We start from the raw sequence: 59280 nt of genomic DNA on the forward strand, positions 1-59280 counted from the left end.
TACTTTGAACCATGCTTATTGGACATCCAAAGAATCAAGCATGTCAATGCTTTGTGATATTGATACTTTGAACTTGAAAACACCATAGTAGTCCAACGGACGATATCTATCTAATTTATCACTTTAGCGATGGAAAAAGATGATAGTCAACCTTACTAACATGAGAAGATTGTGAAGACATCAAACAAGCATGCTACTACCTCCAATGTCATTAGAATATTAAATTCCAAGTTCAATTAGAAATCTCATGCAAATTAGCAAACACAGTAAGGTTGGGGGATAATCCAGCCTGAAGGAACCCCAGCCAAGGTCAATGTACAACAAGGGCATTAATGCAAGAGATACAAATCACATAAACAAATTTGGTTTATGATGGAAAGGTGTTAGACAAAGATTAATACAACATTACAGTGAAAAGAAAGGCTACAAACTCTTACATCACAAAGTTGGTGGTGACTTTGCGGACTAAATGCTCTCCATAAACAGTTCTTCCAAATTTCTCAACCCCACCAGTCTTTTGCTTGCATATCTCCAAGGGCTCTATAGCAGCATCAAAATTTGGCTGTTCATGAAGCACAAGCATCCATGAGGACATAGTTGGAGAGAGAGAGAGAGAGAGAGAGAGAAGGAGACACATACCTCGTAGAAGAAGGCTACAGAGACCCGGTATTTTGGGGAATTATTGATAACTCGATGCAAAGTTGGTTCATACAACCCATTTGACCAAATCTGCAATTCGTCTTAAGTGAAATTTTGTGACAATATAAGATGGAGGATTCATTTTGGATACAACCATACCTTCAACATGTCACCTATGTTGCAGACAAATGTGCCAGGGATGGGAACTGCCCATATCCACTCACCAGATAAATTTCTAACCTACAGAGAAGAAAAATATTCTCAAAGTACCACAATAATGGTAATTGTTCAGACAATCTACTAGAAAAAGGAGGTTAAAAATCAATATCACAGGAAACACTGGCCCCTACAAAGCTCCATCCTAAATTGCCAGGTAACGTCATTTCGAGATTCAGTAATTGTAGCAGCCAATTCAAGAGCAGGATTTACCTCAACCTTGCCTTAAAGACATGTGTAAAATAAGTGCAAATTGCTGCAATAAAGTTTTGAAAGAATATATGGAGCCATGTTTACTATCGAGGCTTTTTTTAGAAGTATGGATTTTATTAGTAAATGGAAAAAAATCAACACTTTTTACCCTAAGGCTATGTACAATGGAGATGTTCAATCTGTTTACTTCTGTTAATAATTACAATTTATGAATAAATTGTCTTAAGCAGAACATGTTCTGCAAAGTAATCCTTTAAAGCACTTATGATCCAACAGCCATGAGAACAGAGTTACCACTGCCCTGTTAACTATAGCCTCCTTTGTGCAAGTTTTGTTTTCAATCTTAGGAAACAACTTATGTTAAACAATGAAAGAATTATACATACAGAATTACTATTATTATTTTTGAAAGGTAAGGTAAAGATTTTATTGATAAGAGAAAAACAAAGTACAACAAGCTCCTGGTAGAGGAAAAACTCTATCCAGGAGAGAGAAGCCAGTTTAAAAGTTCCACAAAGACTAAGAGTTAAGCAACTGGGAGATATTCTGCTGCTTAAACTCTTCAATTACAGAAACCCAAGAGGCCAACCTACTCACAGCACAACGGACTAATTCATCCACACTTTTTTCTTTGTTACAAAAGACTCAGTTGTTCCTTTCTGCCCAGATCAAAACAAGGACAGGCACAGGGATAATCTTCCAGATCAGTTTCCCTTTCTTTTTCAAGCCAGTCCAACACCAAAGGTCTTTAACTGAGCAAGGCATAGTCCAGCTAACAGCAGCAGTTTTGAGGAAATGTTCCCAGACTTTGGAAGAGACTGAGCAGTGAATACTTATATGATCAACAGATTCTGGATGAATCCCACAGAGACCACAGTTCAGGTCTGAGCTGCAGGCCTCTTCTACCCAAATTATCTCTAGTTAGGCATCTATCCAGCACCAAAACCCAAATCAAGAAGTTTAATTTCGAGGGTCTGATAGGATTCCATAATTATCATCATTTATACTCTAGAAGAAACCAACAGTCTTGAGAAAGCTAACATCAAAGGATGAAAAGTAGAGTCAGCTCTCAAGCTACAAGTCTCAAATATTTCCAATTTTGATAACATGTGAAGCTGAAAGTCCTGTATGTATTGGAGATTACTAAGTCATATTTCCCAAGGATATGCTGGCCTTGGCCCTAAAAAGTCGATGCAAGAATGCATACACAAATTTAAAATATTTCACAAGGATGCACAAGCCTCGACTGAAACAGGGCAACGCAAGGATGTATGCTCAATTAAACAACTGAAGTGCTCCTCAAGATATTGGTTGATGACAAGGGGATTCAGTTTCCAGTCATTTGCTTTATGTGTAAGCAACAGGAGAAAGATCTCACTTATTTATATAGTGCAGAGTTGCAGAGTTTGTTTGGCTTTTCTTTTCTGTGTTATTTCAGAAAACCTTGTTGGTACTCCCTCGACCAAAGGAGATCTTCACTAAATGACCAAGACTGATGAGTAGCAAAAAAGCCAAACCTATTGGATCATTATCCCTTCTGTAGCTTGTTGGGGCATTTAGAGAGAACAGAATAGGCATATTTTTTAAGACAAGGCTAGAGATAGAATCAAAACTAAGGCTGCATTTAGGTCTTTGGTTTTGGACCGGCTCAACAAGCATTCCAGACAAAAAGTTTGCCTTTTAACCAGGAAATCCCACTACTGTGTGTTAACCTAGTCAATGAAGTCCATCAGGGTTCTTGTATTGCAGTTTTGGTTAGGTAATAGGAGATCAAAGATTTTCTTGGGATCTGGAATTAGTTTTGGAAACCAATAAAATACAGTTTTATTGGTTATTTTTATTTAAGTATATATCATTTAACAGTCCAGTGGAAGGTTTGCATGTGCCGTATCTAGAATGCTATCTAATTGACAGATTCCAGTCAAATGGATTATTCCTGAAGACATTGAAAAGGGCAGCCCAGTGCACAAGGCTCCCACCAATGTGGGGTCTGGGGAGGAACAGATGTACACAGCCTTACCCCTTCACATACAGAAAGGCTTTTCCAAGATTTGAACCCTGGTCACCCAGGTTGCAATGGAGCAACCCAACCGTTGCACCAAGGCCCACCCTCTTCTGAAGACATTGTAAGCATTCTTTAAATGGTTTTAATGGAAATTATAAAGAAAACTTATTATTTTGTTCCTTTGGAATTTAATGGAAGATTGCAATGGGCAAAGATAATTAAATATACCTGAAGTGCAGGAATATCATCATCCTGATTTACCAAGGTCAGGAGCCCTGTGTAAAACATCATTTGTAACTATTTAGCTTATTTGGTTTGTGGGCAGCTAGAAGGATATTTCTTTCATGCACATCAGCAAAACTTGGAATTGGAAGATTAGTGCCTGGAAGTCTAAGTCATTCTCACTAATAATGACATGCTAATAGAAATATGGGAAATATATGAACAACATAGAGGGGAGATACATTGAGAAAAACACAGAGAGATGCATCATAAAAGCAAACAAGTAAAAAACTTTACCATAGTCAGTGTGAGATCCACTGGAATTGTTTGTACAGTATATATGAAAATAGAAAACCATCAGTAAGACCCTTCAAAACTCAAAAAAAGAAAACTTCAATAAAATTTTGACTGATAATTGGTGTTTCATTACCATCCAATGTCATTTTCTGGCATTTCTGGGCATTTGGCATCAGAAGCACCAGGATAACCAATCAAACGCATCACCCAAAATGGATCTCCAGCTTCATCACCCTCAAATTCATTTGCTGATCCACCTAGTGCTAGAGCTATTCCTCGCATTATGTTTCTTGCAAGATCTGACAATGATCAAGAGCTAATACTTGGTTCCACCGCTCAAATAGCATGTGCACACGCGCACACACACACACAGGGTAACACGTATCCAAACTTGTATACATAAACCTAGATGTAGCAAAACAAGGAACAGATGAATGAATAAGGAAACAAATAAACTCAGCTTGGGATGCATGCCTGTAAGAAGGCTGATATACTCCTCCATCAGTGAGCTGAAGTTTGGGGGATTATCTGGCCTGCAGGGAAAAGACAAGAAAGAAATCAACTTTTTATATTCAAAAACTGTACCAGAAACTTCTTTTTTTTTCTCTTTTGGGTTAAGAACAGCTAGCCAGTTCAACAAATTCCCACACATCTACTAACACCATCTTAACTACAGAACAAGCAGTCACAGAATAAATCAGGATAGAAAACTCTCTTTATTCATTATTTGTGGCAACCTTTACAAAGATGAGTGACAAGCTTATTGAATTTCAGAAGTCTTTACAGCGAAAATAATGCAACCTAAGTTTGGAACAGTTATCTCTACCCAGTACCTACCCGAGCCATGAAAAAAAAAATCTTCATAAAAGACAAGCAACCCCATACCATAAATTAGATCCCTCTAACGGTTTGCCAAGAGCTCCATACCTTCCTGGTTTCACTTCTCTATAGCACTGTAACCACAAAGAAGTCCAAAATAGCAATGGTCATAAAATACTAGTAACAAACAAAAACAAAATAGTACTAACAATGATACTCATAAAAAATTAATAAATAAATAATAGTAACAACGGCAGTAAAGGAATATTGCTCAAGGTCAAGGTTTTGACTTGAGAGAGAGAGAGAGAGAAGAGAGAACTTCTATAAATTTATTGCATGTATTACACAGATTTCTGTTTTTACATGTAACAAGAATGTAGATGGCAAAAAAGTTAATCAAGTTGCCACTGGGAGAACTGAGTTTCTGGCTTGTTCAACTTAGGCTTGAGTTACAACCATATTAAGGCCTAGTTTATCATTTAAGGCATTTCTTTCATTTCTCATTTGCTTTTTCAGTCATCTACGTTTTCCTTATCTCCCACTGTGACTAGTGGATTACTTGGACATCTAAAAGCTAATTAATTAGCTCAAACAAACTTATCACTTGGATACATCTAATATTTTTTTTGGAAAAGGTAAAGTAATATTTATTGAGAACGAAATACACACTGGAGGCTGAGATCAGTCCCTAAACAGGCTGACTGATCTAAACAGCGATTACACAAGCCATCAAGACAATGAAAAAAATACATCTGATACATTACAGTTTCTAAAATCTGTCGCCACAGACAACCAAGAAATCAGTTTGCCCACTAACTTCTGGGTTAGGTCCTCCAGACTTAGAAACTTGTTGCTGAACACCCTTCTATTCCTCTCGATCCAGATACACCACATTACAGCACTTGGAATCATTTTCCATAAAGTCTTCTTTTTCTTGCTACAGCCCACAATATGCCAGCAGCATAACAGCTCTTTTACCGACCTCGGCATCACCCAACAAACCTTCAAGGACTTAAGGAGGTGGTTCCACAACTGAGCCGAGAACGGGCAGTGTAAACACAGATGATCAGTAGATTCAGCACTGCACCCACATAAGCTGCAAAACTGGTCCAAAATCTGAATTCCCCTGCTTACAAGGTTCTCCTTGGAAAGGCATTTGTTAAGAGCCATAGTCCAAACAAGGAAACTGGCTTTAGTCAGACTAGTAGGATTCCACACTTGCTGAACTGGGAAATCAGGAACACCCCTCCTACCAATCCTAGCCGCCAAAGATTTAACAGAGAATATCCCATCAGGATTCCACTTCCAATGCCACTTATCCTCCATACTAAAGTCCATCTCTTGATGCTGTAGACAGGTCAAAAGATTCACTACCTCATCCACCTCCCAATCAAAGAGATTTCTACAGAAAGAGGGAGTCCAAAGAACAGAATCACCAGAAATACTATAGCACTCAGCAACTGAGGCCTCTTGGTCTGAAGCACACTGGAAGATGAGAGGGAAGGATTCAGCAAGAGGGACATCTGAGCACCAAGGGTCTTTCCAAAATTTGATCCTATTACCATTACCAGCCCTGACTGAGATCCCCCTGGCCAACTCTGGAAAGTGCTTCATTATCCCCTTCCACAGAGAGTTACCCCAGTTAGGAGGGGGGTCCCGAGATCTCCAATTTCCCCAACTCACACCATATTTGCTAGCTATGGGAGATCTCCACCAAGGATCAGATTCTACAGAAAATCTCCAAATCCATTTACAGAGGAGTGCAGAGTTAAAATATTTCAGATTCCTTATACCTAACCCCCTTCAGATTTGGGAAGACAGACTTGTTCCCAACTCACCAAGTGCACTTTTTTATCCTCCTCCCAGCCTCTCCAAAGGAAATTCCATTGAATCTTTTCAATCTGATTTGCCACCTTCTTAGGAATAGAGAAAAGAGGTAGGAAGTAGGTAGGCAAATTGGAGAGAGTACTCTCAATCAGAGTCACCCTCCTCCCAAAAGAAAGGTATTTTGCCTTCCAAGAAATCAGCTTCTTTTCCAATCTCTCAAATAACTGTGTCCCAAATAACAGATGAACCACCACTCACCCCAAGCGGGAGTCCCAAATATTTGACCGGGAGATATTCAATCTGACAAGCCAGAATACCAGCACACTGAGCTAAATTGGAAACATGTCCAACTGGGATAATTTGGCTCTTATTCCAATTAACTTTCAAGCCTGTAATCACTTCAAACAAGAGAGGATCCCAAGAATTAGCTCTACCTGAGAGGGGGAAGCATCCAGAAAACATACTGTATCATCTACAAATTGAAAAATGTTTACCTTCTCTCCCCCCGGCACCATTGCAAAACCTTCCCAATCCCCCTGACTCAGCAGCCTTCTTACAGAAAAGAGTGAGGATCTCCATTACACATAGAAATAACAGAGGAGATAGAGGGTTTCCCTGCCTAAGAGCCCTGGAACTATCAAAGAAACCTGCAAACTGTTTGTTTACCAAGACTGAGAACTTTGGGGAAGTGATACATACTTTCATCCAATTCCTCCATTTCTGCCCAAAATTCATCTGAAGAAGCACAAGGTGCCAAACCTCTAATATGAAATACATATTTTCATCCAATTCATCTAATATGCTAATGGTGTTCCCCTAGAGATGACATAAATGCTAGCATCTAATATGAAATAAGGTGCCAAACCTCTTTTTTGCCTAAGATTTTAGTTATCATTATTCATTTGTAGTCTTCTCCTTATGTCATGATATCTAGGCATTGGCATTGCAGATACTTTGATACATAGCACTTGTCCCACATGATAAGGTAGAGCCAAACCCCATTTGTTGCAACCATGCCCCCCCCCCCCAAGGATGGATCAGGTTATGTTAATCGTGTCAGTTTTTTTAGCTGGCACCAAAGCATAATAACTGACTTTTGCAGCCCAAATGAAAACAAGCATAGACAAAACAGAACACCCCAGAAAATAAAGTCCCAACACAAAACAATCTATAAGGATCTCAGAAAAGCAACAAGGTTTCACCAAATAAGAAAGAAAAGTTCAAGATATAAAGGAAAATGGCAGACCAAAAAATACAAGGAAATACAGCATAAACACAAGACAAAAACAAAAAGTAATTGCAGAGTTTCTAGGGAGTCGATCAAATCATTATCTAATTTAGAAACTCAGGAAAATGACATGCTTTATTAGAAGCCTCACCTGAAAAGGAAATCAGACAATTGTCAAGGCAAGCCATCTCTGTTCAACATCCAGTCTATATCTCACTCCTTACTTCACATTGAGAAGGGAAAAAATCCCTAGTCAACAATTGCCCATGAAGAGCAAAAGATGCCATTAACTGCCACCCTCTGATACATCGTCATTAAATTTTCTTCTTCCTAGTTCCCATATGGGTCTTAGATTCTGGTACCCTTTTATGCCAATTAGACACCCCAATTTCCCATATTCACCAATATAAGCTTAACAGACTACACTCATTCAAACGGAGTTGGTTTCATCTAATTTGACAATTATAATCTGAAAATTACAGCTACCATCATAACTGCCTACAATAGATGAAATCCTGAGATCGAAGTATAATTGGTTGTAGCTTTTGACTTACAAGTAGTCAACTTTTTGAGCCTAAAGCTTTCTCTAAATAAGTTACTAAATCACCAATCAACTTGAAACACCCAAATTATAAATAATATCCCAAGGCCAAAAAGCTCTGCCCAAAAATGTCTAAGTGGCAATATAGAGGCAGAAGAAAACCTACAGCTTCATCGATATAGCTACGAAATCAACCAAGATTGATTATTTGGAACCCAAACTCAATGTTATTAAATCATTAGAAGAAAACCATCCAAAGATTACAAATAAGAAGCAACACTAGTGTTCAATTACATTCATTTTAATATCTACAAAATACATAGAGATACAAGAAAATACCTAACTATAAAACACTGGAAAAGATGACATAAACCCAAAATAAAAACAATTACAAAGAAATATTGCTACAGTGGACCTATAAGGATTTATATATTTCAACCACAAAATGAGATCTCTTTGCAAGGCTCTCTTGAAAATGATACGGGTCAAGGGCCAAAGGGAAGGGCTACAGTGGACCTATAAGGATTTATATATTTGAACTCCTTAAAAGTGTGGAAGGAAAGCATTAACAACCATTTCATATGCCTTCACAAGCTATAACAAATTGAAGTTGTTTGCAAGGATACACACACTCCCTTTCTTTCACAAACTCTAAGAGAAAGGGAACAGCAAAAATATAGAAATAATTAATTGATGAAATATAAAACCCTTTGACACATCATCATCCATGCCTTATCCCAGCTATATGGGGTTTGGCTACATGAATCCTGTTTCGCTAATCCATTCTATTTAATTATTAGTGCTTAAATTATTTCTTGCTACTTCTACCCATGTCCTTTTTGGTCTACTCCTAGCTCTTCTAGCCCCTTCCACATGTAACAATTCACTTCTCCTAACTGGAGCTGTTGGTGGTCTTCTATGAACAATGCCAAACCATCTTAGTCTACTCTCTCTCATTTTATCACTTATTGGAGATACTCCTAAGTTTCTACGGATGGCTTCATGCCTGATCCTATCCTTTCTAGTTTTCCACTCATCCATCTTAGCATTCACATTTCTGCCACACTCATTTTCTAAACATGTTGTTTCTTGAATGCCCAACACTTTGCTCCATACAACATAGCTGGCCCTTACAACTGTTTTATAGAATTTTCCTTTCAATCTAAGTGTAATTCTCCTATAACACAAAAGTCCAGATGCACCCCTCCATTTTTCCCAACCTGCTCTAATTCTTTTGGTATCCTCAATCTCTTGCTTGTAATGAATTATTGAACCAAGGTATCGAAAATGGTCACATTGAGTTATTTCTTGGTCTCCAATCCTAAGTATATCATGATTTAAACTCCTATTATTACTAAATTTGCATGCTATATAGTATACATATACTATGTTTTAGTCCTACTTATTTTAAGACCTCTTGTTTGATTGTTTATAGCGCAATTGTCCATATGCTTAATTTCCATTCCCTTTGACTGGAGGTACAATAAATGGTCAGTTATAATGAAGGACATGATTGGATTCTGCGAGCTCTTAAACTACTGCAGAATGTGACTTCAATGAAATAATCTACTATCAAATCTTATTAAATTGGAAAACTGCCCAGTTTAACCTTCGCAACTCTGTAAGTCCTCTTCAATGAATCTTATGCATTAAAGGAGTGTACAACTTCAACAATGCTACTCAAGGGAAAGCCTAACAATGAAGATCGGATCAATGGCTACGTCTGACAGGGCAAAAATCAATATTGTGGGCAGGACTTGTCCATCAAATGAGTAGTGCATTGGTTTCTCATTAATTCTAGACCATTTCTGATGTTCACTGTCAATTTTATTTTTGAAAATTTTAAAACAGAAACTTTCTTGAACAGACATCATGTATCAAAATAAGAATGCACTGAGCTACAATTAGTGATACTGTAAACATTCTTCAGAGGAAATATGAAGCAACCAAGCAATACTTACATCAATGGCTTCATGCATATCAGGTTTTCCTTGGGTTATATTTTCTCCAATTCTTTGATATCCTCTGCACTTAAAGAAATAGCTTATAGTTAAAAATTACAAGTCCAGATTCCAAAGAGTGTGCATGTGCAGCAGCTTACTTATAAACAAAAAATGGCATGTAATTACGGGGAGGGGGGAACCTGAATCCAGTTGCTGCGGACATCTTGATCTTAAGTTTTTCCTCATAAGGAAGATCAAAGAATTGGTGTATCACATCTTTAACCTTTTTGACAAGGGAATCAGGAATGCCATGGCCCTTCTGGCCAACAACAACAATATTACAGGTTTCAACCATTAGAAAAACAAAATCAAAAGCAATCTAATACATTAAAAAGTCTCTTTGAACTGAATCCAAAATATACGGATATCATAATTGTGACCAAAGATTGATTACTCAAATTAACTTGATGCATACAAATCAACAAACATATCAGTAAGGATACACTTTTTCACTAAAAATTTACATCTTAAGATGTGGGCACCTGCATAGCTAAACCATATTATTATCAGTAACAGAGTATTTCCTTTCAAACAATACTGGAAACATGGTGTCTGAGTTGTAAGATACCACATAGAAGAATCCAGCCGCCTTACAAGCACGATCTAATTGTTTAACAACTTCAGATACGCCTAGGTCTTCCGCCATATTAGGGTCATTGCACTTGGCTAATAAAGGACTAACATCTAAATCAAATAAAAAGAGAACGATAAAAATCAAATGTTAATGCTTAGTCATTAGATGGCAAAAGTAAGTGGGTAAGTGATTAAATATATAAACAATAACTTCAATCAAGTTTATAATATAATTCCTCAACCAACTGAATGACTAGTACAACTTCTACTCAACCAAAAGAAGTTAAACCGATATCCCATTCCTCAATCAACTGTAAAATACCATTTCAAGCCTAGGTTGCATCATATACCAAAGATTCCACTATGTAAATATTAATTTGTTGCCTCTAAGTTCAGAATTCAATAGCCTGAAACAATTTTGATAACAAAATTGACCATAACTGAAATGATGAGACCGTGAGAGTGAAGGAAATCATAGATGTTTGAAGGCATTAGTTATTAGAGCAAATGGATCATGGGTAGAACTTGTCTCTCCCGTGATGACCAGATGACCATAATCGTGAATGTGTGATGTCGACCTCGGCCCTACTAACTAAATCAACCAATCTCAGCTGGAGTTACCAAGTAAATTTTTTATTCAAAACTAGAACTCCTACTTCTTGCTAAAACAGTCCATAAAAGTTCAACATATCAAATATCCTAACTCTACATCCAATCGATCACTGACTTCGCGATTATCTAAAAGACCTTGAAAGCCAAGCATGCCAATCCCCTCTAACTCGATAAAGACATAACGTACAATTCTAAATGGTTTTCCATCTCCAATGATGAAAATCCAAAACCGGAGAACCCCAGGAGAATCAGAGTGAATCTCCTTGTAGATTAAAATGTCCTGAAAAAAAAAAAAGCAATTATGGAGTAACAGCTATGACGCAAAATGCTTTTAGTGAGAGGACAAAACTAAAATTCAATCTCATCATTAAAGTTGAACAAAATACACCAACTAATTCTATCTTTGTCAAACTCAAGATAAATGCATTTGACAACCATTTCATTTATTTGAGGAAAGAGCTCACTAATTACTATTGCTTGTTTTACCTATGATGGGAATAGCTTTGAAGTCGGAAGCCATGGCCGAGCGGATGTGGATGAAATAGGAACTGGGGAGATCACAATGGCGATTGGCGAATGGCGACAACTACTCGGCCCTGTAAAAGTACTGTACTGTACCAACCAAGATTAAAGAATCGACAAGATCCGTGACGGAGTCTCCATCTTAGGAGGACCAAAGAAGATGTCCACCTAACCTTAAAACTGTCGGATTGGAATTTTTCAGGAGAGCACATCTGAAACCGGAAGAACTTTGTCCAATCAAAACCCCATGAATTTTGACCGTGAATACAAGTTGATTTGTTACAGTTGTTAGCGCCTTAGTGGTTAACACTTCTCTGATACCGGTTGATTCTGCTTTTTTTGGTTGATTCCGCTTGATTGTTAGTTTTTCAGTTATTATACCGGTTGATTCCGCTGGAGTTACCCGGCCCGGCCTTATGTTTCATAAGCTTTCAAGCCTACGTCCCCAGGCCGGGCCGAACCTGGCCCAGGCTACAACCCTTATCAGGTTAAAAGCCCGCCCCTGCCCATGATCACCTTCTAATATATGTCTGGTTTTTTTATTGGTTTCAACTTTCAACTTCTGAGACTCTACATATTATTATTATTATTATTATTATTATTATTATTATTATTATTATTATTATTATTATTAATTATTATTATTAAAGCTTCTACGAATAGAGATAGGATTGGCAGTCTTGACCCCAACCCATTTGATCCACCCAATCTATTGGTGGGTCAATATCAATATGCGTCGAGTAACCCATTAGGGTCAGTGGAAAAAGGGTCAAGATGGGTTAGGTCGAGGGTACCCATTAGAGTCAAGATGAGTTGGGTCGTGTGGGTCAAGATGGATTGGGTCAAAGTCAACACTATTATACTCACCAAATCTCAAAAAATGGAAGTTGTAATAATTTGAACTCATGCTTCCTAGTGTACCCATATCTCATTACACTTCCAAACCATGAAACCACCATGCCACATTTAATTTTGATATTAAAAAATGAAATAAAATAGATTTTATTAACTTTTATGTTCACATGCAATTTTATATAAAAGCGATTTTATAAATTAATATTATGAAATGAACTTTTACCAAAGCATTTTTACAAAATTACTTTTACACGAAAGCATTTTTATAAAAGTACTTTTATGAAAGTATTTTTATAAAAGCACTTTTACACGAAAAAACTTTATGAAAGTACTTTTGCAAAAACACTTTTATGAAAGCACAAAAGCACTTTTACACAAAAGCACTTTTATAAAAGTTATGCATTTTTTCTCATTTTCTGCAAATTTTCTATTATTTTCTGCATTTTCTGTAATTTTTTTGTGCTTTCTGCATAATTTTTGCATTTTTTGTGTTTTCATGCATTTCCTACAAATTTCTGGTATTTTTTGCATACTTTCTATAACTTTTTTAATACTTTTTGTATTTTTCATAATTTTTTGGTTTATTTTGTATTTTTCTACAACTTTTTGTTTTTTTTTTTGTTTTTGCATTCTCTATAATTTTTCTATTGTTTTTTTTTTCATTTATCTACAAGTTTTGCATTTTTAGGTACATTGGGTTAACTCATTTTTGTCACATGGTAATCTTGAGAGAGATTATTTTCTCAAAATTTATTATTTTTGGTATATGGGCTGTCCCGGCCCATTTTTGTATTTATAAGTGAGGGTAGGTTAAAGGTCAATATGGATGGATCAAGTGGGTCAATATGGATGGGTGAGGATTGGTTAGGGTTAGAGTGGGTTAGGAACCATTAACAAGGACTGATGATGGATCATGGTGGGTTGGTGGGTCAATATGGATGGGTTGGTATCCAACCCTTACCCAACCCAACCCACCTATTGCCACCCCTAAACAGATTCAAATGATGCCCTAAGATCCCTATTTTTGCAGTTTACAAATGATTGCATGATCTTTGGAAGGGCGTTTATTGATGGGTGCCTAGAAATCAAATCAATCCTCTATTAATATGAGAATGCATACGGTCAAAAGATTAATTTTAATAAACCCAATTTTTTTCCTTAGAAAACAGCCAAACAAGCTTCAAAAAAAATAAATAATTGCAAGAAATCTTGGAATCCTTAAAGCTTCAAAATCTGAAAAATATTTAGAGGCCCCCATTATCAATTTGGAGGACAAAAAGAAGTCTCATTGTAATTTAAAATCTAAAAGGCAAACTAAGTGGTTAGAAGGCCAATACTCTCTCCAAGGTGGGCAAAGTAGTTTAAGTATCTAACAAGTGTCATCCCATTCTATCAAATGGCTTGCTTTTCCCTTTCTAAGTCAACTCTTAGGCTATGTTTGGTTGCAAATGCAAATAAATTTGCACTGATATAAAACCATGGCAGTGCAAATGTTTCGAGTGTAAAGTCTGACCTATTTTTGTTTCAAATTTTATCTCATTTTGTTTGATTGCAGTACAAATTAAGAAAATTAAGATATGAAGCAGAATAAAGTAAAATCAAAATAAAATTAAACAAGAATTTGTATTTTTTACATTTTCACTCCCATGCATTTGTATTAGGGCAAATAAATTTGCACTGCAACCAAACACAACCTTAAAGAAACTGGTAAAACCCAAAGAAATATCTTTTGGAGAGAAAGTTTGAATAGGAAAAAATTAGCATAGATGAAATGGAAGAACTTATGCAAACTAGTAAACCTTGGAGGGCTTGGTTTTGATGAAGCTAAAAATATCAGTATCAGTTGAATGGCTAAGTTGGGATTGAGGGTGTTGGTTGATCATGATAGTTTATGGGTAAAAGTAATATGATACGAATATTTAAAAAAAATCAAAGTTTCTTTTGAAGCTACCCTCATAGCAGATATGTCTCTTAATTGGAAAGGGATTCTATGTAGCTGGAGTCTTATTCTCAAGAGTATAAGATGGATAATGGGAAATGGAGATAGCATCTTGTTTTGGAAGGATAATTGGACGGGCAAAGGTCCTTTATTTGCACTAGTACAAATGCACAGGAATGTAAATTTAAAAAAAAATGCAAATTCTTGTTTAATTTTGTTTTGGTTTTTTCTTTATTATAATTCATGTCTTAATTTACTTTATTTGTACTGCAATCAAAGAAAAGAAGCTAAAATTTAAAAAAAAAAAGGTAAGAATTTACACTCAAATCATTTGTACTGCCATATTTTTGTATCAGTGCAAATTTATTTTCATTGCAACCAAACACAGCCTAAGTGAACTAAACAGCATTAATACTAACAACAAGATTACTGAAAGTTTTTTGATCCATCTATCATATGAGGTGGGATGTTTCTAATTAATATGAATGATGAATTGAAATGGATAGTAGTGGGGAATTTACTATGAAATCGACAACTTGACTTGGATAGAATGATTAAGTTTCAGCAATGAAGCCTTTTGTTAGGAAATTAAAAATTTATCGCTATTTCTTTGGTTTTTGAGTATGGAGAAGAAACCTACAAGATCAAGATCGAGGCTTGTCAATTTGGGCTTAAACATTGACCCCACATGACCAATATGTACTTCAGATTTGGAAACAATTAGCCATTTATTGGCGAATTGCACATATTATACTCAAAATTGGCTTCATCTTAATGCTTATCAAATGGGCCCACCAAAATAGATCAAATGCCGTCGATTACAATTTACAACAACACTATAGTGGCAGCTTGAAGGATACTTTTGCCATTATCATTGCATGCATCAAAGCAATCATGGTCAATAATAATAATAATAATAATAATAATAATAATTTGCTTTTGTATAATAATAATAATAATAATAATAATAATAATAATAATAATAAATGATTATAAAATAAAATAAAATATTATAGATCTATTTTTTTGTTAATAGGAAAAAAATACTTTGCTTTTGAATGATCATTGGGGGTTCGATTGAGGAAATTGGATTTAATCCTTATGAGACCTTGCTCACACGTTGTTCACACTGTCCCTTCTAATATTGCATTGGGAATATATTTCCATAAAAAAATATATAAATATGAAAATATTCTCAATACAAAACTGTAAAGCGCTATGAACCTTGTTCGCATGAAATTGTGAGCATTGAAGCGATCTCACTATCGAAGAGCAAGTATTTTATGGGGAGAATGAATATTCATTTATTTTAAGGATAAAAATGAAGATAACTGAAAATATGTGGGGATGATTGGAACATGAAAGCTGTAATCAATTCCGTTGCATGTCTCTACGTACTGCACCACCTGCAAAGAATAAATTCCCATTCCCTCGTCTACATCAAACGAATGAAACCTCCTTGCAGTTGTAGTGATCACGGCAGGGCAGGAAGGACATTTCCGGGATTTTGCAGAGCTTCGTTGAAAGACAAAACGAAATCGGGAAATTCGGGATTTTGTTTATGCTGTAAAGTGGAGAATGACGGGGCCATGCACACCTGTCCGTGTGTACGAATAACCAGGAGACCAATTCTCATTCTCTTCTTTGCCACACTAAACCTAAATTAATAATCCATGGAGATGGACGGTTCTCTCCGTGTGCGCCGCGCTTCCGTGGATCTACTATATTTCTGTCCTTCTTCTAAGGGGTAAAAAGACCAAAAAAGGGTCGCCTCCCCCCTCTTTTGACTCTAGCCTCGTTTCACCTCTTAGGGCAAAATAGAAAAACCACTCCTTAAGTTTCTAACAATTATAAAAACTTTTTTATGTAATTTCATTTTAACAAAAATCTCAAATGAACTTTTAAAGAATTCAATAAAAACCTCCCTTTTGTCATTAACCCATATACAAAACATAATTTTTTAATACCAATTTTACTAAAATAACGACAGAAGGCCATATATAAATAGGCACAAGTTTCACCATGTAGATTTTGGTAGTCCCATCCAATTAGGGCGGGCCAACACAAATTTCTCTTTTCTTCTTACTATGGCCATTGGTCTCTATAATACTCCTCCTTGTACTAGTGTAAAGGATTTCTCTCATGTTAAAGAAATTTCTTGAGTGTGTTACTAGGGAAGACTTTCCGGTTGAAAGCCGCTCTTGCTTCTCTAGTGGGCATTTCTCCACAGCTCTAGCTAAGACTTAGAGAGCTACCACTCAACTACATTTGTCCTCCAATACTTCTACCATTTTATTATTCAGGTCTCTATTTTTTTTCTCTCTTCTTTTCTTTCTTTCTTTCTGATGTGGCACGATTCGAACATTCCTATCTGATTGCTGACTAGTTTCTTGTTGGCAATGAACGACACCTGAGAAGATGAAAAAGAAGAATTCCTGGGGATTTGCCCGGTGGGAATACACCGATGCTTAAGTTGGAACGTTAGGGAGGAAGAAGAGAGAGTATAAAAGGCTATGAGTGTAGATCGCACCAGATCACTATGTCTTGAGGTTAGCTCGTGAGCAAATAAGAATGCAAGTTTAGATCTAATTCGAGAGAGAGAGAGCCTGTCTCTTCGCTTTAAGGGCTTTTATAGGGATGTTTCCCACAGACGACGCCAAATGATGCGGCACGATCCGGGCACTCCTAGATGGCTACTGACTGGCTCCTTGTTGGCAACGAACGATACCTGAGAAGATGAAGAAGATGAATTCCCGGGGATTTTCCCGGCGGGAATACTCTGACACTTAAGTTAGAAAGCTAGGGAGGAAGAAGAGAGAGTATAAAAGGCTAAGAGTGTAGATCGCGCTAGATCACTATGTCTCGAGGTTAGCTCGTGAGAAATTAAGAATGCAAGTTCAGATCTAATTCGAGAGAGAGAGCTTGTCACTCCGCTTTAAGGGCTTTTATAGGGGCGTTCCTGTCAAATCAGGCGTAACCGCCACTGGCCTCCTGTCGTAGTCGTTACCTGCCAGAGCTGCGTAGGTGATCGTTACGTCGTACTGCCTGCTTGGCTAAGTGACACGTCTCCGAAAGGGACAGGTACGCCACCATCTGTCGAGAGACGTGGGGCAGACTGTCAATCGGGCAGGGACTGCACCGTCAGTCGAGAGACGTGGCACAATCTGACGAGTACAGTCTTATTAGATGGAAGCTTCCTGAGAGTGTCGCATCACAGTTGCAAGTTACTCCGTAGCGTGCTATCCTTGCTGCAAGCTACTTTGTAGAAGCTCTTAGGGGTACTTCAAGGTGACCCTCATCAAAGTTGGTCTTTGGAGCAGTTCTTCTGCCCTGGTGCTGGAGAGAGCTGGTTTTCCTAGTTCGCGAGCTGAAATAATCTTAGAGTATTCCATTCTCAGTAGCTCGGGGAATTTGGAGCTCGCGTTGTAGCGAGTTCCCCCTACAGAGAGCTATGTTGTAGCAAGCTGTTCCACAAACTCGTTACTCGATCGCGGTCAAGCCAGACTGCTGAGTTATTACTCGGGCCGAATCAAGTCCACGTGTCATCATCTCAGTAGGTCGGGTCCAATCATCCTCCATCACTTTTTTTTCTATTGTTTATAGTGTGATAGGCCTTCCCAATGGTTTTAAATGAAGCAAGAGGAAATAAAGAAAAAATGAAGAACGTTACCTTAATAATTGAATGAAATAAATGATTCTTAAGGGAAAAGAAGATAGATCGTGAGAGAATTTGGATTAATGGAAGAGAATGAAGGAAATCTTTATTTTAATACAAAAATACTAACCGGAGTGAAAATGAAAATAAAATAGAGATCCAACGGTGTAATCAATCAATGAGAGCAGAAGTTATTTGACAGAGAAAGTTTTCTGTCTAGGTCTATAACGGAGAAGGTTTTTGTCAAATTTTAAAAAAATTCGAGAGAGATTTCAGGGGAGGTTATTGTATTTTACCCTTAAAAATAAGTGCACGTTGATTCGTTTTGTTCCCGTTTCCAGTCTTCTGAAAACAAATATCTGTTAGTTCTTTCTAATTTTTTATCCCAATCGACAATATATCCTTCTGTTTCACTGCAAACAAAGGAGTCAATGCCCCTAAATTTTATAAAAATTGTTGAACCCCCACATTTTATGATCAACAAGCTAGACTGACTCTCTCAAGTATATGAACCAACCCTCTTCACGTTTAGCCGTGCATCTAAAAATGTTTATTCATGGTAAGATATTCTCGATACACGGCTGAAACGTGCTCTGAGGTCAGTGTGAGGCGCGTACTGTGAGGAGCAGATTTGAACTCACCACTAAACACTTTATCACGTGACCATTTAAGTGTTCGTCAAGCCCACCATCCCTCCACTCACATGACTCACAGAACAAAAAGTTTACGTTGAAAAAAAGGATAGAAGAGAGAAGAAATGGACAATAAAATCTCTCTCCACCGACACTCGCTTCCGGCCGGCTCTTCAGTAGCCAATATTAAAAGTTAAAACTTAAAACCTCTCACATATTTCATCTTCTTTCTCTTTTTTCAACCTTAATTCTACCATGATTCATGAAATACACGGTATTAATTAGGCAAAAAAAAAAAAAAAAAACACAAAAAATACATGTAAAAATATTACAAACATGAAAACAGAGACCATTAGGTCCATAATCATCGATTCGTGATACTCTTATATGACGACGACGACGATGATGATACAGACGGTAACGATGTTGTAGTGTTGCCACAGAACCGGAAAGTCTTCGGGTCCATTCTTTCCAGTACGAAATGCCCCAATAGGTCCTTGGACTCCACCAGGTTCTCTTTGCACAGGAATTCATTGCTGCAAACTCTTTCTACTTCCCTATTGAAGTCGTGGACGTACACGTGCGTCTTTGGATCCCCGCTCCTCTTGCTCCTTGCCAGAACCCCTGCCGTGAAGATCGCCGACATACGTCCCGGCGCCGACGGATGATAACCCCGCGGTCCATCCACCAGTATCACGTCCCAATTCACCTCGTACAAGTGATTTGGGAGGTCATTGATCCCAAGCTTGCAGTCGGAGAACAACAGGTTCTGTACGGGTCGGCATTCATTGTGGAGTTGCTCCCTGGCCGACGCGATGAGCTCCTTCATTTGGCTCACCTTGGTCGTGTACTGGATGTCGTATGCTTCCATGTCAGGGTGTTTTTCTTCGAATTTCACGATGTAGTACTCGCTTTCGTCGAGGAAGACCGTTCGTCCGTTGTGATTCAGGGCTTTCCATAGGAGGGTCTCGTGGGTCAGACCGAATACGAGGAAATTGCAGGGGGTGGGGCAGCGTTGGAGTACGTCCGCAATTGACTTGAGCTCCGCGTCCGACATACGGCCGGTGGCGTTGGAGTTGGAGGTGTAGTGGAGGAGGGCATCGGCAACGCTCTTTGGCAGCTGTGGTTGACCCGAGAAGGAAGAAGAGGTGGTTATGGCGGCGGCGGCGGTTGCTCTCGCTGAATCTCTAATATTGAAGAGAGTGAAAAGGAAGGCAAACGTGAAGAAGGAGACGAAAGCTAGAAGCCAAAGACGGTGAGATCCTCCTTGCTTGTGAATGGAGGAGGGATGGATGAGGATGACCTTGGTATTGTTGTTGATGCCAGTCTTCATGTTTATTCAGGTTATAACTAATTAAAATGAGCAGAGAGAGAGAGAGAGAGAGAGGGCAAAACAGAGGGAGATCTGGGTTATGAAATTAGCACTGAAGTCTGGAAGAGTGTAGAAATGATAATGGTTAGAATAAGACAAAAACAGCGAAGGGGTGGTAATCAGTAATCACCAAACAGATACCTCTACTCTCGTTCCCTCTGGTCCTGAACTCCTGACCTGTATCATGGAAGTTAAGATGTGATTTGCAGAAGATCTGGAATCCCCAAAACATAAAGGGTGTGATTGGAATCGAATTGAGATGGGGATGGGGATACGGCATATAAAGGGAAGATCAGATTGGTGGGTCCGGATACCGGAGTTATATGGTGCGTGGTACAATAACAATGATATGATAGTAAGTTAAATTTTAATAATGTAAGTAGAGAGACAGTGGGACCTGGCTTGCCTCGATAGATGGATGATAGATGATCATAAATGGTGCAAATGGAAGCGACCTACCAACTAGAGAACCGCGAGATGTCATTGTTCCTTACACGTGTTAATTTTTTCTTGCTGAACACACAAGTGTTTCCTTGTTAATCCTTCTCCATTCTAATTTCTTCTAACATAATTAATCACTTGTTTAAATAATAAATAAGGAGGGTGAAAGCAGTTACCTAGTAAATAAATGAGTTATTAATAAAAGGGGGTAATTGGAGATATTCCACAGAGGGAGGGATTGGGACTCTGGGTCTGGGACTGGGAGGGTGGGAACTGGGAAGCAACAATTGAAAGTAATTGAAGAGAATGTTTTGAATTTGATTGCCCCCTTAATTTGACCTCTCCATATATAATCATCCTCAAATCAAATGTATCGTCCCACCCTACCACCAAATTGAGAACCGTCTCAAGTCTCAACTCTGATCTGAAGAGGGAAAGGTATTTCCATCGGTTTGAATTTTGAAGCATATAATAAAACAGATGGTGTGGTCCCACACTCCCCAGCATTACCGTACTAGTCTATACATGACCCACAGTCTGATTTTCTTCCTTCTTTTATGGAATGACGATAATATTGATACGCTTCTATTATGCTGTTCAATTAATCAATAAGATTTTGTTTGTTTTTTTTTTTTTTTCAGAGGGTGAATAGCGTTGCAGATTGCAATTCATGGTGATGACTGATGGGATGTTATGGGTCTCACTCCCATCCTTGGCATCTCAACTGTTCAAAATGGTTGGTCTTAGTAGCTTGCCTAGTGCCACATAAGCTTGCATCACATGGTGCCATGTTTAAGACAAACCAGTACTCAAATGGAGAAGCAATCCAAAATTCCACACAGTATAAGACAAACCAATCCACTTATTCCCCCCATATCTCCCAATTCTTTCCTGAGTAAATAAATAAATAAATATATATATATATATAGGAAAATAAATGTCAAATATTATTGAAACCATTTTGAAGTTTGAACTTGCATTTGTTTGAGGTGGAAAATCGAATCAGGGTAAACTTTATACCCGGTTTGATTTTACACATGTTTGGTAAACATGTAATTTTACATGGAAAATCGGTATAAAACTCCACTTTCATTTTTCTTTACACTGATAATCTCATGCTATGTACACGTACAAACATATTAATTCCAAATAAGCAGGTTAAGCAGGTTGACATAGGCATCTTTCAATTCTGGGTGCAGTTTTACAGCCACCTTAATTCCAAACAAGCATGGAATATACACTTAAAATTTACACTTTTGGCTCAGTTTGGAAAGAATTTAAAACCTTGTATTTTATATTATTTTATATACATTTAGGCTGTAGCATTTGTATTTGTACTCTTTTCAAACTGATCCTTTATTTCAAACGTATTATAATGTAAAGCTAATATTGACCGGTTTAATTTTTGCATTTACACAACTAACTGCTTTTCATTTATGTCGATGTATTTTTGGATTTACACCTCAAACAAACGAAGCCTTACAGTAAATTCAGTGGCTAAATTACAAGAACCAAAGCTTCTGACTTCCGAGAACCGAGTGGACAAACAAAGTGCCTGTTAATGAGACAACTTGAAAATATACCGTGCAATTGCATGGTTTATGTGCAACTGAAACTCAGCTCTTTTCATTCAACATGCTAACCCTCTCCATCTCCAGTTGGTACAAAACAATTTTGTAAGTGTGAATGGTTATTAAAGAGAGAGGAGCATGGTTTTGAATATATATACAATTTTGTAAGTGTGAATGGTTATTAAAGAGAGAGGAGCATGGTTTTGAATATATATATATATATATATATATATATATATATATATATATATATATATATATATATATATATATATATATATAAAAGCCCTGCTGTAATGATTTGAACCCACTATTCTGTAAGATGAATCCGTGTCCATAGCTTCTCCATTATGATCATTGACTTGACTCAGCAAATGTGGGGAGTGGAGTTCACTCACGAGTCAGGATTGGGGGTGCAACTTGGAACAGACCCAGTCTGAAATTTTTTATGGGTTGGACTTGGATTTTTTGATCTTCAAGCTAAGTTAGGGCTTAAGAATTCGAGCCTTGTTTTATTTTTTAGGCTAGACTTAGGCCTAACCTTTAGGATCTGTTTGATTGCTGAGAAAATTGGACTAAGAAAGGATGGGATGAGAAGAGGAAAATTTATTTTCTCAGTTAGTTATAATGTATTTGTTTGTTGAGAAAATTTTTGTTAGAAAATCCACTTTCTAGTGTTTGTTTTGCAAGATAATTTATAGGAGAAAATGGTTGAGCTTCCAGCCATTGAGGGAAAAACTTGGGGTTGGGGAAAAAAGAATATAATAATAAGAGTCTTCCATCAAACTAAAAGAGTAGGATGATCTTATTTTCCGTATATTGTTAAAGATTTGTTCAATCCTTTCGGTTGCAGGACTTAACAACATTTTCAATGTCTGGATCTAATTTAAGGTGAACTTGCGGAATATCCTTCACCAACAACGCCTTTTTCCAGATAAGAGTCCGCCGATGGCAGGCTGTGTCGAGACCCTCTTCTCTTTGCTTTTGATTTTAGGAAAGTCGGTCGCCCGCGTCCGCGTCCGACGGTAATTGGTAGGAGTAAGGTCGGTCTCCCTCTTCTGTTATGCTCTGCAATGGTGATTTAGGGTCGGGACACGGGCGTGGTGCGTTAGGGTCTCAGCGGAGGGCGTGGAGTGGGGGTTCAATACAAAGGCGGCGCTTCCGGTGGCGACGCTCATCAACAGCCTCCTCCGCTGAGGAGTAGGCGAATGAGCAAACAGAGAGGAGGTTATGGTTGGGATGGTGGAGGAGGATGTGGTGATGATTGGCGGCGGTGGTGGAGGTGCTGATAATAGGAAGAAGATGGTTAGTGGTGGAGAGAGAGAGGAGATGATCGACTTCTTGCTCTGACAAAGCCCGAGCAATTTTCTTAGCGTTTTCTTTTCTCACCGGGGTTGCACTGTTTTGGTGCGACCTGCTCACTTAATTATGGGATCATGCGTCCCTCTTGTTTCTCATCCCAAAACACTGTTTACCAACAAATAAGCACAAGAAAGGAAGAATCATTCGGGAATATTCCCTTTTCTCATCCATTTCTCAGTAAACAAACAGAGTCTTAGGTATTCAGCCCAAGTCCAATCCAACTATACATATTTATACATGTATATATGTAAACTTTTGCATATATATTTAAATATATATGTGCATAAATGCATATATATATATGTATGTATGTATAATTTTAGAGTGAATCCATTGACGGCCTGGACTCAACCCAAATGCATCAAATTACAATATGGATAGGGATCGGGTTGAGAAGATCAATCTTGACCTTGGACTTGGGCCTTGAACCCAAATTCTAGGATTGAGCCTGAATTGACCATATACCCAGACCAATCCACCCGACTTACACATCTATCAGGACTCAGGGCCTTCAGGCCTCATGTTTGGAATTAGAATTTACATTATGTTTGGTATTCACAATGGGATGATCTGGTTGCAATGGATTTTACATTATGTTTGGAATTAGAATTTGTCATATAAAGTTATAAAGCAGGGAAAGACAAACAAGTTGGTGGGTTGATGCGAATTATTTAGAAATTGATAGAGATGCTTTCTGAATTCTGAGTTTCGACCACGAAACCAATAATGTTTATTTTTTCGTGTTCGTTTTAAAGTTTCATGTCCAGAGCAAGCATCCGTCTGGTTTTTAATATTGTAGAAGCGGGTTATTACTTAATTAACAAACATCGGTGATAGAACACGTTGAAATTTCAACATCCGGTGTAGTGATGACTGATGAGTGGATCACAATTCACAAATCATTTTCGAGGTTTAAAACTTAGAAGTGAGGGTGGGCGATTCCTGGAATTTTCATTTTATTGTTGGTATTTCTTTATTTCATCACCTAATACACATTTTACAAAAAATTTATTTCTGCTAAAAAGTCATTTCAGTCCCTTTCTCCATCTAATGTGGCCTACTAAATGACGCTCAATCAATCAACTAAACATTACTCATAAAAAATAATAATAATAATAAAATACCACGAAGTAGATTCAATAAAGACCAAGTATGATTCTTGTTTTACAAAAATTAGTACTGCCACGTCAATAAAATTATATCGTTTTTTACTTAATTGATATGTTATATTATTTTCTTTAGAGAAGCCACAATTTTATCAAAAATGTTTGGTTGAGCAGTGAATGCAAGTCAAGTCTCAACTCACAGAGGTGAATTTTTGGGCCCACAAGAAAAAGAGAAACGAAACAAAACTAACAACAGACACCAAACAAACTGCAGAGTGCAGAGACCTACCCAGGTAGTGTTGTTCTTAAATCTTAATTCAGGTTGGACAATCCCCTATGTAGAGACCAGACTCTGCTAGTGCTAGACCACCTCATTTACAGTTCTTTTTCCAAATTTGAAATTATCAGTAATTGCTTTACTTTGGTCCAAAATATCCTGACATATATAGAAACCGGGCATCCATTGCCAAATCTGGATCTGCCTTTGAAAGTGCCTTTATCAAGTTTGCACAGTCAGATTCTAAAGAAGCTTCTCTGAATCGGAGGTGTTTCAACAGATCCAGTCCTCTCAGAATGAATTGCCTGAGCTTCCGCCTGGACTGGTGAAGTGGCCACCACAGGTCCAGAATTGCCTGAGCTTCCACCTGCAGCATCTACATTTGCTTTCACGCAATCTGGGGCTGGACTTTCGCAAAAAACTTGGAGACTCTCGCTCCTCCTAAGAAAATGGGTAGAAGGATGCCATTCGGGCAGACAAACTCATCTTCCTCTCCTTCATCAATATCCTGTTTACCAAACACAAAGACAGTGATGGATCAGGCTTTACTTCTTCGAAAATGAATTTATTCCTGGCTTTCCACAAAACACAAAGAATTAGTCCACCCACGATTTAAACAATTCAACAAAACTTGGAATATGTCAAACTTTGAGTGTTGCCATTAAGTAAGCTACCAAACCACACTGCTTTCCCATGGTCACCATTATCGATTCATTTTCTTTTCCACAAATTGGGCAAGCTGCTGAGGAAGCAGCCATTCCTCACTACCACTGCATTCCAGCAGCACTTCCATATAAAGTTTTGGATTTTTGAGTCCATCTTCATCTTCTACGAAACCTTCCAGTAATTTTTTTTCCCACAAAACCTTCATCTTCCTAGCAGCACCTCTTTTCCCATTTCTGACTTCTTCTAGATTAGTTTGTCTTTCCAATGGATACATTTTATTATGTAGCACAGCTAGGAGATGTTTCTTCTTTCTTCTTCTTTTTATTATTATTAGCGGGACCTATGCCGCACAAGATTTGTTAAGTTAAAAGATAAACAATAGAAACATGTAAGATATACAATCGTTTTATATAATAATTAATAATCATTTATATTTTATATATTCTTATATTTTATATATTATTTTTAATATTTTTAATAATATAAAAATAACAACAAATAATTTTAGGGATAACAATTTTTCCCACGGGGATTCACCACGAATGGGGAGGGGATTGGGATGATTTTCCCCCCTGTGGGGACGAAGATGGGGAAATTTTCATCCCTGTTGGCGGGGACAGTCTGGGCGTGGAGAGAGCACTCCTCGCCCCATGGGGACCCCGATCGATCCCCACCCCATGGAATCCCCGCTAATATATGTATATATATGCATATGTTTATATATGTATATATGTACACATACGTCTATATATTAATATATTTAAAAATATGGCTGAATATGTTTGAATCTTTTCTAATAGGATTGTAAATTTTAATATTTTATTTTTCTTTTTTTAAATAAAATATAAAACAAAAACATAATGGTTGACATTATAAAGAATCGAATCACAAGGAGTGGGGATCCTCGTAGGGATGGGGATCCCTATGGAGATGGGGATGGGAATAACTTTGTCCCCATTAGCGGGGATGGGGACGAAGACGAGGATGGAGATTTTCACAAGGACGGGGATGGGGAGAGGCTCCTCGTCCCCGCCCCGCCCCATTGCCATTCCTAATTGAAACTAACTAACCCAATATCTAGTATTTCCAGTCGGCTTTGGCTCAACAATTTTCCAACCTAACTAAGTTGAATCAGTTTCGCTTTGGCCATTTGTAAATTAACTAAAATTGAACTACCCAACCATAGATATATATTAATATCTTATATTTTAAATATATTTTTTTATACGGGAAAGTGGAAAATTTCCAATATTTCTTAGGCTAAAATATTTGTCATAAATTTATTTTTTAATAATGCTATTGTAATTTTTTAAAATTTAAACTTAAATTTTAAATTTAATTTTTAAGTTAAAATCTTTTGAACCAACCTACCAAACCAAAAATTGACTCAAACTGATATAACCTGAGTGACCAACTCCCCAACATGGCCAGGTCGGTTTGGTTGGCCAAACAACCTACAACTAAACCGAACCAACCCATGAACAATAGTTTCGTCTCCAATAATTATTAAAAGTTTATAGCAAAAATACACAATAAATTAAATTTAAAAGCTAAATAACAGTAGTTTAAACTCCAATAATTACTAAAAATTTTCTATTGAATAACAAAACAAAAATAGATTTATATATAATTATTGAAAATATATTTAAAACAAAAAACAATAAATATTAATTTTAGTATATATAAATATATAATAAATATAGATTAAGTTTTTAAAATTATTATTAATAAACACTAATTTTTTTGAAAGTTATTTTTTAGAATTATTAATTGGTATAAATGAAATTAGTTATTTACAATATTATTTATTTATTGAAATAAGATCATTATTTAAATTTTAAAATATTAATTACTTGCTTAATTTAATAATCCATAAAATTATAGTACTTTTAATACAAGATTTGGTTATTTTAACTATTTAAAATCTATTTATGTTAAATATTTCATTATTTAAAATATTAAGTTATTTAACTAAATATTTAAAATCTTATTCTATTTACTATAATTGAAAGTCATCAGTAACTATTTAAAATATATTATTAATTGACTTAAAATATTAATTTTAATGTTTTGTTATTTAAGATATTTAGTTATTGAAATATTTAAATAATATTTCATCTTTTAATGTTAGATATTTATTATTTTGAATAACATTTAGATTGAATAATCTAGAAAAACATAATTTATATTATTTGTACATAATTTTGTGCTGAATTTTGTAAAAATATATAATTACCAATAATATGAATATTATTAAATCAATTATAATTATTTTTTGTCTTTTTAATAAATATTTTAAACTTATTATATAATTTTGTTAGAATATTTAAATAATTCTTAAATTGTTTAATTCAAACTTTCTTTAGATAGATATAGATAAAAAGTGGGGGAGAAGAAAGTTCGGGAATAGTGGGGGAGGTTGTTTAGGAGAAATTTTTGGATATTAGATTATTTAGGCAGGCTATGTTGGGAGTTTAAAAAATGACATGGATTAAAAAATTAAAAAATTCAAAAAAGGAGAATATTTTTAGACTTTCTTGTTTTAATATGTATATATAGAGAGAGATTATTATTATTATTATTATTATTATTATTATTATTTTCCTTCGTATTACTACACAAGGGGGGTGTAGCTCATCCCCATTAATTTTTTAATAAGCAAAATACCCCTCCCAACAACTAAAGAACAACTAATTTTATAGGGTACTGTGGTCATCTGAATTAATTCCAATTCCTATAGTCCTTACCCTCCATCATTCTCATCACACCAATCATCATACTCTCTCTACTCTCTAATTCTCAACTCTATTCAAATGTTAACAAGAAGGTTTGTTCAATTATCTCAAGTTAGCAATTTGGGAGGCTTAAAGTCTTCAGTTGAAATTAATTTGAGATTCCAAACTGCTCTTGACATCTCAATCTCTTTAATCTAGTACTGAGTCCATTAAAACTTCGAAAGTTCAATGAAATTTAGGTGTTTTTTTTTTGTAAGAAGATGATTTCATTAAACCAAAGCAACAATAATAGACAGGAAAACAAAACAGAAAACAGAAAAAAAAAACAATAGAAACAAAGCAAACTAGCAAAAGAACCCTATAAACTAAACAACAGAGGAAACAGAAAAAGAGGAGCGATTATCATCAAGGATCTTTGCCAGCCATTTTAGCTCTGAATTCAGCAATAAGGCTGACTGATTGAGACCCCTTTGGGCTGTAACATGGGAAGCTCTGTTGGAATCTCTTCGGACTCAGCTAAGCTGGATTTCAGTGTGCAAGTCATTAAAGTCTCAGCTCCTGGATTTGCTGATGCATTCAACCATTGTATTGTTTTGTGGAATATTTGGCTAGCTAGGAATAAAAAATTGTTTAATGAAAAAACTCTTGATCCTACACTTATTGTCTCTATGATAAAGAGGTTCTTCGAGGAGCAGAGAGTGATGCTGAAGGAGGGGCAAGTAGTGCCTCCTTTTAGTTTCAAGCAATCCCCCTTGTCATCTTTTTGGAGCCCTCCATCTGTGCATAGTTTAAAGTTTAATTTAGATGGAGCTTTTTGTGATTCTCAACATGCTGCTTTTGGAATAGTAGCTAGCTAGTTCGAGACTTCAAAGGATCCTGTATGGTTGTATCTTATGGTCCCAGCAAAGCTAGTTTGCCGTTGCATGCTAAAGCTCTGGCAGTTTTTGAAGCTTTACAATTGGCAAAGACCTTAAATGTCTGTCTCTTCAGCAGTTTTGGAAAGTGACTGTGAGCAGTTAATTCAGACTTTAACCCATGTTGCCTGGGGTTGTAACAAGGAATTCTTTTTTTTCTGTGTTAAGGATACTGAACAGTTATGAAGCAGGAGTTTAGAGGTCTCCTTCAGCTGGGTCCGAAGAGATTCCAACAGAGCTGCCCATGTTACAGCCCAAAGGGGTCTCAATCAGTCAGCCTTATTGCTGAATTCAGAGCTAAAATGGCTGGCAAAAGTCCTTGATGATGATCGCTCCTCTTTTTTCTGTTTCCTCTGTTGTTTAGTTTATAGGGTTCTGTTGTTAGTTTGCTTTCTTTCTGTGTTGTTTTCCTGTCTGTTGTTGCTTCGGTTTAATGAGATCATCTTCTTACAAAAAAGAAAAAAAAACCTGTAGCAGGGGGAATGCCATTGTGACCGTCGAAAGGTGGTATATCAGCTTCTTTTGTAAGAAGTTTGAGTCAAGGTATAATCTTAAAAAAAAAAAGTTACATGGAGAAGCAGAACAGTACCTTCACGGGGAAGCAAGAGAACATGCTGGTAATGAAACAGGAGAACCCTGCAAGGTATATCTTCGCCTCGATAAACCACTTTGGTAGAAACAGGTAAATACTGGCAACTAACGCTTTGAATTCTAGAATGATTCTACCCCCAAAACTAAAATCTCGAATCTATTTTTATCTAAGGTTTTGTAGGTAAATTAATTGAGAGTTTTTTTTGGTACTTAATTAATTAATTAATTGACAATTGAGATGTTTTGCAACACGCCAAAGCAGTATTTGTAAGAAGGAAGAGGAAGAATAATCAAAGTAATATTACTATAACGATAACACAACGAACGGGGATGTAGCTCACATGGTAGAGCGCTCGCTTTGCATGCGAGAGGTACGGGGTTCGATACCCCGCATCTCCAGTTTTTTACTTTTTTTAGACCGGCGCCGAGCTAAAAAATATCATCCAATAATCCTAGTGGTCCTCTTTGAAGTGATATTATTCCTGTTTTTCTCCATGTCTGCCTCCTAATCGGATTAATTAGGAAAGCTCTTAAATGCCCAAACCTATTTTTAAGGTTCAAAATATTGTTATGTATCGATCAGACTTTCTCGATACGTCCCAGCAGGGGGTGTATCAGGTCGGGCCATGGTTCAGAGTAGGGCTATAAATCGGGTCGGGTTAGGTCAGGTTGAGGCCAATCCTAAGTTATAAACCCCAACCCAACCAACTCAATCCTAACCCTAACCCTAACCCTAACTAAATTCCTTCAACCCTAATCCAACCCAACCCGAAGTCAATCTCGATTTTAGATCTTAACTCAACTTTCAATACATATATTGATCATATGTTTCATTAATATTTGTTTGTTGATGTTATTTTTTTTAGTACAAAATTTAGAAAAGCAAGTGTTAGAAATGACTATAGTTTATTATGAGTTATGACTTACAAAAGATCTTTCTTGGGCAACAAATAGACCTGTTCATGGGTCGGGCCGGGCTTTCACTTGTCATTAAGGGAAATATGCTAGGCCCGAGCCCGACCCACCAACGGGCCTATAACTTGGGTCCGAGCCTGGCTTTGATAAAAAGCTCGAAACCCAAGCTTGAGCCCGAAGCCCGACCTAATAAAAAAAACAATTTTCCCTATTCAAATTAGAATTAAAAATTCAGATAGTTTTTTTTCCTATTTAAATGAACAATGGGCCTACAAGATGATTTTTTTCCCTTTCTTTTATATTTTAAAACACAGTTTTACATTCTTAAATCAAAAAAATTATTCAAATGGACATAATCACATTACTCACTTTAAGTCTAATATTAGGTCGGGCCGGGCTATTTTGACAAAACCCGAGCCCGGCTCGAATTTATTGCGGGCCAGGCTTTTTGGCTCGAATTTAAACCCGCGGGCCTATTACCACGTTCTAGCCTGTCCGGAGGCCGGACCGGCCCGTCGGGCCACTGGGCCCATGAACAGGTCTAGCGACAAACAACATAGAGGAGATGAAGAATAAAATTTTCAAAAAATACAAAATAATGTTATTAAGGTTTTAGTCTTTCTGATTAGGATTAAGTGAAGTGATGATCTTAAAAGAAATACATGATACTATGTGGTGGGGACTATACAAATATCATGCATCTAAACAAATCAATGTGTGTTATATATTATATATAACATATATTTATATATGACATGTACTATAGAGTCGGGTTCGGGTCGGGTCGAGTTGGCTAATGGGTCAACCCTAACCCAACCCGAAGTAAAGTCAGGTTCATGAATTTCAACCCTAACCCTAACCCGAACATTAACTTGACCCAACCCAACCTAACCTTTTCAGGTTGGGTTAGGGTTGGGTTAAGGCCAACCCGACCCTAGTTGTAGCCTTAATTCAGAGGATATCCATCACTTAAACCAACCCCTTTGAATCAGTTTTAAAAAAAATAAATAAAACACAAAAAAACACGGACACCGTCCGACAGGCAACATCTTGTAGCCCATTTAGATCACTTGTCACATGGAGGATACTTAGATTAGTCATGTCTTCACACGTCCTATCACTCAAAAATATTATTGGAGTTTTGCCCGAAACATTATTATCCACCAATCGTCTTTCTATTTTCTTCTCTAAATATTATATTTTCAAGCGTTGATTTATATGTAAATTTTCTATATCCAAATATAATACCTAGACATTGATTTATTTTTTTATTCATAACAAAAGAAACTGATTTATATGATATTTAAAATAGCAAATGCACAGGGGCTGAGATAGAATTTTTTCTTAAAGGGGCCAAAACCTAAAAAACATGGATAGTGGGGCCAAAAACTAAGAAACATGAGTAAATAGGTCAAAATATAAGTGGAACTTAAATGGGTTTTGTGGGAATTTTGAAGGCATAGGGGGGGCCATGGCTCCCCTATGCCACCCCTGGCTCCGCCCCTGTAAATGCATGTCTGCAAATAAATATTATTTATATATGATATATAGTATTTGGATTTAACTTTTATAACGTGCATGGAACCCAATGGTTACTCTATAGTCTATATGCTATAGATATTATATATAATATTGGGTAAAAAAGACTTAAACATACCCTATATTTTTCAAATGGACCTTCTAGTTGTAAAAAGAACAAAAAAAGTCCCATATAATGTTCATCATCGCCCAAACATTACTGTTGGGATATAAAGAGTTCCAATGTCTCATCTTCCCCATTCTCACTCTCCTCCTCCTCCATCTCTCTTTCTTCCCCTTCTATTATTATATCTCCTTCCTCCAACCCTTCAGTCCTTAATCACTGAATATAATAGAGGTGGCAACAAAAATGAAACCTCATTGCCACACCTCTTATTTTCTCTCTCCTCTCTATTTTTCTCCTTCTTCGTCTCTTCTTCTTCTTTCTTCTTCTTCTTCTTCTTCTTCTTCTTCTTCTTCTTCTTCTTCTTCTTCTTCTTCTTCGTTTGTTCCTTCAACTTACAACCAACTATCATCATTAAACTACATTTCTGTTGTTACCTTCAACTACCGGTCCCCTACGTTATCCATTTTACCAGCCCGGATTTTAATACGAAAATTGTAGCAGTTGCAATTGTAGGAAGTCATAAGCAGAGCAAGAAATGTTATTTTAAAAGAATTTAGCATTTTCACAGGGTAAAATAGGATGTTCATGAAATGGGAAAAGAAATGAGGGCATATTCAAGTCCAGTGGGAATAGACCACAAGGTATATTTAATTCAATTTATGAATAAGTCTTTTACCATATAATATTTATAAGTAATTTATGAATAGCTAGAGATTAGACAAAAGCTTGTTTTTGTGTTCTAATATTTTTTTTTTTTGTTTTTCTTGAAAGTATTTTAATTATTATATTTATTTGGTTACAAACCTTTTTTCCCACCTTTATCCTATATAGTTTGCAAACAAATACATTCATATGGTTATTAGACAATATGGTATCAATTATCATTAGTAATTTGCAAGGCATTTACATTTTGTGTCCGTTTGGGAGGGCGGGGGCCCACCCAAATAGCATATAAACCATGCCAAATAGCATATAAACCATGTTTGGTGAAAGTGTTGGGATCTCCTCCCAACAAAAAACTGTCCTAATTGAGAGATTTACGTTGGAATGTGTTGGAACATTTTTAAAATGATTAAGAATCAAAAACATTACTTTCCACGGAAGGCCATGCTTGGTTTAAAGGAAAAGGTAGGGAAAGGAAGTAAATGGTAGAGAAACATATGCAAAGTCTGCATCTCCCCCCCCACCCTCCCCCTTCCCCTTCTCTCCATGTCCGCGTTCGTTCCCTCTGTCCGGACGATCAACTATCTACCTCCTACTACTTATAGTGTTAGCGTGTGATTGTTAATTTCACACTCACATAGCGCGAATGCTATGATTGTCGGACAATGACGAAAGGAATATAAGAAAGCTTCACAAGATCCACCATGAAGCCAAGGAAAGGGGTTTTGGCGGAAAGAGTATAAACAGAAATATGTAATACAAGGTTTTCTACTCTACAAAGAGAACCCGTCCTGAGTTTGGCTTCAGTTCAGGCACGCTATATGTGTGCACCGATGATGACTGTTTGTACTCTTTCCGCCGGTGATAACAGTCTGGTTTCTATCAGGGCAGAGTCTAAAATACCTGAGGGGATCGCCGGTGATGATTGTAGTCGCTGCCGGTTGGAGAAAGAGAGAGTGAGAGTGACTAGTGAAGGCAGAGTCCCATGAGTCTCGAGCGGGAAGTGGGATGGAATGAATGAGACTCTGTTAATTCATTTCGCACGTATTAAACCAACGGACGAATTAAAGGCTCGTACTGTGCAAATGGTGCGCGTATATAGCATGCATGGACTGAAGCCGAACTCAGTCTGCCTTTTGCAGATTAGAAAACAGCCAAATTAAAGAATAAAACCTTACTGTTGGATTTTAATCTAACAAGAGATTAAATCCAATGGGTTTGATTGGTCAATTACATGAGAAATTGCACCTGCACACTTGGTTGAAAAATTAGTTTTTGTCTTGCAAAAAACTTAGTTTTGAACTTGTCCCACATTGGAAAATTAAAAGTTTTGTTTTTAGATTTTCAATAGGAGCTGATTTACACTCCTTAGAATTAGTAGAGGAGAGTATGGAGATTCGATACCGCGCAATGTGCATGCATGTGTGCGGCGCAATGAGGTGCTTTAAAGGCGCACTTTGCTCGCACTTTGCGCGCACCCGCGTGGCTCGCAATGGACGGCTCTGGTTTTGGTGCGTTGATGACCGTTGATCACCGTTGATGAGATCAACGGTCACAATTCGATCGGGTGTGATCAAGAGGCACAATTCAAAGTTAACAGTCACCAATTGTTTAACTACTTTTTAAACAGTCACAATGTTTGAAATTGTAACTATTCAAGGTGCCTTCTCTAAACCAATACCTACCTTTTCTTCATACCTCTTCACAAATTATTTAAGGAGTATGAATCAGACTCCAAAACACACAATTTCGAAATTCACTCTCTCTCTCTCTCAGTCCGGTCTGCTACAGTCTCACATAAGGTTTCTTTGGAGACTCTTCAACTTTGCTGGTTGCAGATTCTCGCCCAAGGCTCTGTTGTATCCTGGGAACGAATTTGCCTGTAACCCAACAGCAAACTCAGTAAAACTGAGTGGGGGCAAATAATGTTCTAAAGACAGTGTCTTTAGACGCGCCTCAGAGCTTCTCCTCCAAAGTTATAGTGACCCCGTATTCTCCAACAATTTTAGAACGTTATTTTGCAATGGAGGTGGAAGCAAGCATGACTTCGATCAAGATGATGAACCAAGATCTTGTTCGACTAGACCAGTTCGATGGAGCAAATTTCAGCCGATGGCAAGATAAGATGATCTTCTTTCTGACCACACTGAAGCTATACTATATGCTGGACCCAAATTTGCAGTCACTTCCTGAACCCACTGACAAAGACTCAGAGAAACTAAAGAATGAAAGAGCAAAACGAGAAGATGACTCACTTCTGTGCCGAGGACACATACTGAATGCTTTATCAGACTGACTCTACAACTTCTACAAGGAACTTACATCTCCAAAAGAAATCTGGAAGGCCCTGGAATTCAAATACAAGGTGCAAGAAGCAGGTACGAATAAGTATCTTATTGCAGAATACTTTGACTTCACCATGAACGACCATAAACCAATATTGGAGCAAGTTCATGAACTATAGGTGATAGTCAAAAGGAAGGGATTGATTACTTTGACACCTATGCACCAGTGGCTAGAACAACTTCCATTAGAATACTCATAGCATTAGCATCCACTTTCTTAAATGGTGATTTAAATGAAGAAGTTTACATGGAACAACCGGAAGGATTTGTTCTTCTTGGAAACGAGAAGAAAGTCTATAAACTGGTTAAATCATTATATGGATTAAAACAAACACTTAAACAGTGGCATGAGAAATTTGATTCTTGCATTTTAGCTTTTGGATTTAAACATAATAGTGCTGATAGATGCATCTACTCAAAATTCACTGAAAATTATAGAGTAATTGTGTGTCTTTATGTGGATGATATGATTATTGTGGGTACAAATATGGTTGACATAAATGAAACTAAAAACTACTTATCTTCTATTTTCAAGATGAAAGATTTAGGAGAATTAGATACCATCTTGGGAATAAAAGTTAAAAAGCATAGTAGGGGCTATGCATTAAGCCAATCACATTATATTGAGAAAGTACTTGAGAAATTTAAGCATTTAGGGTTTAAAGAATATAGCACGCCATATGATTCTAGTATAAAGCTAGTAGAAAATACTGGCAGAGCAATTGCACAACTTGAGTATGCTAGTGCAGTAGGAAGCTTGATATATGTTGTGCTATGTACCAGACCTGATATTGCATTTGCAATAAGTAAACTCAGTCGGTTTACAAGTAATCCCGGTGTAGAGCACTGACCAAAAAGATGGGATTAAAACCATTTACTTAGTCACTTGTAATGGTAACCCAACTTGAACTGAAAAACCATTAGTATCGGGTTTAATGGATAACAGCAAGCTACAACAATGTGACTGTTGGCACTGACATTGAGAAATTTCCCATCACAACATAAACAGTGATGTCCGTTATGATGAGAGGTTGAGATAAACTCTTAATGAAGTTCTGAAATATGTCAAATAACGGAGCACATAGTGGAACTTCACCTATGTGAACATAGAAGTGGTGACATTTCTCATGAGGATTTGGGTTTGCTCTCGGGATTGTTCATGAAACCAGGAAAGAAGCACATGGCTATAACAATGTTGAGCAAAACTTGAAAATCTTGCAGAGACTAGACATTTTTGTGTGTATAGGTGTCTCCGGTCTGTCTTGAGAGTAATTGGTTTAAGGTCTTACCACCAATAACTTTGGCAATGATAACTATACTAACAAGAGGTTTAAGTTGATAAACACCTTTTGTATGCATAACTATGTCATAGTAGTTTGGATTGAGAGATAACTATGTAATTGATCAATCAATGTGGGGGATTGTTGGATTTTAATCTCATAAGAGATTAAATCCAATGGGTTTGATTGGTCAATTACATGAGAATTTGCACCTGCACACTTGGTTGAAAAATCAATTTTTCTCTTACAAAAAACCCAGTTTTGAACTTGTCCCACATTGGAAAATTATAAGTTTTGTTTTCAGTTTTTCAATAGGAGCTGATTTACATTCCTTAGAATTAGTAGAGGAGAGTATGGGGATTCGATACCGTGCAACGTGTATGCGCGCGTGTGTGTGCGACGCAATGAGGCGCTTTAAAGGCGCACTATGCTCGCACCCGGGCGGCTCGCGATGGACGGCTCTGGTTTTGGTGCGTTGATGACCGTTGATCACCATTGATGAGATCAGCGGTCACGATTCGATCGGGTGTGATCAAGAGACACAATTCAAAGTTAACAGTCACCAACTGTTAACTACTTTTTAAACAGTCACAATGTTTGAAATTGTGACTGTTCAAGGTGCCTTCTCTAAACCAGCACCTACCTTTTCTTCATACCTCTTCACAAATTATTTAAGGAGCATGAATCAGACTCCAAAACACACAATTTCGAAATTCACTCTCTCTCTCTCAGTCCGGTCTGCTACAGTCTCACAGAAGGTTTCTTTGGAGACTCTTCAACTTTGTTGGTTGTAGATTCTCGCCCAAGGCTCTGTTGTATCCTGGGAAAGAATTTGCCTGTAATCCAACAGCAAACTCAGTAAAACTGAATGAGGGCAAATAACGTTCTAAAGACTATGTCTTCAGACGTGCCTCAGAGCTTCTCCTCCAAAGTTACAATGACCCCATATTCTCCAACACTTACAACATGCATATATTTCAAATTATTGTCATCAGAGCTGCTACAACATTAAAGAAATTCCAAAGTAGCAACAGATGATTCTAAATCACGAAATAGAAATATTAACTATAAATCATTTCTACTGCAGAATGCACAACCCAAATTTTGGTTTATTCAATCCTTGAAAACTTTTCAATTTTTTGAGGGAAAAATAAAATAACACAACCGAATCTTGAAAGATAGGAAAAAGGAATACCAATAAGAAAACTCAAAAGGAAAGATTACAGTTTTTTTTTCTAGTTATTCTAGCCAATTAACTGATCTGTTCATCCATTTAAAATGATTTTATCAAACATGACATGTGGTGGCAACTTATGATGAGCTTCTCAACAAAGGCAGTATTTTAGTAGTAGTTCAATCAAAGTAGTTAAATGAAAGCTCAAGTCCTCCCAAACGGGGCCAAGGTATTCAAAGAGGCTGTTAGAGGACAGCCTTTCAAATGACTCACAATGTATTTTGGCTTTCCCGATTTTTCACCAAAGATAGTCCATGGGGGCATGAAAAATCAGAAGCTAGTGCGCTTCAGCCCAAATTTGTCACTTTAGGCTCTGTGTTATTTCAAACAAACATTGTTTAATGTTTATCACTTTTCCGAGTCAACATTTAAATGATAGTGTTGCTGCCAAGTATAGGGCAACAAAGTAAAATCACTGATGTCTGAGGTTGATGAGTCCAATCTGTGAATAGAAAAAGAATACACGTTAGAGGCCTCGGGTGTTATTTTAAGGCCGGAGATTTCAACGATCAAATTAGTCAGAGTCGAACTAAGCATGAGATTAGGGTTCAGCGCTTAGTTCGTAAGAACTTAAAGGAGGTCTCTCAAGAAAAGAAATGTAAGAGAGCAAGAGTAAACAAGATGAATTAACCTTTGAATTGGGCACCCCCTTTTATATTTGACCTTGCCATAGAATGATTGGAAGTAGTTGGAGATGAACGACCAGGATGACATCTAGTCATGCCACATTGTTACGGTTCAAAACAGGCTTAGCCTTGTCTACGCTTGGCAGGCTTACGTTAGGGACATGCCCGTCATTTTCGCCTGTAAGACTTTTGGGAGAACTGATGTCATCTTCAGGCAGACCACCGAAAGCTTAACGTACTCCTTGAGGAGGGGTGGTCGACCTCCTTGGGTGCCTAACCTTGGCACTCCTAGACCATCATCCCCTTGCGGGGCGGCCCTGGTTAACGGCTAGCATGGCTACCAGGGTTCCTCATGGGCGCACACTAGCTCATGGGGACAGTGTTGGACCGGCACTGCGCTGCCGACACTCAAGGGAGGCTTGGCACGCGGGCCTGGCTCAAGCATGTCCCTACACCTCGCCAGCCCCTTGCCCAAGCTGATTGAGCTATCCCGTTGCCCCTAGTGCACGGGTGGGTTCCGGCCCAAGCGGTTGCCTATCATCATGGCACACAGGTGCCTGTCATCATCGGCATACAGGAGACCCTACACATCGGTGCCAAGTCACCTCATCGGCGCATGGTCGCCTTCCATGATGGTTGTCCCCCTTTAGCACGTAAGCGGCGCCTCCCATGGACCGGTCTGAGTCAGAAGAGTGCCCCGGCCATTGGACTTGAGGTCATGATCCAGTGCTACTGACTTTGGTGGAGCCATCCCAGCGGGCAACTCCTAGCCTCTAAGCGCACAAAGGCTTGTCCTGGCCTGCCTTGGCCAGGACGCCGCACGGGTTTCTTCCGCTGTAGAATTACCCCCGTGACAACATTGCACAATCCGAGGCCATGCCATGTGCATCTACATCAAGAAGGATTAGTAGTTGCTAAAACATGACCCAACTCAAAATTATCCGGAGAAAAAACTGACAAGTCAGTTAAATATAACTTATGATCTGAAATGAGTTTTATATTTATAAGTATTAAACCTAAAACTTGAGGCCTTGCGACTTCCTCTCTGGGTTCTAGCCTCTTGATGATCGTGCATGGAACTCCGGCGATTGCCTCTCTGCACGCTTGTAGAACAAACCAAATCAAAAGCAGAGTGTGGGATGGCCGAAGCTTCAAGAGCGTCCCTGAGTTGATATCCAAGAATGCCGCATGCAATTTCAGCTACGTCTGGAATGAGGACGAGAGATATTTCACTTACTCCCTGAAAGAAAAATTCTTTTCCTCCATCATTTTGGGTGCTGGATTCTGAAGGAAACATCAGGCATACAAGTTGTACAACTGAGCTTACGACAAGTACAATAGTTTCAGTCTGTGCCCAACCCATCTGCCCTACAACTACTCCAAAGAAAACAGAAAGGGTGTGTGGAGCAGAAGGTACCAAAGTGAGGTGAGTTGTTCTATTCCAAACAGGGATATATGGATGGACATGGATCTTTCTACCCGTCCTTGGGTGCGAGCTTGAGACTCATAGATTGTGCAGACATACTAGCTTTGGAAGAGAAATTTTACCGTTCCGGAATCATTCCCCTGGGATCCTATTCCTATCTACATTCTGGGCATAACCAAGTAGCTCTTTATTAATCATTCATTGTTTCAACAATTTGATTGTAGATAGTAATTGATTTCCAATGCAGTCAAAGGATGGGTGAGGGTTGTTGTACACAGTTGCCATAATAGCCGGTGTACTGATGCCTTTGTTGGGTTTGGGCATCTTTTGTTGCTTGAAGAGAAGTCTGAGATATAGAGGTAACCTCTCTTAGTCGACCTAAAAGCTGTAAAGGAAATTTCTGTTAATTAAAAGGTGAACAAGAACTTATTTTTCTCTATATACTAAATAAAACAACATGAAACAAATCAAGAGAATTTATTACTTGGGGGCGTTCTTTTTTTAGATTTGGAGAGGAGGAAAAGTTAGTCAATTGGATTTTGGTTCTATTGACCAACCATATTCTTTTTTCAGATTTATGTGTCCTAGGGAAAAAGTTGTCAACATTTAAATGTGACAAAAATAACTTCTAATAATAGATTTTTATGGCTTAAATGGTCATTGTTTTATTTACATGAAAAATAAAAAAAAAGGATAAATACATTTACCCGGGTAAATGTTTTTCAAAAAAAACTTACCCAATTAATTACATTTACCTGAATAACTTACCAAAAAATAAATGGAATGATAAAGTTGAAGATGAAAAAGAAGATCGTGAATTAAAACTATTCAGTCTATCCAGCATCTTGGTCCCAGAGAACTTTTCAGCAAAAAAATAAACTTGGTAAGGGTGGATTTTGACTTGTTTACAAGGTAAGCTGAATAGCCTTAAACATTAGCAAAGGATAAAATGGTAATCTGATAACGTTCGTTGGTCTAATTAACATTCACATGGCTATAGGGGGTTCTCTCACGTTTCCACCCAGCCTTTTTGGTGCAGAAATCCGCGTGTTTCCTCCGCTCCAGCCACCAGCGTCCAACGGCAGCGATAAAGAAGAGGAAGGCTGTCGGTTGCCTCGCTTTTACATGCCCCACGCGTGGGCGTAATTCTCGTTTTTGCTTTGTCATCTGCTTTCTGCTCTGCGCCTGCGGAAACCATTTATATTCTTCAACGGGACTACGTCCTCGATCCTCATGTTATTGGTGGGAGTGGGACCTATTGCTCCAACTTGAGACTTGACTCTTGAGTGCTCCATTATACAACCATGGCCATTGGGCTCACTCCACTGCCTCACCATTCACCTTGTAATTAGCCAATAATAATATATCTTCGCTTTTGGCCATAGCACTTGGTTACTACTTGCTGGTTCTGCCTCAACCACACCATTCTTATTCCTTTTGGATATAGCTTATGCATGCTCATTGAAATATGTAATAGAATGCCTTTTTTATCTTTTTCTTTAAAAAAAACAAATTAAAGCAATTCATTACCAAATTTAAGTTATGCACTGCCAGAGTTCCTGTTTACATTACCATCAAAACATTTGATGCCCCCACTACATTCATATTTTCATCTATATATCTAAAAATATTGACTTAGTCAAAACCTGCTTGACTTGGGGAATTGAATCGTCGACCCAGTTATTGTTATACTAAAATGTGTTAAATTTTCAAGAGGCTATATTTTTGCACTTGGTTGGTACTTGGTTGTTTGCTGTATTTGCATTTAGACTGGGCTTGGACTTGGCTTTTACAAAAATTTGAATGAGCCCAGCCTAAGTGCGAACCCTAAACAGTGACCAGGTCTATTTGTAAAATGTTAAATTTGTCATGTTATTTTTATCAAAATAACTCTTTTTTAGCTCCAAATTTCAATTTTCATTTTTTTTTTTCATTTAATAAAGTTCAAAATCACCATACACCTAACCTTTTAAAAACATCAAATTCAAAATTTGTCCTACCTCAAATTTCCTTCTTCTTTTGCATAGCACGATCACATAATTAAATTTGTTTTTGAAAGAGGCGAAAAACTGTTGAGCCCCATTAACAAATACGCATTTATTATAGCAAGTACAAATTCAAAAAAGAAAACTTAATTAATAAGGAAATTCTCTAAAATTTACCATGAGTTTTTAACATTTCCCTTAAACTCATCACAACTTTTCAAAATGTCTAAAACTCACCATATTACTAAGTTTTTATTTTCCAAAACTCACCTTCCATTAGTACACTGTTAATGCTTTTTAACAGAGGTGTCTGTGTTAGCATAAATAACAATTTTTATGACCAAATTACCCTTGAATGGCGAGTTAGAGGAAAAATGGTCTTTTTAAGTTTTCAATTTTCTTGTTTTTTTGTACTTTTAGTGATTTGTTATAATTTCCAATGTTTTTTGTTATAATTTCTGTTTTTCTACATTTTCTATTTTCTACAGTCTATAAATTTTCCTGTATTTTTTGTTATTTATTTGTAATTTATGTGTTTTTCTATAATTTTTTTTATTTTGTTTTTCAATTGCTTTAGTTTCTATAATTTCAAAATAACTTTATATTTTGTTTGCAATTTCTATATTTTTATATTTTTTGTAATTTCTATGTTTTTATATATTTTTTATTTAAAAATATTTTTTGACCTTTTTCTCTTTTTTTCATGTCTAAATATTAAAATGGTAATATATTAACATCCGTTAATTTGTTTTGTATATATTTTATATTTTTTATGAGGATTAAAATGGTAATACACTAACACCCATTACTCTGTCTCACGTGACGTTTTGAAAAGTTGACAATTTCCCTAATTAATAAAACTTTCATCTAAACATGAATTGATTAATCAAGTCTCTTAACTCTTGTACAAGAGATTTTAACGACCTTAACAACCTTCCAAATCGTAAAACTATAGGGTTAATTAGAAGCCCGGACGCCCGGTTGCCCTTCTCATTCCTCGACCTCTACCACTAATCCCCATTCCCCACTCAAACACCTGAATTGGGGCTTCTCGTACGTTGAGTGGTCTCTATTACTGACTACTGCAACTGCCTCTTCCATTGGTTTCGGGGCTTTTCTCTGTTTCCTAAGCAAGCAAGCAAGCAAAATCCAAATTTGAAGAAGGCGGACGGATAGAGATACCGTCGGTCACCGTCAGAAGACAGCCTTCCTCTAATCCTCCTTTCTTCTTATTCTGAAGTTGCAAATTCGACCCAAAACAATAAATCTGGTATAGAGATTCTAGAAGAACTAAAAAAGAAAGTGAAAAGAAAAAAAGTAATAAAAAGAAAAGAAAAAGGCATCTCATAATAGCATACCATACTCCATACAGTGAGCGATATAGTACATTGGATTTACCACCAGAAATTTCCTCCACTTGAATCCTTTTTTTTTTTTTTTCTTTTATGATTTTATCTCCACTCCACGTGACGCTGAGCTTGCAGACGGACAGCTGCTTCCCAACCCAGAGCCGCTCTCTTTGTCACATACTGCTAGTACTGCTGTCTACTTCGGCTCACCCATCCATCCTCACACCATCGCTCCCCTGAACATCGAAACTAGAAAATGTGTGGAATGCATAGAAGCTAGCTTGTGGCTGAACAGAGAGAGAAAGTGAGGGAGGTCCGATCCGACGACGCTGAAATGAGAATCTCGCTCCAGGCCACATCTTTTCACTAACAAAACAAATGCAGCAGCAAAGAACTATCCCTTGAACAATGTTTTCGTCTGTCCTTTCGATTATTGTTTTACTCTCTCTGCTCAACTTAGTTCCACTTCCTCCTGCTGCTGCTTCTGTTTCTCATCCTCCGCCGCCGTCGATTTCGCCTCCGTTGAACTCAGTACCTCCATCCGATGCCCGCTCACTTCTGGCATTCAAATCTAAAGCCGATGTGGATAATAAGCTCCCGTTTTGGAACGAGAAGCACTCCAGATACTGCTTCTGGCAGGGCGTCAAATGCGTAGATGGTAAAGTGGTGCGCCTAGTTGTAGAAGGTTTTGGTCTTGCCGGTGTGTTTGCTCCCAACACATTGACTCGCCTTGACCAACTCAGAATCCTCAGCTTGCAGAACAACTCCCTCACTGGCCCCATTCCCGACCTCTCCACACTTGTCAATCTCAAAACCCTCTTTCTCGACCACAACTCCTTCTCGGCTCTTATCCCCGCCTCAGTCTCATCTCTCCATCGCCTTCGCACCTTGGATCTCTCCTACAACAACCTCACAGGCCCAATCCCCTCCGGTTTGACCACTCTGGTCCGGCTCTACTATCTTCGGCTCGATGGCAACCGGTTAGGCGGCGCCATCCCTCCGCTCAACCAGTCCTCCCTCCTGGTCTTCAATGTTTCCCGGAATAACCTCACCGGCGTCATTCCGGTCACACCCACACTGTCCCGCTTCGGCACCTCCTCCTTTTCTTTGAACCCTGGTCTCTGTGGTGAGATTATACACAAGGAATGCCTTCCTCGTATACCCTTCTTTAGGTCCTCGGAACCGGCACCATCCCCGGGGGCCGCGGCGGCGTTCGGACAGAATGAGGAGGTGCAAGGGCTTGTGCTACCTCCACCATCCCAAAAGCAGCACGAGCGAACCAGCGTGATTCTGGGATTCTCATTCGGGGTTTTGGTTCTACTTGTGTCCCTAGTGTGCTTTCTACTGTCGCTAAATCGGCGGAAAAAGCAAAAGGTGTTGACGCCGACGATGGCTTCGGATTCCGCAGCTGCTGCCGACGCTGCTGCGGTAATGAGGGTAGAAGAAGAGAACGAACTGGAGGCGAAGGTGAAGAAGATGCAAGGAATGCAAGTGGTGAAGAGTGGGTGTTTGGTGTTCTGTGCCGGGGAGCCGCAGGTTTACACCCTAGAGCAGCTGATGAAGGCATCCGCAGAGATGCTGGGGAGGGGGACGATCGGGACGACTTACAAGGCCGTAATGGATAATCAAATCATCGTGAGCGTCAAGCGACTCGACGCCGGCAAGACGGCGGTGACCAGTAAGGAGTCGTTCGAGCGGCACTTGGAATCTGTGGGTGGTCTCCGACATCCAAATCTGGTTCCGCTCAGAGCTTATTTCCAGGCCAAGGAAGAGAGACTACTTATCTATGATTACCAACCCAATGGCAGCCTCTTCTCCCTCGTACACGGTATGCTCCTCGTCCTCGACCTGCATTGGTGAGTCTATTATGAAATTCGTCATTGATACTGACCGAGTTGTGCGATTCAACTCGGATTTGCAGGTAGTCATGGCTTAATTTTTAATTAATTGAAGTAATTAAGCTCCCAAGTTTGTAGATTTGTTTAAGTGAACACACAGAGATTCCTGTACTCCTGCACGGAATTCCTGCGGTGCACTGACCTAACTAAGTTGTGTCGGATACCCATACTCTTCTGGAGCCTGGAGGATAGTGGGTCATGGGTGGACCGTGGACACTGGACATATAGTAATGGGTTTGCAATGGGCTGTAACTTGGAGACGCTTTGACTGACTGACTGACGGGGTTTGGCTGGTCTGGCTCGAGAGCTCATGTTATCTGCATCGATATCAGCTATCGCCTATCAGGTCAGTCAGGTCATCCTTTCCTAATTCCTAGTAGGAATGCTAAGTGAACAACGAGTTCGAGTTCATGGATGCAACTCTACTCTATTACGCCGGTGGGACCCATGAGAAGACACGTTTAATTTTCATCATCTGGTTGTTGTTTGTTCAGAAATCTGAAATTACAACTCTACTCTACTAGCATCTATAAATCGCATCTGCTCTGCTGGGGGCGGATTGAACGGTAAAAACCCCGTTTTTATTTCCGTGGGACCCACTAATTGTCCAGTTGGCTGGGCTTGGGCGAAGAATAGAAGAGTTGCACGCATTACATACGTCGTTTGCTAACCAGCATTCCTGCAGGGTGACGAAAGAAAAGCGAAAAACAATGGGAATTAGGAATGGGGAACGGGGTCTCCCAACTACTCCCAAGGCATATATGAACACCTGGCAAATATGCAAGAGAACCAACACAGCAGACTTCTATAGTGTGCCCAAACCATCGATTACCGAATTACCAGGATACATAGCTATCAAGCCTATCTATCACCTTGAAAGTTAAAAAGTTAAAACTAAGTAGCGCCGTACACGTACAGGGAGAAGGAAAAAGGAATCACACCGTCACGGTAAGGATCCAAACACTTGCCGACGAGGCGATGGATCATGGATGACGGTGTTTACCAACCTTTTAACAAATCAATACGATGAAATGATGAATAATTGTGTGGTTGATTGTATCCAGCGTAAATTCCACTAATTTCTCTTTGAAGTCTTTAGGGTTAGGGTAGCGTACGTACTACCTTTTTGAATTTAGATGATACGTGATAGAGGTCAGAGATTCAGAGGTGGTGGTGCCTACATCTCCAGCGGTCCAGCCTCCCTGGTTCTGACTTTTGCTACCCTTTTGGTTAAATTATTAGATTTTTTTTATACTGTAATTTTCTTTTCTTTAATTTGGAGAGACGACACAGGTTCGAGATCAACTAGGGCCAAGCCGCTTCACTGGACGTCGTGCTTGAAGATAGCGGAGGACGTGGCACAGGGTTTGGCCTACATCCATCAGGCGTCCAGGCTCGTCCATGGCAACGTCAAGTCCTCTAACGTACTCCTTGGTGCCGACTTTGAGGCCTGTCTCACCGACTACTGCCTCGCTATTCTGGCCGATACCTCCGAAGACGATGCCCCTGACTCTGCCGGATACAGGGCCCCCGAGGCCCGCATATCTAGTCGCCGAGTCGCCCCGAAATCCGATGTCTATTCATTCGGCATTCTCTTGCTGGAGCTTCTCAGCGGCAAACCCCCATCCCAGCATCCCTTCCTTATGCCCAGCGATCTTCTTAATTGGGTGAAATCCATCAGAGACGACGAAGGTGGGGACGAGAACCGGCTGGCTATGCTTCTCGAGGTAGCAACCACGTGTAGCCAGACATCTCCGGAGCAGAGACCAACAATGTGGCAAGTGTTGAAGATGATTCAAGAGATCAAGGAGACTGTGATGATGGAGGACAATCAGTTGGACTAATTTATATAACAATATACACCCCTTTTTTTTCCCTTCCTAATTTCTTTCATTAATTAGTTGTCGCCATTACTGGGAGTCCTATTACTACTACTACTATTATTACTAATAGCACTAATAGTTTCTTACACTGATCCGATGCAACAGCTCAACAAAAAACGACCAATAAATAAATAAAACACAACCTAGCCGGATCCAATGCCAATGGTTTCTAGCTACTTTCTAGTTGAATGTCTTCATCGTTCTCTTCTGATGTAAAGCTGTGCAAGCCTATATGGAAGACTGGCTGGGGTTTTCAATTGCTGAGAGGGCAAATTTCTTGTAATTTAGTTAATTAATTAATTTTACTCTTACTGTTGTCATGTTGTTTTAAAATACTCTTACTACTACTTATATTCGCTCTGGCAAACCACTCCCCATTTTCAGTTGCTGTCAAGCCGAAGGCACCTTCTGAATTGCCTTACGCCGTTCTCCCCGGTTTGCCCCAAACCACTACTGCAGAGGATTTTAAATCCACATAATTTGTCGGAACCCTGTTGTGTGTACTAAATCCAAGTTCGAGCTCCCAATGCATCTCTGCAAAGCTGTTTTTTTAGCGGTGCAAAAGATTACAAATGAATTCTCTACCAGGCTGCGACCCTTCAAAATTTAAATGTGTCTTCTACTTCAAGTCACCGTCCGGTGTCTCCCACCGAAAAAGAAGAATCCCCCAACTCCAGTCTCCCCATGAAACAGATCAGATAACTGTTCCAGAAATGTTTTTCAAGTTCTTTCTTTATTATTCGAGGTGACAGGCCATTACATAAAAATTGTTACAGAGTTTTCCCAATCACTTAAATCATATGATTCTTAGAACGGCTCGATGACCTTGACCTTGACAGATACCTCGAGGGAGACCTGTTGTCCCCGCTGTAAGGTGAATGTGAGCAGGAATACGTTGATCATCTGGAGCACGACATCTTAGCGTAGAATCGAACAGTTTAGTTTCAGTCCCAGAAAAGATGGTTTCCCGATCAGTCTCAAAGGCCGCGACCAAAGCTTTTGACTTGGTAAGAACTCCTTTTGATACATTCGAATAAACAATGTGAGATGCAAAACTTCATCCAGATCTCTTTACCAATAAATTAATAAGAAAAATGTTTTTTTTTCAGTTTTAATTTATCATTCCAAAATCTCCAAGTGCTTCATCAAAATCAAGTACCATAGCGGAGTCCCTCTACTCGAAGCGGGACAGAACCTTGTATATTGACCAAAAAGGGTTTCGGGTTCATACATTGAATCCAGACTGAGCTTTTGGATGGTGGTCCCTGCAGGCTCGGCTCCATTCACCAAAGGAACCCCGAAACCACCATTTATGACGTTGTTACCATTGTTCTAAATGACAGTTGATGAACTGCCTCCAAGGCTGGTGAGGAATGGAATGTTGTTGATAATTGCGCAGTTGTCGCTGTTGAGAGGAATGCCATTGTTGACGGGGAGTACCGTACCGTTTGTCCTGGCAAAGGGAACCTGACCGTTCATCGTTGGGTTGTTCATAATTCCCATCAAGGCTCGGTAGGGGTCTTCACAGGTCGGATTTGGTTGGTTTGAATCATTTTTTTCATGACCTAGTCGATTTATTTATTGATTAAACACAAATCAATTGACCTTGAAGCAAAATCAAGCCAAACATGAAGGGTCGGTTTATAGGTTTAAGTTTTTTTTTTTTTTTCTTTTTTTATGTAAAACCAAATTATATATTTAAATCAATTAGTTTTTTTTTATACAAACTGATATTTTTGTCAATAGATATTTAAATTTATACAAAATTGAATTAAAAATTGTATAATTGTATTATATTTATATTGGTTTTATGTTTTTAGTTTTTATCATAAATAACCATTTTTTTTTCAAAGTTAAAACAAAACATAAATAAAATATATCAACATTTGATATATAAGATAGAGACTAATTAATAATTATTTAAAAATATAGGATCGTTTTGGTTTGATTTAGTTTCGATTTTTATGTATAAAAATCAAAACCAAACCAAATTGTCAATTTATTTTCTCATACAAACTAAAACCGACTAATAATTTTGAAAAATTGACCAACTTGGGGGTTGGTCAGGCCGATTTAGTTGGTTTTACATTTAATGTGAACAGCCCTACGATTTAAGTAGAGGGATTGGACCCACCAAATATATTATGCATGAAGAAGGACAATGGTTGCTGGGGGTCTACATTCACCATGGTGGCACTGGTAGTAGATGTAGAAGGAGTAGCATCTCGTTGCTTGATGGCCGGTGGACCATTAGTGATAGAAGTGGGCACAGGTGCTCTATCTGGGACTGCCGTTTCAACTGGACTGGATGCCTCCGATGCTGTTGTTGGAGGGGACAATTATTTGTGAGGATTCGAGTTGAGGTGGCACATGTGTCAGTGAGGGCTATTAACAGTGGGTTGGCAGTAAGATCAGTACCAACACAATCAAAATAATAAGACTAGATTAATTTATTATGTGGATTTTATTAAAATAATAATTAAGTTTATATTTTGAAAATTTAAAGCATAAATATAAATATCTATATTACAGATGCATACAAAATAATATAAAATACAAAGTTTAAAAAGAGTATAAATATAAATATAAATGTCTATATTACAGGTACATACAAAATAATATAAAATACAAAGTTTTATGCTCTACATATTGATACTTACACTCTCTACAAATATTCTTTAGATTTTTTTCATCACTTTTTAGCTGATTCCAAAACTTTTGAGAAAAAAAAATAGACTTATATGACAAATGATATAAATTAATAAAAAATTTACTGATTTTGAAAAAACACCCACTTTTGAAAAATCGATAAGGCTAAGCATCACCTTAAATTTTATAACAAAATATATTTAAGTAACCCTAAAATTTAAGTTCCGACAATGGTCGCGCTTGAGGTTGGTCTGTTATACGGCGTATATGCGTGTACTAAGCCCTGGCCCCTGGCTCGTTTGGTCCCACTCAGGGGCCAGGGCCATGACCATGAGCCACCGCCTCACCTCCCGCCTGATTCGTGAAATATTATAATAAGATGGGATGGGACACGAATGAGAATCTGCTACAAAAATCTTCTACCCAGAAAACGACACAGATGTATCACTTTTTTCAACATCGTCATCAGTCATCAAGTCATCACACACGAACCAAAAGGAGTAAAGCTGGTAATGGAAAACGAGAGTGAATGTATCGGTGGAAGACGAAAACCAGCTGATACTATGGATCATCATGCTACAGACATGGAAATGGAGACTGAATCGGCGACTGCGCCCTCCTCGAAGCCAGAGCTGATAAACAGCAACCAGAGCTTGAGGGGTCTACTTGCATTGGCTCGCCAGCTCATCAATGAGGGAAAGCCTTCCCTATCTCTCCAAGCGGTAATGGAACAAACAAAACCCTCCCCTTTTTCTTCCCTTCTCCTTCTTTCCTTCCATCTTCACTTTATTTGCTTCCCCTGATGAGATTTTGTTGGTGGTTAGAATCATTATTGTATATGTGTAATTTTAGCTTCCTGAACACATCTAGTTGTTTTATAAAGCTTTCTTGGTTTTTCTGGGGATTTATTACCATGCATTAGGTCAGCGAACTTTCCCGGTCCATTGAAGAAGGGCGGAGTAATGTTCGATTTGTTCACCAGAAAATTAAAATTTGTACAACAGGTCCACATAGTTCTATTGAACTTCTAAATGATAATTTGTGTATTTAATTCTCGTAATAATTTATTTATCCGTTTATGACTTTTCTTTCAAAGGTTTTTATTATCTTTTCCTCCTCCTACTATAACAGTAATAATCTATCGTGTCATAAGAAACGAAAACATAATTATTGGGTTATTGTGCAACAAAAGTTACAAGTCAGATAAAAAAAAAGAAAAAAAAAACAGAAGAATTTTTGTTAGGTCGTTTAGGCATTCTAAAGTTGAGGCCCTTCAAAGAATCCACTAGTGGGACATTTATAAAGAAAAAAAGTGAAATAAGAAAGCAAACATTTAAGAAAACGCATAAAATTGAACGTATTTAAAAGAGTACTTCTAACAACAATATCAATTATGTTATAAAACAATATAATGTTAAATTTAAAAGTCTCCAATTTACATCTACAGGCTACAGATCTTATTTATTCATAAAAAAATACACCTACAGATCAAGATCATCATAAATTCACTAACTTCTTTGATGGAGAATTGTTATTTGTTGATATGTCTACCTGGACAGAACACCTAAGAGATAAGGTTGATGCAAACATGGAAGGGCTATGAATCAGGCCATTAGATATACCCTAAATGTGATAAGAAAAACTAAATCCTTAGCATCCAGCATGAAAACATCATTTAGATAGATACTATGGTAGATCCTTTGGCAGCAGGAGGAGTTTATCTGGAGTATCTGTACCAGGGATATGTCATAAATGGAAGACATGGGACATTTCTGTAATTTGAACTCTTTTGCTGTTTGAAAGAGAGGGATAAATTGTGTATTTACTATTGTGGGAAAGAGATAATATTGCTGTTTTTCTTAAAGGGGGGAAAAGAAACAAAAGTTTTAAGATGCGGGCTCCATGTATTTGATATTGGTGTGGAACATTATCATTGGTTCGACAGCCCGCAACAGCTAAACCTTGCTCGAAATGACAATCAACAAGAATGTTGCGAAAAATGGTAAGAAAAAGGGCTGAGGATATAACAGCGGCTGAGGAGACATAACTAGCTATAGTTCCTGTAGTGGTTTTCTGGCTATGCTAGTCATGAAAGGTATCATTTTAACCTTGGATCGGGTGATGGACTTTTGGACTCTGTTAGCAGCTCTAGATCCCCCCTTGATGTGATGCTCTAAATTCTTATTGTTTGCAAATAAGATTTATAAGATTGTTATTCAGCCAATAGCAATTTCCTTACTTAAACTAGTAGTTCAACCTCAAATGATCCAACACATAAATGTTAAATGGTTAGGTTAGGTTGAATAGCTTTCACAAAATAAAACAACTTCATCTCACCTCCTAGTGCCTCCAGGTTAGTGTTTACCTGATTCTGTAATATGGTTGAATGATAGTCTAGATGGTTTTATCCTCTTATGTGGTCCAGGTTTGCAAATGTTCATAATATGCAATGCTTCAGTGATTGTATTTTGTCTGTAAAATTGAAGATGATTGTTCTTTACTACAGTGAGGTACCTGATTTGTGGTGCCTATGAGAAATGTTGCTTTACAACTGTTTTTTGGGACCCTAACAGGGGCTGACTTAGGTCAAGCAAATAACCTTGCCTAACTACAAAAATTAAATTGTAGTAAGAAGGGCCTGCTTGCTTTGTGGTAATATGCCCATAAAGAAGTTTATGTTGTATGTGCATTTCTCAAGTAAAGGCAGTGCATACTGCATAATTAACAGTGCCTCACCATTTTTATTCCTGATAGCGGAATTTCTATAAACAAAGAAATTGGAATAAGTTGTTTCAACTTGTTATTTTCTGTCACAATAGAACTTCCATTGTGACCTCCTTGATGCCTCTCCCCTTTTAATGATGGATAAGTTTAAGGCAGGTGTCAGATCTTCTCTGAGTGGACTGTTTTTCAGAGAAGCTAACTATCAACCCTCTACACCTATACCTTATCTCATGTAGCTTTTTGATTGATTGACCTAGAATATTGCTTCTTCTACTTTCCTTATCCTTGTTTGAAATGCTTTTTCTCTTAGTTACGGATTGTGCTTCATCTTTGGAAGATATAAATTTAGAACCTTTGTACTTACCATCAGCATGTGAAAGTGAAACAGGTTTTGTTGGCAATGAGATCTACTGGTGGGGAGGAGGCTGTGTTTCAAACTCTACATCGTGCTCGTGAGCTGTACAGAAATAAATTGCAAGCAAATGCTGCTGTTGATGAACTGGCTTCCTTATTTGATGAATGTGCAATTGCTGCACAGCCATTGGAATCGAAACCATCAGACTTGATAGAGCCGTCCATGATGCCAGAGGCACATACAAACTCTATTCTTGCAAAAACAGGTAGGGAGCAAATTGTGTTAGATGCCTTCTCAGATGGGAGCAGCTTCATTTGCTTGCAGTGTGGGGGTCTTGTGAGTAACCATCGCAGAGAGGAACACCTTGCATATTGGTGTTGTCAAATCTGATCCCAGAATTGCATTTACACCTGTTTGTTTTTATGCATGATGAGATGAGCACCACCATGTACCATGCAAATTGGTGATGCCATTTTTGACCATGCATGCTAAGGTCGCGTATGTACACGTTTCTGAATAAATGGAAAATTTGTTCAAACAATCTTTTACAATAACCATATCTTGTAGGAACTTGGAATCCTATATGGCTAAATGCCAAAGGGCCAAAGGCCGCTTCAGGGACCCTTGGCCCCGGCAAAGCCCCCTCTTGATGTCTCGTCTCTTAGAAGAACGGGATTTCTGGGAACATTGACGACCCAGATCTTGGGTTCGAATTGTTTACTTCAGTCTGTGAATGATGACTTAGACCCGATTTAATTGCATCATTTCCCTGCAATATAACTAAAGAAGATGATGCTACTAGATCTATTCTGAGCGACTTTGGACTGGATTTGGTCCAATCGATCCAGTCCAATGTGAGTCCATAGACCAGGTCTAATCCAATCCACTGAATATTTTGGACCGGTCTAATTCATTGTCTGGACTGTCTAATCTGTTCAAATTCGTTCTGATTTAGATTGGTTTTAGCCCTAACTGTCTATTGACACCCATATTTTTATTTTATATTAATGGATCAGATATTGGTTTAATCCAATCAATCTAATATAAATTTATTATGGATGGTCCAATTCAATCTACTAAATATTTTGGATCGGATTGGTTTAATTCAATATGTTTTTTGGATCGAATTGGTCCAATTCAATATGTTTTGTTGGTCTGTCCAAATTGATTTTGAACTATATTGGGTCTAATTAGGGCTGTTCATAAATGCCCAACCTAACCAAACCGACCCAACTCGAGTCGGTCGGGTTTTCATTAGTACCGGTCGGTTTCGGGTTGAAAAAATATATAAACCGATATATCAGGTCGGTTTCGGTTTTTTTTTGTGTGAAAACCGAAACCAACCTGACCCAAACCGACTAGTAAAACTAGTTCGGTAGTTCCTAATTTGAGTAGTTTCTTACTTAACTATAACTAGTCTTCTACTAGAACTAGAATGCCCATTAGGCAATTACAATTAGAATAGGCAATCTATCATAGTTTTTAACTTTCTATAATCTTTTACACCAAATAGGCAACCTATTAGGCAATTACAATTAGAATTCGATTAGGTGTCCTTTTGTATAGGAGCAAAATCGAAACCGACCCAACCCGACTCAAATCGACTAGGTTGGTTTGGCCCATCAGTGGGTCGGTTTCAGTTTTCACCTCAGGTAACTCGACCAGGTCGGGTCGGTTGGGAAAACTTCAATAAACCGACTCAACCCGACCCGTGAACACCCCTAGGTCTAATTCAAAACCAGTCTATTGACACCCTTAGGTACCAACTACCAACTGATGTTGAATTGTAGCTTTCCGGGGAGGAGCCCGCCCACGAAGGAGGGGAGGATTGCTTCATCATGCATGGGATGGGTTTAGAAAATGGATCCCCAGACCCCAATCAATGGTCAAGCCAAGCATGATTTTTAAAACTGACTTGGAGACCGAGCCGGTTAGGGGTCTGGTTATTAGGTCGAACGGTCCGACCATTTGAGCTGGTCAAGCATGATTTTTAAAACTGATTTGGAGACCGAACTGGTTAGGGGTCTGGTTATTAGGTCGAACGGTCCGACCATTTGAACTGAATGTTGGCCCCATTTTGACAAGAAAGTAAAAAACAGTCAAACTTTTGAATGATTAATCACCCAGTTCAGCGATTTGCTGACTAAAATCAAATGTTTTGGGGAAAACAGAATTGGTCACCTGACTGGTTATTTGTGTAAAGCGGGGGACAGATCATTGAACACGACTTCACTCTGCGCCAATAACGCACGTATGCCAATAAATGAACATTGGATGAACTTTGGTCGAGGGCAATGAATTCTTCCCCTTTTGGTAGAAAAGGCCAATGAGTAGTTGATAGCAAGATTTTGATTTTGATTGTCCAGTGAAAGAGAGGTCCCTCCCGCGAATTGGAGAAATCTTTATTCCCAAATTTCCATATTTCAATCGCCAGCTAGTAAACTTGGATTAGAACGTCACAAGTTAATAGGGCCAACGCCTCAAAATCACAAAACAACAGACCCAGTTTATCTTTTGTCCTTTTTTTATTCAAAGATCCCCATGTCCATGGCGCCTACCAGTTACATCTGTGACGCTGGTATAACAGTATTTTATATCATTTCGCAATGAACACAATTAAAATTGAAAAAAAAAAAAGCATGACGACTGAAAATCTAAAATAAGTTTCATAAAAATGGTTAAAACTCATTAGAAATCAAAATTTGTCAACCGAAACTGTTGATTATTCCTGGATATTCTAAAATATCTGACAGATTACAAGATTTCTCTTAAAAAGTATATTAAAACATTTGGATATAAGTTGAAACATTCAGAAGGTTTGGCCAAAGCAGATCCGGGTAAATTTTCGGTTGCTTTTGTTGTAGTTAAATGAAAACAATGTTTTCCAACAGCCACTCATTCGGACGGTTGGACTATTTGACTTAGGAACCATTTAGGTAACCGGTTTCATTTTATCCTAAATCTGGTTCTTGGCCAAATACCATTGAATTGGTTAGTGACCCATTGACCTGGGCGGTCGAGCCGTCGATATGTTCAACCTGTTAATTGACTATTTTTTATTTTTAAAATTAGAACGAACTATCTATTCAAACTGGATGGTCGAACTATTGACCCAGAAACCGGTGGCTAGAGCAGTTCCAGTTCTAGGTCGGTTTTTAAAACCAAAATAAAATTTAATAAAACTTAAAAATGTATGGTCATACAATCAATATACCACCCCCATTAATTTTCAACATCTCCCCCTACATAATACTATGCAAAGGATGAGATGTTCTCCGCTGTGATAAAGGTGGGCGGGAAATCCGGGCTCTATGCAATCGTGGCATGGGATGAGTGAAAAACTTACAAGTCTGGTATAGTCAAGAAAGAGTGTTCCCGGAGTCTGGACTCTGGATAGAAAAACTAATAAGCAATTGATGAGCAGTAAACAAGATGAACAGCACAATCACAATCAGATGCGTCATAGCCCTTTGTAATCTTCAAGGCTCGGCTCAACCAGGCATCAGAAATCATTCCAACTGGATGATAATAATTGCTAACCAACCGACCATTTGGATTCATATTTCACATTCACAGCTATAAAGGGGAGGAAGTTTCTATATGGCTTTGGCTATATGGGGCCGGTGGGACTTACCAATTCATCAAATTATATGGCCATATGGGTAAATAGTAACATCTCGTTTTGTTTATCTCCCCATCTCCAAGCGGAATCTTGCAGACATCAATGAACGTTTCCATTTCCATTCCCTTTCGCTCCTTGACTCGACTCTTGAGAGTATGTATCGTATCGTATGAGTGAGTCATTCCTTTCCCTACCTCATATATTGTTTTCTGCGTGCAAACCACGCAATTGAATAGCATACCTGGTGGCGCCCATTTTGATTTTTGAAGCTGGTGTAAATTGACAAGGAGTCTTGACCTATGACATATAATTCCCATTTAAGTGCTTTGTGGGCCCAGATTCAAAACGATTCTGTATATGTTTGGTATCGGTGATGTAGAAAAACGGTACTGTCGGTGTGTGGGTGAAAGTTGAAGTGTTTTTTTTTTTGAAAATATTGTTGTTAGGTCGGATGTTTTTTGAAGCAACAATAATGTTTTTTTGTTTGATATCAATGTTTCAAGAAACGTTTTCAGTACATGTACCTATTATCCATTGCCATGTCATGTCTTTGTCATGGTTACCTCAGGTTCTTATTGGTAGCAATGAGCTATAGCTCCAGGAAATGTCAAATTCGGTGTTGCTCTAAGCCACGTCTTACTGATTTTTAAGGTGTGGCTTGGAACATCAATTTTTATGGAAAAACAATTTCAAACAGTCAATTTCTTGAAGCACTGTTTTTTTTATATGGCACTGATGTGTTGCCATTTTCTGAACTCTGAATCTGAAACAACGGCATCGATGCCAAACAGAAGCTCTGTTGTAAGCCATTACTTTGTTTTCTACGAGCAAATAGAAAAAAAAAAAAAAAACAAAAGATACAAGACTTCAAAACCTCCCTTCAGGTGTCATGTTAATGCTGAAGACCTCCCCTTACACTAATCTCTCTTCTATTGGATGATGTCATATCAGACAAGAGACCTCTCCCTGTTGAAAATTTGTCATGATAAATCTTGGAAATAAAGAACAAAGAGACAACGTAGGGATGACTCTCAGCTGTTTGTTCAAGATTTTTGATCCTTTTGAATTTACCCCTGTTCATGTACCACCTCACTCATGTTCTGGTTTCTAACCTTCATTACTATTTGCTCCATCAATCCATTATTGATACCAGTTACCGGAGCGTATGAGAGCTTTATCAATTATTCATGGAATAAATAATGAAGCATGAAATCTCCTCAATATGCCATGACAAAGCTGAATTAGGAGACAACGTCCTACATTTTGATTCTCAGTTCAGAGACTGACAAAGAGAGCCAACAATCTTTTGATCAATTTGTAATTTTGACTCTTAATTCAAGAAATATGGGAGTTACATCAAAATCTCATTAATTCGTTTGTTTTTGAATCCCACGTTTTAGAACCTGAACACCATCTCATTTTTTAACCGAATTGGACGCCATTTGTAGGTTAAGGCAGAAACCAAAACGCACTTGATGCAGCTGTTATCACGAGGTTCAATCCTCAAAGTACAAACCATTAGACCCGAACCTCACTTCATCTATGGTGGTGGTCTATTTCTACATTAGGAGACGGCAAAAGACACTACCTTGAGAGTTGACTCCTTGAGCTCAAAATTCGGTTTTTTTTGTTTTTTTTTTTTTTTTTTTTTTTTGAAAATTTGAAGAATTAGAAAGGGTAAAATAGACTTTTTTGTTCATTCTGTTAGATATAACTCCAATGGAGGAAGACAGGAAGTCTTAATTTTATCTATTTAATTTGAAAAGTGCAGAGAGATAGATTTCAATATTTACAAGTGCGTCAAACGAGGTTTAAGTCCTTTACCCATTTAAAAAATAAAATAAATGATCATTTACTTAGACAGTAGACACTCTTCTATTAGTTTTAATTTTATCTATTTAATAAAATCAATTCTACTTTGCATATTACTAAAATAAACCCTATATTTTGTAATCGAGCTTCCGTAGGAACCGTGTGCAAACCATCATCAGAAATTACATTATACAGGAATCCCTCTGTTTCTACCGAAAAGAACAACGGAAAATTGAAAGGAGAAAGCATACATAAGAAGGCCAGTTACTGATTGTTAACTCTGAGGAGTCAGATAGCTAGAGAGACAAAAGCATGAAAATTGGCCTCTTCAAGAGAACCGTGCCGGAGGTGGGCCGGAGGCGAGAGAAGCTCTTGGATGAAAAGATGGAAGGCCCTCTCCATTCTGCCCTGTCCGTTGGGACGGTGATGCGGGCCTTGGGCGAGAATTTGGCGCAGCCTGAAGGCGAGCAGCGATGTTGCAGCGGAGATGGTGTTACACATCCTCGGGAGATGCCGAACCAGTGGAAGATAGAGATTGAAAGGCCAAAATAGTGGAGACAGCTTGAACCAATGAAGAAGGGGCAGTTTCACCACTGCCACCAGATGGATACCCATATCTCACTGGCCAGCTCTGTAATCTCTCTCTCCACACCAAGAAAGAGAAAGGCAACTAAAAGGGGTGACAAAGGATGAATGGTTGATGTCTTTGGAGAATTACTGGGAAGAAAAAGCTTTCTGCAAAGACCAAGGAGGAAGAGGGTTTCTCCGAAAAAGAAAAATAAAAGGAGGAAGAGGAGAGGGTTTGGTGGTGGCAACTGCTTTTATCCAGTAACCACCGGTTTGCTCTCTTTTTAGCCATCTCGATGCATTTGTCGTTTTTCTTTATTTTCTATGCATCTTATGATGGTGAAGGATGATGATGAATCATCTCGATATTATCATTACGAAATGGATGCCTTAAGCCTCCGTTTGGATTGCTTTTTTAAGCATTTATTGAAAAAAAGTATTTATTTAATAAAGCAGGGACCACTCCCAA

At 38.1% G+C, this 59280-nt stretch overlaps 3 protein-coding genes, 1 non-coding gene and 1 pseudogene across 10 annotated transcripts; 3 read left to right on the forward strand and 2 right to left on the reverse strand.

The window, feature by feature from the left end:
• Positions 1–208: 208 nt before the first annotated feature.
• Positions 209–12048, reverse strand: LOC148850278 (2-oxoglutarate (2OG) and Fe(II)-dependent oxygenase superfamily protein). 6 transcript variants are annotated; one of them, XM_088943696.1, is made up of 13 exons: positions 11682–11887; positions 11383–11475; positions 10579–10694; positions 10151–10269; positions 9969–10032; positions 4478–4545; positions 4067–4125; positions 3726–3891; positions 3593–3612; positions 3302–3348; positions 799–879; positions 640–729; positions 209–562 (listed from the first exon to the last, which is right to left on the reverse strand). In XM_088943696.1, the coding sequence occupies exons 3-13, from the start codon at positions 10654–10656 to the stop codon at positions 434–436; spliced, it is 921 nt and encodes a 306-aa protein (XP_088799822.1). In that variant the 5' UTR covers positions 10657–10694; positions 11383–11475; positions 11682–11887; the 3' UTR covers positions 209–433. The 6 variants fall into 6 exon arrangements, with proteins under 6 accessions (XP_088799822.1, XP_088799823.1, XP_088799821.1 ...); XM_088943697.1 differs by having other exon boundaries at positions 10151–10266; positions 11682–11821; XM_088943695.1 differs by having other exon boundaries at positions 11331–11475; positions 11682–11821.
• Positions 12049–18991: 6943 nt separating this feature from the next.
• LOC148850279 (protein IRX15-LIKE pseudogene) lies at positions 18992–20443 on the reverse strand (annotated as a pseudogene). Its single transcript, XR_016099953.1, has one exon. The product of XR_016099953.1 is annotated as a protein IRX15-LIKE pseudogene (transcript).
• Positions 20444–30159: 9716 nt separating this feature from the next.
• TRNAA-UGC (transfer RNA alanine (anticodon UGC)) lies at positions 30160–30232 on the forward strand. Its single transcript has one exon. It is a non-coding gene; the product is annotated as a tRNA-Ala (tRNA).
• Positions 30233–42809: 12577 nt separating this feature from the next.
• On the forward strand, positions 42810–47415 carry LOC148850281 (putative inactive receptor kinase At5g67200). The gene is made up of 2 exons (XM_088944267.1): positions 42810–45129; positions 46493–47415. Exons 1-2 carry the CDS (start codon positions 43710–43712, stop codon positions 47041–47043), a joined length of 1971 nt encoding a protein of 656 aa, XP_088800393.1. The 5' UTR covers positions 42810–43709; the 3' UTR covers positions 47044–47415.
• Positions 47416–50141: 2726 nt separating this feature from the next.
• On the forward strand, positions 50142–53351 carry LOC148850282 (uncharacterized). Its single transcript, XM_088944268.1, has 2 exons — positions 50142–50453; positions 52844–53351. The coding sequence occupies exons 1-2, from the start codon at positions 50244–50246 to the stop codon at positions 53198–53200; spliced, it is 567 nt and encodes a 188-aa protein (XP_088800394.1). The 5' UTR covers positions 50142–50243; the 3' UTR covers positions 53201–53351.
• Positions 53352–59280: the final 5929 nt, after the last annotated feature.

This window comes from Nelumbo lutea, chromosome 5, assembly GCF_056320005.1.
Source record: "Nelumbo lutea isolate HS-2025 chromosome 5, American lotus-T2T, whole genome shotgun sequence".
Lineage (NCBI taxonomy): Eukaryota > Viridiplantae > Streptophyta > Magnoliopsida > Proteales > Nelumbonaceae > Nelumbo > Nelumbo lutea.

What these genes read in the sequence shown, in the direction of transcription:
- LOC148850278 (XM_088943693.1), bottom strand. Translation starts at nt 11,715, where the DNA reads ATGGCTTCCGACTTCAAAGCTATTCCCATCATAG. An exon ending in CGGCTGGATTCTTCTATGTG is followed by an intron (nt 10,270 to 10,578) that starts GTATCTTACAAC and finishes GTTGTTGGCCAG; the next exon opens with AAGGGCCATGGCATTCCTGA. An exon ending in ATATGCATGAAGCCATTGAT is followed by an intron (nt 4,546 to 9,968) that starts GTAAGTATTGCT and finishes TTGTGGTTACAG; the next exon opens with TGCTATAGAGAAGTGAAACC.
- LOC148850282 (XM_088944268.1), top strand. Translation starts at nt 50,244, where the DNA reads ATGGAAAACGAGAGTGAATGTATCGGTGGAAGACGAAAACCAGCTGAT. An exon ending in CTTCCCTATCTCTCCAAGCG is followed by an intron (nt 50,454 to 52,843) that starts GTAATGGAACAA and finishes AAAGTGAAACAG; the next exon opens with GTTTTGTTGGCAATGAGATC.
- LOC148850281 (XM_088944267.1), top strand. Translation starts at nt 43,710, where the DNA reads ATGTTTTCGTCTGTCCTTTCGATTATTGTTTTACTCTCTCTGCTCAAC. An exon ending in CCTCTTCTCCCTCGTACACG is followed by an intron (nt 45,130 to 46,492) that starts GTATGCTCCTCG and finishes GAGACGACACAG; the next exon opens with GTTCGAGATCAACTAGGGCC.